The sequence below is a fragment of the Lygodium microphyllum genome, chromosome 7 (genome assembly GCF_053477565.2).
Source record: "Lygodium microphyllum isolate KBCC chromosome 7, Lygodium_microphyllum_v1.1.10, whole genome shotgun sequence".
NCBI classification, from domain to species: Eukaryota; Viridiplantae; Streptophyta; class Polypodiopsida; order Schizaeales; family Lygodiaceae; genus Lygodium; species Lygodium microphyllum.
The window spans coordinates 26,108,554-26,180,642 of NC_141141.1; the positions used below are offsets into that span (position 1 = coordinate 26,108,554).

Genomic DNA, 72,089 nt, shown 5'->3' on the forward strand with positions numbered 1-72,089 from the left:
TAGAGAAAAGCAAGCGCCTTCAAATGTGGATTGCACATAAACTAAATAAAGAGGACAAAGCAAACAAACCACATGAGAAAGAAGATTGTCAAGAAGAGGGCATCATCGCAAGTCCTACCTATGTTGCCGATGTACAATGTACAGTAATATTGCCAATGTACAATGTGTTGTGATTAGATTAGTTAATTCATTACTATGTATAGTAATGTTATCCATGTACGATGTATTGCAATTACATTAGTTAATCCATTACGATGTATAGTAATGATGCCAATATACAATGTTATACAATTGCGATTATGATGATTGATGATTGCGATTGAAGTTTTTTATCACAATCAATTACATTGACTGTGATGATTATGAGTTAGTAGAGTTATAGATTGACATATGTCTTAGTTACGACATATGTCTTAGTTAAATTGCAATTGCGATTGCAATATCCTTAGTATGAGTTGCAATTGGAATTTGTGATTGAGATTGTGAATAATCGCTAGTGTGATGTAGTAATCGTTAGTACTAATAATAATTAGTAATAATTATTAAGTTAGTTTGTTAGCAATTAGTATTAATTATTGAGTTATCAAGTTAGACTGTGAAGTACTAATTATTAAGTTAGTTCATTAAAATCATCCTATGAATCTCTCCCATTATTACCCTGTCCCCCTCTTGTTTACATGGTTCCTTATTTCTCTTTATTCCCCCCTTTTCTTTTCTCTTCTCTCTTATTCATCCCCCTTCCCACTCATTCACCTTCTTCCTCCCGTATCACTATCACATAGCCTTCCTCCATGGATATCGTTCTACTCTCCATCACTATTACTATGCTTGATGCCTTCGTTACCTAGCACTATCCCTATGCTTGAGCACTATCCCTCCACACCATCAATATCCCCAAACCCATATTATCTTACGCAAAGCTATTGCAGCAAAGATGGTGTTGTCATACAAATGTCCATGAAGTCTAACGTCTAGATAGCCTCAAAATGTTGTATTCGTGATGAGGGCTAGTCTCCCTAGGCTTGTTGGAGCTTCCATTAGCAATATGTTGCTAATACTCTTCCTATTTCAAACTTCAAGCTGCTCTGCAAGCTACCTTATCTACTAATGGCAATGCTAGTCCTACTTACTTGTTATACAAGCTCCTAAGAAAGGCTATGACACTCTCTCTTCTAATCCAAGACCTACTAACAGTGATGGTGGTCCTATCTACTTGCTATGCAAGCTCCTAAGAAAGGCTACGAAACTGTCTTTCAATCCACGACAACTATAGCCCATGATGAACTAAGGCAACCTATGCACCTCAAACATATTCTTGATCAGCTTGGCTCATCTTGGACAAATCTCTCAGTATATTAGGCCCATCCATGCATTATCAACTATCGATAAATAAAGGAGAATTTGAAGAAACCCCCCTCTTAAAAAGCCATAATTCATTTTCTCAATCTTCCAATCCATGGATGCTCCACAATGGTTGTACTGATCAGCATTTCATACAATATTAAGCCCATGATGTATAACTAAGATCATGTTATAAACACCTACTTTCTGCCAAATATAGTCCATGCACCTCAATCATGTGCATGATTGCATTGAATCATACATCTTGGCTGAATATTATTGCATTATAGTTGGCACGTGCATCATCAAATGTTGATTAATCAAAATAAATCTAAGGTATTTGCCTCTTAAAAACAATATCATGTATTTTTCGATGTAGATGACATACAAGTAGCCAAGTTATTATCTGAATCTGCTACTTATTTAGTTCATTCTTGTTCATATAATCGTTCATTTTTACTAGATCTACATTCTCATGAGCTCAATATACTTATGAACTTAATTAAGATGACCTAATAATATAGGATGACATGAAATCAACTAGGGATTACTGTTGATAGTTGCAATACCAGTTTTTATTTAATTTTCACTACCATGGAACCTACTTGGTTTTGTAGATACCAAATTTTCCCTTTTTACCCTATTGCAGTGTATTTTACTAGAATTGCATGATATGTGTAATCCTCAATGGTGTAATACATATTGCTCCTTTCTGTCCAAGTCATACTTGGAATTAATCTAGTTTGCTCATTTGCTTCTTTCTAATCATTGCAGGCTTCATTTTTCCAAAGGCAACTACAATCATCATAGATACAACCTTTCAAGGTTACTGCACAATTTTTTAAAATTATAAAACAACAAAGAGACTTGTACCAACTCTTCGACAGCCTGCTGGTATAGCATGTTTATGTGTCCTTTTTTGTTACTACTTTGCTTTTACAAAGTTATAACTTAAGTATAAAACAAAATATGTTTTTTTAAAAGTAAAATATAAAAACCACCACATCTCAAACTTTGATCAAGCAAATTTCTCGTTTTCCACCATTTGTTTTGCAAGGTGCTCTTCATCAACACGTGTCAAGCTCTACAACAACTTTCCAACTAAATCTAATTAGCTCCAAAAACGTGTAATTATTGTTTATGTAATGCATAGTTTAAAAGAAATTATGTTTTATTTTTTATAGTAGCCATCATTAGCTTCACATCTAACTAGGCAAAGATAACCTATGAAAAGATGTTAAGAATTAGAACTCAAATAAGAATGTATTTTTTGGGTCTTTTTTGCTTGCTTTCCTCATAAACCCATAATGTTCATGTAGGGTGATATTTTTCTTATCACATAAATAGAAATATTCATAAAGCTCATTTGGCAACTATACGAGCATGAGAGATTTGAAGGTAGTTGTATCGAGCTATGCACTCAATCATCCAACATGGCATGAGGGAAGAGAGAACCAACCATGCAAGAAAAAGCAAAAGCCCTCCATCACCCACCATAATATTTTAACACGTAATCACATGGCTTCCTAGAGACATGTTTGTCGATGTGACAAAGATGGTAGAAATTAGATTTCTTTAGCACATGCTTGTCATTCACAAAGACAAACAATACAACATCCATGAATTTCACAGGTAACTCAACTATGCCTTGGATGATCATACTATAGCTTGAGTGGTGATCAAACGAGGTGGCACCATTTTCATTGGAAGAAAGACTCATGTTTGTATGTTTACAATCAATTGCTCCACAATAATGAGGCAGTTCACAAAAGGATTGGAAGTTGTCTTTCACCTCTGCAAGCTCATTTGCAATGGAGAACCATTCTGCATAATCGCATAGACAAACTCTTGTAAAATTTCAATTACAATGGAGCATGCAAACTCTTGTAAAATTTCAAATGGAGCAGCACCATCCAAATGTGTTTGTCACATGCATATGGCTATTCCTTGAAGCTAGTAGCATGACCACAATGGTAGCTTTCTTCTCCACACTGAAAATACAGCCAGGCATTGTACATAAAGGTGTTTGTCACATGCATATGGCTATTCCTTGAAGCTAGTATCATGACCACAATGGTAGCTTTCTTCTCCACACTGAAAATACAGCCAGGCATTGTACATAAAGGTGTTACATGGAGGTGTGGGAATGCCTCTCCTTGCTACAAATCTGTACAACACAGGAGGTAACGAAAGGAGTGTAGGGGATATGGCAGCCTAAACGACGCCCACCTGACACTCATCGTCTCCCGAGCATACAAGACGAGGTGCTTGCATGGTTCTATGTGGCCAACATGGAACCTTGCCTCCAAAGTGGCTTTGCAAACCGTGGTACGCGCCCCGAAGGAAAGCTAAGAATTGCCTGTGAATGAAATGGCTCAACAAGCCGTCGTCTTCTTCTGTCGATTGCGACACCGATGAACTTGTTGGAGCGGCCAGCACTGTTTCCTCTGTAGAGTGACAAGTCTGACAATGGTGTATAGGCATCAGCCATCGGGGCATGCTCACATGGGCATTACTGCTGCAGAAAGATGCGGTTGGTGTGGCCGATGCAGCAACGGACCGCTCGTGTTTTGCAATGACCAGCAATTGTACAGCAGCACATGTTAATGATGAAGGGAAAGATGAGTTAAAGATAATCGAATAGTAAGAAGGATCGATATGGCACCGTCTGGTTTGCTGCAGATTGCAAACCATTGTTAATATCGTTGGTTCCCAGGTGGTTTGGGATGCGCGGTCGGCCTTTGGGAATCGTGTAGAGGAAATGTTGTTTCTGTGGCTATCAGATATCATCTTCTCTCTCCACAGGCAAGAAAGAATTTAAGGCAGGCCATCCAATCCTACAGCTTGGGTTGATGCAGGACATTACAATATTGATACTCTTGCGGACTGGAAGGTGTCGCTGTTTTCTTCTTCATCATTTTGATTTCTTACATTTGCAGCAGAGCTCCACCATTCATATGGTGCAGTGTCTTGTTGCGAGAAAGCTCCTTTGAACGTCAAACAAGGCACATTTGCTCAATGGTACCTCTGCGTCAGACAGAGAAGCTGCAGATGTTGAACGAAGCCATGTCTGAGATTTTATATGCATGAAGTGGGAAATCCAAGGTTTGGGATGAGAGATTATGTGGAAAATAGAGCTGAGTAGATCAGTGTTTCCCTTCGCATCAACTATTGCTTGCTTTCAGAGCGATCCAGGTTTTGAAGGAACGACCCTAAACTTTGTAGAGGGAATGCCTTTGAACATTGTTTGCAAATGGTTGCCTGTCTGCAGCAGGTTTTGATGCAGGTTTTTTATCCCTTGCTGTTTCAGACACACACACAGGGATTGCTGGTTCCCAGGCCTGTTTCAGACACACACACACAGGGACTGCATGCTTAGAGAGAGAGACAGACTTTTTTTGGGAGTGCAGAATCATATAGTCCACTTGAAAGAACTTCTTCATTGGCAGCTCGATTTGATTGAGTTAGCAGATATTCTCGCTAGACAGGATTTGCTCTCTCGGCACACTACAATTTCTTCTCCCCACCTCTAGTCACTCTATTTCCTTTATACTTTGATTGTGATGTCTCAGATTTTATGCACGATGGCCTAGAGCCATCTAGCATTTTGTAATCATGTAATCTTGTACTTTTTTCATAATTAATATAATTACCTATTACCAAAAAAAAAAAAGTGAAACCTTTTATAACAGTTTGGAAAGGGGAGGTCTGTTTTTTTAAATCCAAAAATCCTCTAGTTGAAAAATGGTACTTCTAGCTATTGACATGGATTTTGGGTGTTGACCTACCCCCACTACCCTTGGTACAACATGAATTTTAGTGGGGTGAGGCCAATTTTCTGTTAGCACCAAGGTAGCACTACCAACCCTAGCTCAACCCAGCTCTCACACTGCCCTTTGCCCTCAAGCACTAGCATGACACTGGAGAAGGTGAGCTGGCTTGCTCCAATCAATAAAAGGCCACCACCAAAGAAGATGTGTGTCCTTGTTCATTACCCATTCTTTAGCAATAGGTCAAGTACTCATACAAGGCACTTTAGAGAAGGATGCTAACATTGCTAACTTTGCAGACCCAACTCCAATGGCTAGAGACTAGCTACTCCCTTTAAGCCACCCTCTACAACATCCACACTACAAAAATGTACACCCTCCATGCCCCACAGCAAGTCCTTCAAAACAACATGCAATTGATGCTTCAAAGGGCTCTATTGAATCTCTGAACATCTTTGTGATGAGCTCAACTGAACTGCATCAACAAAAACACCACCCTCCACATCAACTAAACCACATCCCTCTAGCTATCTTAGTCAAGTTCTAGTTTTCCTTGTCTATGCCACATCATTGCTACTTTTCACAAGGAGTGCCAACGGACTTGTAGGCTACCAACCATAGGGAGACTATGTTAGGGGAAATCATGGAAGATCCATCAAGGGACATGATGAATGGGGCAGATTACAAAAGAGCAAGAGCCGTATATTGCCTACCAATGAGTCGGTCACACATGGCCCATGTAGACTAACACTATCATACAAGTGGGAACCACCCATCTCGTGGAAAATAGCCACTAAACATATAAGACATTGACCCTACATTATACATAGCTTGAGGTGCCATTCTTAATGCAACTATCATCTTATTGCTATCTTGTCCTCTCCATCTCTTGTATGTGTAGGTATGGAGAGTGTGAGAGAGGCTAAGAGTGAATGGGAGACTATTGAGCTAGTGAGTGCGTGCGAGAGATATTCTCCTTCATGTCCTTCTCTTGTCTTCTACTCTCCTTGTACAATGCATAGCGCATCACAACATGATCAAGGAGCAAGGTAGCATTGTGTATGGACCTTACCATCGCATCAAGGTCTAGGAGGCAAGTCTACACATTGATGCATGCTTGTATAGCTTTGCCTCATTCCCATTCTCATTGGATCCACAAATGACATAGCTCAAAGTGAAGTGTGAGGGAGCACCTCCCCTATTAACTATAATCCTAATGATAATGGCACATGTGAAAGGCAAGTGGATGAACTCCTATTCAAATAAGGAAGCCTCATTAACTAACTTATAATCACCCCTTTGTAGCTCCTAATTGTAATAAACTACTATATGAAATCACTAGGTTAAACACCTAGTAACCACACTAACTAGATAATGCAAACCCCCTATCTTGTACTAGTTTTTTTTTAATCTTGATGTGTAAGCTTTAGTGTTCTTTCTCCATTCTTGTGTCCTTCTTGTGAGTGTGTGGGCTTGCATTGAGAGAGGGGGTGGGAGAGCGAGGGAGTGCTACTCCAATCTATCTTATCTCATACTCATTCTCCTCTACCCAACCATCTCATCATTTGGACTCACATGGGAGAACATTGAGCAAGGGTTGGTTGGACCTCAAATATTTGCATGGAGAACCATGGAGACTGGCTTCAATGAGGTCATTAAGGTAAGCTTCTTGTATTGGACATAGACTGCAATGTGTGTGTGTGTGTGTGTGTGTGTGTGTGTGTGTGTGTGTGTGTGTGTGTGTGTTGTAGCTCTTACCTCTTTCTTGTTTCCATCAAGTGATTACCTAGACTATAATGTTGATGTGCTTGTAGTGATGTTGCTAGCTCTATCTCTTTCTTGCTCCCATCAAGTGATTGCCTATGACTAGAGCCCATTGTACCATGTACAAACATAGCTAGTAGTGAAGGATGAGGGACCACCTCCATTTCAAGCTACAAATGGACACCTTGTCATTTGCCGTGTGTTGCTCATCATTGCGATCTATAAGTGTTGAATGTACTTCAACCCTCTATCTTCCTATTATAAGTGGCATCCATCTGTACATCTAAAATCAACAAAGGAATGTGCAATCAAGGTAAAGCAACCTTGGATAACTAGCAACAGAAAGCAAAAAGTGTGTGAGGTAGGGTCAAGTTGGAGGAACATCTCACATGTATCCCATGTGGTCAAGCTGAAGGGTAGCCTACAAATAGTTATACAAACTCACAAATGACCAAAAAAAAGTCAAAACCATTTTATGAAAAGCTCCATCTAACATCATCCAAAACATTGACATATCTATGAGTGAGATTAACTAATAACAAAGAGATCATGTTTAAACACCAAAACATGAACATAATGTGAGCCCACCCACCATCCTTAGTGCCAATCAACTTGAGGACATATGAAATTTGAAGGAAAAATCGCATGTACAATTTAGCATGCCAATGGCTTTCACTCACTAACGGAATGTCAAAAAGGGTCTGAGATTTTTGTCTAATTGCCACCTACAAGCCAAACTCTAGAGGTGAGATTTATGTCAAAGCGCCACCTACAAACCACACTCCAAAGATGCCAAGAGCTCCACAATGCCAAAAAGCTCATACTAGGGTTACCTAAGATATTATAGTCTCTTAACTACTTTACCATACACCAATTTGAAATACTTATTATATTCATAGCCTATCCTTGCATTTGCCACAACACTAATTACATTGACCTATACATGGCTAGGCATGATAAGATGGTCATAGAGTACATGGTTTAAATCCCCAAAATCTAAACATGCTTCTTCCCCCCTATCATTCTATAATAAGTGGCATCCATGTTTACATGTAAGGTCAACAAAGCAATGTGCAATCAATGTAACCCCACAATGCATAATTGGCAACACATCAAAAAGTTTGTGTGAAAGGGTCCACTTGGAGGAATGTCTAGCACGTATGCCATGTATTCAAGCTCAATGAAAAACTACAAACCTTGCAATCAACCAAAAAGCACAAGCAATTTGATGCAAAGCTCCATCTAATGACATCCAAAACATTATCACATCAATGAGATAGATTAACCAATAACCAAGAGATTAAGTTTAAACACAAAAACACGAGCATAATGTGAGCTCACCTACAATTCTCCATGCCAATCAACTTAGACATATAAATGGTAAAGAAAGTTAGCAATGTGTGTGCTTTAAATATAAACATAAACATTGTATTTTAAGCATAGTAGGAAAATATCTAGACAAGCAACATGCATTGACTCAAGTACTATCAAGGACAATTAGATACTTATGCTATGTCCAAGCACCACCTACAAACCACTCCGAGGATGCCAAGAATTCCACGATACCAGTAAGCTCAAACCAAGGTTATCTAAGCTATATCAATCTCTAACCACTTGACTATCACCCTCCTCCAAAGCACATAGCCATCAATGTGAATGTCAAACTAATGTCGTCTCTAAGTGGAGAAAGGTTGCCTAAATAATGATCTCCTAGGCCAATGTTGGTGTAAACTAAGAGAGAACATGCACAAAAGGCTTTGAAGTAGAGCATATCGAGTAATTAAGCTATTGTGCATCCTCAACATGAGGACAAATCTACACATGCATGCAATGGCATCTACAGCCTATAAGCACCCATGCATGTTGCTAGCCACATTCACAACAATACCCATGTACATAGGAATATTGGCATGCCTTTGAGTTTCCACCTCACCATTTGACTTGTATGAAGTACTACATAGATTGCACTAGATATTAATATGCTATGTACATCCCACCCCACCCCACTTGCTGCACCTCCTTTGTGCAATTGATTAGACTAGAGCCTACATCTTGCTCCCTACACTTCTGCACTACATTAAGTTCCAACAATGCCACCTAGCTATAAAATAATTTGCCTTGGAGACTTACTAAGTTCAAACAACAAGAAATCGCCTCTTGCTCCATTCGATGAACGATGGTATAGTGCACTCATCTAAGTAGCTTCATTGATGGAGACAAATACCTTAGTAATTACAAGGAAGACCCTCCATTGCCTACTTCAACATACACCATTGCCACTACTGCTATGGTCATCATCATTGTTCATTTTACTACGACCACAATAGATAAGTAGTTTCATGACATTAAAAGGAAAAAGATCCACCCTAGGATTCAAAAATGGTATTTAATGCCATGAATGAGAATCACAACTTACAAAAATCAAGCAATTGAGAAGAATCCAAAGAAAGTGAAATGCATATGAGTAGGATTCACATCAATAAATATGTCAAAACTTCTTCATAGAACGAGTCCATAGCAAGCACATCATTCCAACCCCATCTGAGAAGTGTTATGCTAACACACCTAAGACCACTCAAGAACACAGAAGGTTGAACATGTGGATAATGCAACAAAATTTCTATTCAACTGGAAGGGATAGCCATAAAATGCTCAATTTCTGTTCATGTTTCTAAAACAACAAACAACACTCCTAGAATCTAATAGGACACCTTAAGCATAATAACAAATAAACACTCAGACAATGTTAAGTTGAACTCTGCCATCACAAGAGGCATCACAATTGTTGCCTGATCTTAACTTCTCATGGTTCAAGAAAGAAGGAACATATCTAACAAGACAATTCCAAATTAACATTTCACACAAGAGGACTAGTACAATTGTATCTTTTCTTTCTTCTTGTATTTCTCAAATCAAAGTACCAGAAAATCAAGAAAAAAGAAACGCATCTTGTGATTCTCCCCTCAAAAGTAAAAATTCAAGTGCTGCGAAACATGTACAGGAGCCTCATTTAAATTCAGCTATTTCATACAAGATTAGGCAGGCCCACATCTAAAGTGTGCCTTCTAGTATATGAGCATACAGAGAGTTTCATTCAGGCAGACCACTCAAAATGAAATTGCAACTTTCCAACTATGGCACAACTCACGTTGACAGCAGAAGAAAACAAACCCAATCTTTACAGTTTATCTCAGCCATGACTCGCTCAAGACTTCAAACAATAGGCTTAACCACCACCCCCCAGAACTGAAATGTGCTTCACAATAACAAGCAGATAAGCCCTTCCTCACACAGACAAGACTACATTGAAAGAACCAAAACCCGCTTTAGAGTCATGGAAGGCAAAGTGCCTTACATAAATGTGGATTTGAGTGCTGAAGCCTTTCTCAGTTTGAAACTAACAGAAGGACAAAAGATACCATAGACCGTTCAAAAACACATCAACAAATGGTTCGCAACGTTGAAAATGAATACATCAGCTTTTCACTAACAAGCAGATAAGCCCTTCCTCACACACACAAGACTACATTGAAAGAACCAAAACCCACTTTAGAGTCATGGAAGGCAAAGTGCCTTACATAAATGTGGATTTGAGTACTGAAGCCTTTCTCAGATTGAAACTAACAGAAGGACAAAAGATACCATAGACCATTCAAAAACACATGCCAACAAATGGTTTGCAACGTTGAAAATGAATACATCAGAGTTCAAGTCTTTTATGCTCGGTGGGAAAACACCAAAAAAATTTGCCTCCCAAGATAATCGCGATCTTTTTTGGTTCCTCAAATCTCAGAGCATATACTGCATCCGGGATAATTTGTGGCCCTAGGAAAAACCGTTCACTTGTAATCCTCCAGCAGTAGTGAAAAGAAAAGCCAGTGGCTCTGAACCTCCAGTGCAGAATGCCTAACATTTAGAAAGTGCTTTTCACTAAGGCTTCTGCCCAGTGAGAGTAACATCTGCAATTGCTTCAATCTCCTTTCTGCTCTTAACCACACAGCGACGTCGAAACTCCAGATCTACCTTGTCCAGGTCCTGTGCAAGAGCAAGATACCCATACAGCAGACTAGTTTTCTTAGTTTTTTCACCCTTACCTTGAATTAAATCTGGGCCTTCCTGTGCATTATGTGCATCACTTTCTCTCTGGAGCTTGCATTCCTGCTGCCAATCATCCCTGCCATGGTGACTTGCAACAAAATGGTGGTGGAGACGCTCTGCCTCGTTCAAGCAAGAAAAAGTGGGTAAGTATTTTACTATTACAGTCCCATGTTTCCCAACAACAATCTTTATTCTTTCATGTGACAGCCCAGTATCTGCAAACACAAAACGGCAACCATAAGGAAGCTGTAATGACACAAAAAGTTTAGCATACATATAGTAGCTGGAGTCTTCAAAAAATTGGACCTATATTTGTAACAATGACCAAGACTATTAATGGTCAATGTGCTTTTGAAGAATAGGTGATTGCAGCTTCATAATCAAACCATTAGACACTAATCAAACAACACCCACTACTGCACTCGCTGATGTTCTAGCAGATTCGACACCAACAATTGTAACGGTCTGTCTGCCACAGTCACATCAATCCTAGCTAGTCATTGCTTGGAATGACTGCAGGCAGTGGTTTCTAGTGTTGTTTAATGTTGAAAGCTTTGTGAATCCTTGGTTCAATTTTTACATTCTGGAGTGGGACTTCCATAATGCTTTCCACTCAGCAATCAAATGGAGTTCTTCGAGCAGAACAAGCAGTCTCTCCTCAATCAGAAGATCTGAGAGGAAAAAATGTTAATATGGCAATTGTACACGTCTTTTGACAACATTTACATGCTTTGATAAAGCTCAAAGAAACAAGCCATCAGTGCAACCTCACAAAGCCACAGTACCTCCTACAATTCAAAAGCTCAAGTTCATTACCCCTGTCTCAACACTCACGAGTATGGTCCTAACATTTAACAGTTGAATATGGTCGCAAAACCACTGTCAGACAAATTATCTATTACCTGATCCATCCAATAAAATAATACCAAACCAGTGAAAACATACAGTATGTAAAGAGATCCAACCTTTCAATAGCTCTCTAACTGCCACATCTGCAATACCTTGCTGCTGACCATCAGCCAAATTTTCTTCTAACACATTATGAATTACTACTGCTGGAGGCCATAAGATCAAATCCTCCCTATTGGCCTTCGCCTCATCAGCTGTAATATGCTGATAAGCTTTACCAGTTGCTGGCTCTATCTCACTGCTCCAACCCATAAGTGTGCAAATTGCTTTGCATAATCCCAAGTGCTCTGCACGCAAACCCCTTTTCTGTGACATGTAAGTGTGCATAACTAGACTGTGTGTGTCCACAAATGGCTTTGAAAACCTGAAACAAGCAGTGAACAAAAACACATCATCAAAAGTACAATACAGCCCATACCGAAGTTTGATTGCTGATTACAAAGGAGAATGCTCAATTCATGGCACACCATTTTACTGTCTCAGAAAACAACCGATCTATTCCAACATCAACCACAACTATATTTTTTCACTAATAGCAGCGAAAGAAAATAAATTGACAAAACCCAAACTTGGTCAAGCAGCAATACACAAAACAAAAGAAAGCAACCTGAGTTTTAAAAGATATAAACTATTTCGTCAAGACCCATGCCCCAAGAAGAACATCAAAGATGAGATGACAACCAAATGTGGAGATCATGCTGATGAGAATATACCTCAATATAACCACCTGTGTTCAGGATATTTGAAGCGTAGTTGTTGCCAAATTAAGGTATACTGTTGAGAATGGAGTCTTCTCCTCCTCCTCTTGTAAATGATTGCTCTCACTTAAGGAGACTAGTTCATACACTCTCACCTTGGAGAGTCAAGAGGTCAAGTGAGAACCACAGATAGGGTATCACTGTATGTTGTATATCCCACATTTCTCAAGTCTGTTTACAAAGCGACTCCACAACATGAACTGTGCATTTCCAATATCAGTTCTGGAATCAAGAATTGCATGTAAAAGCCAGAGATTATTTCTAATCTCAGATGAATATGTTGACTTCCATCAAGCAAATCATAGGGTTCATGCATGGGGGGTGCCATAGATGATAGGATGCTAGTCACACCAAGTTAAGTCTTATAGATTTCTAGTCCTAGTCCGAACAAGCTCAAGCAAACCACGTCTAGTCATTGTCCATGCAGAACTCAATCATCAAAGGGTTGACTTGAGAGTACTATGCATGCATCCAAGGACCAGCATACATATCTGCAAACAAAGAAACACATAAGCATAAACCAAGAAGAAGCCAAAACACTTCTCTCCTCTCTCCAATCCCACTCAAGCAAGATCAAGAACTTGGTGCTTTGATACCATGTTAAGAGCGCAGTGGGCTCAAGGGAGAGCAAAAAAAAGGAAAAAAGGAGAGCGAGCTAGATCATATTTATGCCTCTAAAGAGGTCAAAATGGCCTGTACGACCTAATAGATTTGAAGTCGTGATTCCAATACATACATCACCTGAACAAAAGAAAGGAAAAGTTGCCTAAACTGGACATAAAATGCTGAAACTGATAAAAGCATGTTAGACTACTCTAGATCTACAATCATGATAGGCAGTAGCAAGGTGCATGTATATCTATATACTTCTCATGAGAGAACATAGCAATGCCAGGGGAAGAAGGCTCACAAGGAGAAACTAGCTCAAGTGGGGAATTGTATGTCATCTGAGGATGGCCCTCATGTGTCACTTGTATGCTGAATATGTCCTCGCAATATGGTGAGACAAGCCCCCTCAAAAGCGTGTTATGATGGCCTGGATTGGTAGCGGCCACTGTCTCACCTCCTGGGCGACAACGCTTTACAGATCTCTATCGCTCTATCCAAGCTCACCCCTCTCAGGTGGGTGCACACTATGCATTCTCTGCTGGAGGGGAGAGGAAGAAAGAGAGTCCAAGCATTGCCACAAGAACACACAAAAGGGTATTGAAGGAAACAAAGTTAAGTACGCAAAGAAATAGGACAGCAAAAGAAAAAACTCACATATGATATAAAAAAGGTATCCAGCCTGTTGTCTCTCACGAAAAGAAGGCAACATGAGGAACAGCAACCAAACACAAGTAACAATTAGCACCATCAATACAAAATGATTGTGGGAGTGCCAAGGGGGTTGCTCCTTATATAGATCACAAATTGTGAAAGTGCATGGAGGCAGTGTCAATCACATTGACCCCAAGAGAACATAGGACAGCAAAAGAAGAACTCACAAATGATGAAAAACCTATCCAAACTGATGTCTCTCACAAAAAAAGAATGCACCAAGATGGGCACCAACCAAGCTAAGTAACAATTTGCACCATGAATATGAAATGATTTAGAGTGCCAAGGGGGATACTTTTTATATAGATGACAAAGGATGAACGTGTGTATCCTTCTAAGGCATAAAGCACCCTACAAGCACCATTATTGAGTAATGTTTCTATAAGTCCAGCATATAATGTTTGCATATCCTCCTAAATCATAAAGATGGGCACCTTACAAGCAGCTTCATTGGGTAGTCCATCTAAAAGAATCCTTGATCTCCAGAACCCCCTTGCACCTTCAAGATGGTGAGCTCATTAGGCCTCACGTCTTCTTGTCAGAAATTCCTGCCTCTTTGTGATACATCTCTCCAAATTAGATGTTGAAACTACAATCACTATCTTCAAATGTTTGAAGGACTAGTGTGCACCTACTTTTCTCATCATTCTCCTAAACCAAATAAAACCTTCATAAGATAGGAAAAGCGCATTTGAAAACATACCAGTATACGTATCATTGATTGAAGAGTTGGAAACTTGTAAAATAATACATTTAAGATAGCATAGAATGATACAAGAATCTAGTGATCCATTGAATGCATGTATTAATCTTGACATATATGCTCTATTACTTTTTAGCTATAATATTGATCATATGATTATACATGTTGTTTATTGAGCAATAATATGTACTATACCATTTAGATTAAATGTATTTGTGGTGATTAGGTATATCTTACATAAATGAATATGGTGCTTCTCAAGCTACTTTTCTAAGGGGTTTATAGATTCATGTGTCTTCACAAACTTATCCCAAGTCTAATAGATCTCATATAAAGAATATTAATATTTAATATCTAAATGTACCATATTACTCATATGAAATGTCCAATCTAGTAAAATATGTAGAAAATTTGCTTCAAGCTTAGCATGTATGTCTCAAGTTCACCTTGGTACAAGTATTTGACTATATGGTATTTTTGGTCGACTTACAAACCCAATGATCAATGTTTGCTAGCAATTAATAGCTTACTATTCAAAAAGTTTAGTATGTTGTCCTGCCTGTTCCATCTATTCCACTGGCACATTTTCTTACTGAAACTATGGTATATCACGGGCAACTTCTTGCTGATCAATTTCAGCATCATTCCCTGTATTTATAGGGTCACTACAACAAGTATTTGCTGCTATATAGCAAGCACTCTTTGTTGTCCTACGGGTGTTTTTTCTCGAAACACAACCCTTCTCACTTCCTCCGTCTTTTCGAGCTATTTATGCATGCAATCTTCCTGGACAATAGCATCATTGTTGCGTACAATTTTCCTTTTCTCGAGATCCCATAATTTATAGCCCATTACACCCTTGTCACCGTATCCTCGAAAAATGCATTTACAAAAACTTTGGCTCCATTTTGGAGCATTGTTCCTTGCATACGTGCACACATGCCTCGCAACTAAACACTCTCAAGTGTATATACGAAGGTGGCTTGCCCGACCATACTTCTTGAGGGACTCTCCCTCCCAAAGACCTATTTGGTGGCCAATTTATCAAGTGTATGGCTGTCATAATAGACTTTGCCCAATATCCATGAGGTAATGTAGTATGAGACAACATGGTACAAACTTTTTCCTGAATGGTCCTATTCATGCGCTCTGCGACACCATTTTGGGGCGGATTATAGGAGGCATTGAGCTCCCTTTTTATCCCTTGGCTATCACAAAAGGCCCAAAATGCTTTGGACACATAATCCCCACCATTGTCAGAGCAAAGAAACCTTAATGTCTTGCTGGTCATATTTTCAGCAAGTGCTAGGAATCTTTTAAACTTATCCAAAGGGTTGTTTTTATGATGGATCGAATAAACCCATACTTTGCATGTGGCATCATCAACAAAAGTGATAAAATATTCATTTCACCCTAGAGACAACCCTGGCATCTCACATACATCTGAATGTACCAACTCTAAGGGTAAATATTTTAATAAATATGATTTTGTATGTGATGTTTGAGCATGCTTGCCAAAAAAACAATGATCACAATGGTCAAAATCAGCATACCTCAAACACGGCAAATAACCCAAACGAGAAAGCACTTTCATTCCAATTTGACTCATGTGCCCCAACCGACTATGCCACAAAAACACACTTGGCTGCTCAGTTATGGCGACAATATGATCACATATGCTAGATACATGTAATGGATATAGAGTATCACTTTTAGAGCCTTTAGCAACAATCCTAGAGCCCTTACATATCTTCCATTTGCTATCCCCAAAAGTGGTGTGATAGCCTTCATCATCTAGCTGCCATGTGCTTGTCAAGCTCATCTTGAGCTGAGGTACATGCCTCGCATTATGCAAAGTGAACACTGAACCATGTTGAAATGCCGACTGCACACTGCCAATGTCTGTAATGTCACATACATAATTGTCCCCCAAGTGGACAAAACCATGTCTACCACCACTATAGTCAGAAAGCAACTCACGGTGTGGTGTTACATGGAATAAAGCACCTGAATCAAGGATCCAAGTGTACATGTCATCATAAGAATCTGCAATCAATGGCTATGCACTAAAAGAAGAAGCAAAGAGTACATCACTGCCACTGTCACTCTCATGACTGACTATATTGGCTCCCTCTATATTTACATTGCTCTTCTTTGCATATTGGCTATCCTTTTTCTCATCTTTGTTATCATCAATGCTTTTGCCCTTACCCTTCTCTTTCTTCCACTTAAAGCAATCCCGTTTGAAATACCCTTTCTTGCCACAATGATGGTACTCTACATTTTTTCCATGAGACTTAATGCATAATTTGTTGTCAAAGTTACCCATCTGCTAAGATCTGTCTCTAGTATGCAATGCATTGGAAGACTTATTTGCTGAAATATTTTGCCTATTGAGCTCCTCCATGAGTAAAGAGCTCTCCACATCTAAATATATCAACATAGCATTAGAATTACTCATTGCCGTCCTAAAAGTGTCCCAACTTTCAAGGGAAGTGCATACCAAGAATGTTGCCTTGAACTCCTCATCAATGTGAAACTCTAAAGCAATCAACTAGTTAAAAATAGAGTTAAAGCTCATTCAAATGTACAAACATGACTATACCTTCCTTCATACGAAGGTCCACCAATTTTTTCAACCAATAAACCTTGGTGGTGCACTTTTTCGAGCATATGACTCCTTAAGTCCTTGCCACATATCTTAGGCAGATTTGAGTTTCTCTATGTTGAAGAGCAAAGTGTCTAACCCTGAAAGCTCTATGGTAGAGCGTACAAGCTCATCTAACTCATCCCACTCATCTAGATTCATGATTGCTAGTTTTACCCCTTTTGTTTCTATTGGCTTCACCTGATTCTTCTGCACCAAGACATTATAACGCTACTTCTGCCATATAGCAAAGTTGTTTGCACCCTCAAGCTTCTTAATGTGCAAAAGATTGCTACTATCACTGCTGTTAGCCATGATTTATAGTTCAAAAGTGACTCAAAAGTCAACAAATGTGAGCCCAACTGTCACACAAATGACCAAGGTATAAAGCACGACAACTATGACCTACTCCTATCTTAAACCTGCCACCTGCGCTTGCACCTACGTGGCCTACAACGTCCGTGGCCTATCAATTTGTCGCCTGCCTACACAAAATTCGAGGGGTAAGTAGCCTTCAGCTCTGCACGGAACACCAGAGGCAAGCAACCTTCAGCTCTTATACCAATTTGTGGTAGCCAACACGCAATGAATGTTCGATATTCAGCAATGGCAATGGCGGGGAGAGAGAGAGAGTGAGCATCAGCAGAGTGAGAGAGAGAGAGATGCACGTGTGGGTACAAAGAGTTGTACCTCTCTTAGGTTTTTAAGATAGTTATATGTAAAGTAGTAAAGTACAAATGCTAAGGGTGTGTTCACACCCGAGCACGTATAAGAGCATGGTGGCCCTTTATTTCCAACATTTTGTTGGAGAGAGGGAGCCAATACTAATGCCCAAACATCCAATGACTCACAATTATACACAATTGTCTTGTGTTTGGTATATGGATTCCATTTCCCAAACATATCTTTATATTCTCTCTTTGTGGTGTTTTTTTGTTTTCTCTATACGCGATTGTCTTGTGTTTAGTATATGGATTCCATTTCCCGAACATATCTTTCTTTATATTCTCTCTTTGTAGTGTTTTTTGTGTTTTCTCTTTTCTCTCTCTTCTCTCGTATTGGGCAGTCTATTACAGCAGTCTTCTATACTTCCATCACTGTACCCGCTTCTGCCATGGTGTCAAACGTCTTTGTTAGGTCTTGGAGTGCTGTTTTCTGCTGTTGCAGGTCTGCCAACTGCTGCTATTGATCATATGGGTCTGCTACAACAATTTTGCTGCTTGGGCAACACCTATCTGCTGCAAAACGGCATATTTTCCAGTCCCCCTCACCTACATATTGCCATCAGCTGCCTCCATTTTCATTTCCTGCATTATTTTATTGCTGATTACCTACATTCAATGTCTGGTTGGTCTGCATTTTGACTTATAGCTGCGGTGTTTTCAGCATTTAATGCCCTTGCAGGCTGGGTGACTGTGTTTTCAGTGCTTTGGTCGTGCTTGGTTGGTTGTTATCAACCTGATTTTAAGGTGCAATAGAGTATTTTAGGCATTTTCCTCGTGATTGTTATTTTGGTTCCTAGCATTTATGTGGCTAGCCAACTGCATTTTTAGGCCATTATTTGTGAGAGTGCGCAATGGAAGAAGAAACATGAACACAAAGAGAGAGAGAGAGAGAGAGAGAGAGAGAGTAGAAAGTGAAGGAAGAAAATCTACACTGACTGACATGAATGCTGAATACAAAGCTGTGGACTGATCAGTCCCTGCACACAGCCCAGAGCATCAGTTAGGGCACCAGATCAGGCTGGAAATAGTGGCAGCACCAATGCCGGAGTGGGAACAGAGGGAGAGTGTGCTGAAATCTGCAAGACAGTGTAAGGGACTGATGGGGGGGGCTGCTATATATAGCTCCCCAACCTCAAAATTGGCCGACCTGGCCTAAAACTGGCCAACTGCCCCATAATGTCCGACCTGCCCATAAAATGGGCCAACTGCCTACACCAAGAGCTGACCAACTGGCCAAGACAAGCTAACACCCCCTCTCAGATCCTAGGAGAGTCTAAAGACCTAACATCCGCATGTGATGAAGCAAAGAAGCCTGAGGCAAAGGCTTCGTGAAGAGCATTGTCTACCATGGGACAGTAGGCCACCACCAACTCCGAATCCACAATCCGCTCTCGAACATAGTGGTACCGAACCTCAATGTACTTCGTGCAAGCATGAAACACCCAGTTCTTCGCCAAAGCAAGAGCACTCTGGTTGTCCATATGCAACTTCATAGGTCCTGTCAGTGGGAAGCCAATCTCCGCCATCATACGACGGAGCCAAACTGCCTCCATAGCGGTCAAACATAAGGCCCAATACTCAAGCCTCTATAGAAGAAAGGGCCGCAGTAGGCTGCTTCTTGCTACTCCAAGAGACAGCACCGGATCCAAGGGTGAAAGCATAACCTGTAGTGGATCGTCTCAAGTCCACATCACCTGTCCAATCAGGATCACTCCATCCAAAAAGAGTGGTCCCATCTCCATACATGATCTCGTAGGATCGAGTCCCCTGCAAATACCGAAGGACACACAAAGCTGCTCTCCAATGATCCTGTGTAGGAGTCCTCACGAAATAAGACAACAAAGCCACCACAAAAGAGATATCCAACTGAGTGTGAATAAGCCAGATAAGTGAGCCAACAAGGCACCTGTAACGGGTGGGATCAATAAGGGGAACTCCATCTGCCAAAATCTTGCACTCTGGGTCCATGGGGCATGAAATAGGCCACCACGTGGGCATACCAAAATCCAAAAGCAGCTCGGAGATGTACCCGTGCTGAGAGACAAAGATGCCCTAAGCCATCTGATAGATCTCCAATCTAAGAAAGAAGTGAATGATCCCGAGATCCATCATGTCAAACTCCTGCTATAGAATAGACTGAGTGTGCTCCACCTGCTAAGTGTCGCTCCCTATAATAATAAGAGTCTTCATGAAAGAAGACAACAAACCCACCACAAAAGAGATATCCGACCAAGTGTGAATAATCCAGATAAGTAAGCCAACAAGGCACCTCCATCTGCCAAAATCTTGGACTTTGGGTCCATGGGGCATGAAATAGGCCAACACACAACCATACCAAAATCTGAAAGAAGCTTGAGATGTATCTGTGCTGCGAGACAAAGGTGCCCTGAGCCATCTAATAGATCTCCAATCCAAGAAAGAAGTGAAGAATCCCGAGATCCGTCATGTCAAACTCTTGCTATAGAATAGACCGAGTGTGCTCCACGCGCTGAGTGTGGCTCCCTATAATAATAAGATCATCCACATACACGATCAACAAAACATAAAGGTCACCCACAACCCGAAAGTAGAGGTTGGGGTCATGATCGGAGCGCTGAAAACCACTCTGTAGAAAGAAGCGATCAATCCTCTGGTACCAAGCACAAGGAGCATGCTTCAGGCCATAAAGGGCCTTCCACAACCTGTAGACATGATCCTCCTTCCCTTACACGAAAACATGGAGGCTGTAAAACATAGATCTCCTCCTCAAGGTCACCATTCAAGAATGCTGACTTGACGTCCATCTAGTAAACAAGCCAACGGTGGTGAGCTGCAAGAGCCAAAATAACTCGAATGGTGGACATCCGAGCTAGGAGGAAAGGTCTCAAAGTAATCCAAACCTGCCCACTATGCCAAACCCGGCCACTGTAGAAGCAAAGGTCTCAAAGTAATCCAAACCTGCCCACTATGCAAAACCCTTGGCAACAAGCCTAGATTTATGCTTGTCCAAGGAACCATCTGCAAGATACTTAGTCTTAAAGACCCATTTCACATCTATCACCCTCCGTTTCGTGGGACGCAGTACAAGCTCCAAAGTCCGATTTCACTCGATGGAATCGAGCTCTACCTACATAGCCCGTCTCCAAACATCCTGTGCAAGAGCCTCCTCAACTGTGGAAGGCTTGAAATCCTAAAGAATCTATGACATAAGAGCAACACAGAGTAAACTATCCCGCTAGCCTGTAATCGGGCTGATCTGCGTGGACCCATAGAAGAAGCAGGAATGTGAGTAACACACGAATCCTACATAAGTCGGCAATACCACAAAGGAATCTTAATAGACTCCAGCTACGAGGGAGACCGAGTAGCCTCCGGAACCTCCAAAGCACCTGTTTGAGAAAGGGACTCCCCCTCACCAAGGGAAGGTAGATCCTCCTCATCTGAAGAAGGCTCCCCATCGGACGGCTATGGATTCCTAGAAGACTCCTGAGGGGAGGCGGAAGGGGTGGAAGTACTCGATGGAGTAACATCCGCCACAGGGGGAGGGGAAGCCGAAGTAGAGGATACAGAGGAAGGAGGGGGAAGAGCCAAAGGAGGGTTGCTAAGAGACATCAGCATTCCTGGAAGGAAGAGAAGGGAGAGAAGGTGGGGAAGGGTTCGTCGATGACGAAGAAGCACCTGTAAGAGAACCATCAATCGGATCCTCGGAGGCTGAAGCCTCATCGAAGATCACATCCCTGCTCACCTCAATCTTCCGTGTTGTCGCGTCATAGAGCCGATATCCCTTCATGGTCGCGCTATAGCCCACGAAGATAAGCCATCTCAACTTCGAGCCGACCTTCGTCTTCCTCTTCTTCTTGTCCACATGGATAAAAGCATCACATCCAAAGATGCGAAAGTTGGAGAGCGGTTGTCCATTGCAGGACATGACTCTTTCATGTCTTGCAATGCCGAAGTCGGAGAGCAGTTCCGTATATGCACCGCCATAGCCACTGCCTCACCACAAAGGGAATGAGAAAGACTCCTATGATCCAACATGGATCCGGCCATCTCCACCATGGTCTTCAGATGGGGGTACTTCTGCCAACACTTCTCCTCGAGATGAGTGCCCTTCCCACAGTGTGGGCCTTTGGGCTTCTCCTCCTTCGCATCCTTCTTGTCCTCCTCTGTCTTGGCCTTGGCCTTCCCCTTCTGTTGCTTCTTCTTCTTGCCGCCACCGATACCTGCAGTAAAAGCCTTGGTATAGCCACTAGCACCCACCTCTCTAATAGACTTTGTCATGCTCCAAGACAAGCGGGAAAAGTTCCTTCCATAAGAGTTTCTCGCGGGTCCTCAAGGTGATGAGGCTGGTATAGAAAACATCAAAACGGGGTGATGGCAGCTGAGTCAAGAGAATCATTGCGATATCCTCGGAAGAGATCGCCCGACCAAGAGAGGCTAACTCATCTCGCATATCCTCCATCTTCGTGATATGCTCCTTCATGGAAGAAGAATCATCAAGATTGAGCATCCGCAATTTCTTCTCTAGAGAGATCTTGTGGGCGAACGTCTTATACTGATACAAAGACGCAAGCTTCTTCCACACTTCCACCGCAGTCATCAACCTATGAACATGAACAAGAAAAGAGTTGAGAAGACTCATAAAGAGAAAGAAACGGGCTAGAGAGTTGAGCCAATCCCACAAGGCTGCACGGTCCATAGAGGCCCCATCAGAAGAATCTACTGGGGAACGATCAATGGGTGAAGAAACAAGCTCCCATAGGTCGAATGTGTCAAGGATGCACTCCACTTTGCACGACCAAAGGGAGAAGTTGGAACCATCCAACTTGTCTTTCTTCGGGATTGTAAGGATGCATAGGAGGATCGCTACAAGATTATGGCAGCTTTGTGGTGCAACAACTAGCCGTCCATATTTTGATTCAGTCAATTAGCTCCTCTTGTTTGGAGCAATTATGGAGTATAAAAACTCACATTACTTCAAGAAAGAGGAACCGTATTGATGCGGAAAGGACAAACGATCTAGTGTTTGTTAGCATTAATTTACAAATGTTATGTAATAGTATAATAACGAAGCCCGATCCATTCACAGAGTAGGAGATGCAACAAGAAAAGAAGAGACATTCTAATATTGAAGAAGATACAACAATTCATGGGATAAATGATCATCAGGCCGACATTTCAGAAGCAATTGAAGCAACATCAAATCATGATAATCTTTGATTTAGTTTGCTCATCATGACATGTGTATATCATGACAGTGTGACGCTTGGACCATCATACCATGCCGGCATTATATTGGTTCTTGCCATTTTCCTTTAAGCTATTTTGGCATTTTGCTTCGGTCTTGAGATTAGAGTTCATATTTGTAGTCCTTTTGACATATTCTTTCAGCTTAGTTCATTGTTCATTATTGACTAGCTTGAGCCTTGTAAGTTGTAATTTAATTTATAGTGACTAGTCATATAATGATATATGATATCTTTAAAGTTAAAATGATTTGTCCTTGCGTATTATATAAATTGGCTTTAATGTTGTACATGAATTATGAGTGATATTTTTTTAATTCATAAATTTTTAAGGTTATTCCAATCCCCACTTCCCCATTCTCTAGGTCTGGCATTCTCACCACCATCCCTGTCCCTCTTTTCCAAAAGAACACAATTAATATGATTCCCAATGCCCTTAGCAGGATCCCTCAAGTCAATGTTGTCTTCCAAGGATGCTACCAAAATGATCATCCTTTTGGTAGAACCTAGCAATTAGTCCAAGACAGACCCAGTAGCCCAAGAAGCTATGGCAATTTGGGCACCTAAAAGCCGACTATTGAGAGAGAGTGTGTGCAAAAAAGCTCCTTCAAGATTGTTAGTAACAACCAACAAGATTCAATTGTTTCCACTTTCTATTACAAAGGTTTGAGTATCGACATCAATATCGTGTTAGCAGAGTATTTGTCAACTCATGTGTGAGTCTGAGCTTGATCTGGGTTGGGCATTTTTATTAGGTATTTTAGGTATTTTTCTGGTGTGGCATTTTATGCCAGTGGAGCATTTTATGCACCAGTCGGCCAGCATTAATGCTGTCCGACCAGTATTATTGCTCCCCACTTTTTCAGCCTATTTATACTCACTGCTCCTCCTCAGTCAGTATCATCATCTTCACCATCTGCAGACTCTGTGGAGAGAGGAGCCAGTGCCAGTGCCCACGCAGCCAGTGACTCACTGTTGTATGCGACTGTCTCGTGTTCAGATATATGGATTCCATTTCCCGTGCATACATCTGAGTTCTCATCTGTATCGTTTTCTTTTCTTTTCTCTTTTTGTCTTGTGTTTCAGCAGTTTATTTCAGCACATGTTTATGCTTCCACCGCTGCTCCACTTCTGACATATCGATGCTTCTATTGAGACACATCTAGCATTTGGTTTTCTACTAAACTTACTATTATGGGATGGGAGCTCCTAAGGATTTGTATATTATCATCATTACATATTTGATTCTAATGATTACCAAGATTTGAAATAGTGTCAACAATGGTGTATATGACATGGGCTAGGCACTATCGTTAGTGGCACATTGGGCAACACTTAACTGAGTTAGACAACGGCAATTTCGCCAACTTATCCATTTTAGGGATCACCTTTATGCTAGCCAACTTAGTATCTCATGCTGCTCTCCTATTGCCTATATATGCCTCACTCCACCCTTGTATCATCATCAATAACACATCATTTGGAGAGAGAAAAACTAGAGACACTATTGGTTACACTGCATATTGGTATCCTTGAGTATTATACTACTTTATTATGCTTTCATTTATCAATTTTGTTACATATACGTGATTCTCTGTTTAGTTCTTCTTTATCACTATTCGTCCTTTGTGTTTTCTTGCTTACGGTTTATTTACACAATCTTGCAATATGGGCATCAAATGCGTTTACGAAGCGTGTTATGTCATTTTGAATCTCCTTTTTTTCTCCATAAAGAGTGTTTGTTTCTAATTACCAAAAGCACACAGTACAAGTGAACTACATGATTGACAATGGAGTCACAATTGAACTATTTATCTGACAAGGAAAGAAGAAATTGCTGTCAAAAGTGGATGCAGTGACAAAAGCATGGAAAATTGCTGAACATAAGAGACAAAGGAAAGAGAAAGAGAAACATTGCACAAGGAACTCACAAGCAAAGAAATACTCGGAAAATGAAATCCATATACCAACATATGAGACAGTACAAAACCAATGTGAGTCATCGGTTGTGATGGCACTGGCACCTGCTCCTCTCCCTCCACCAAAACCAATCAGGTGATGAATGATCAATGAATGTGGAGGAGAAGCCTAAATAAATAGGTAAAAATAATGCCAAAAATCATGTCATATCAGCCAATATTTAACATTGGACGGCTAGCAAGAAATGCTAAAATAGCCATCCTTAAATGCTAAGAAAAATGCATAAATAATCAGGATAATATCGTGGTGCCCTAGCCCATTGAGATACACAGACTCAAACATGAAATAACATATCTGCTGGCACCCTCTCTCAGATCATGTGTGAGCTAATACAATACAATATACAATGATAATGTCCCATCATAATACATACAACAAGGACCGCCAAAGTAGAACCGTGGATACCCAAATAGTGGGTGCGTAAGCTACCACCAAGGTGCCTCGAAAAGAACCTGATGTCAATGTCAATTGTATCAGCGCCTAAAAATAGAAAAGAAGCATAGCAGCTCTCAGTATATGTAAGTGCGGGGAAAATCGTGAGAATGACAATACTTTAAACTTAACTAACTTGATTAATTATCACCTTGAAAAATTAGAAGATAGAGAGAGAGAAATGAAATGAAATGAAATTATATATTAACGTCTACAAAAGGCCAAAATGACCTGTGAGACCATGAGTTACAATTATGTGTATGATGGTACAACTGTCTGGGCAAAATATGTAGCACAAAGCAAAATACGAAAGGAAACTAACTATGGCTATGTGTAAACATAGAGCTCTATCTAGTAACAATGAGCTCCAAATGGTACAATCTCATGTGGGTATAGAGGGCCTAGCTCTAGCCCAAGCAATAATCCCCTATGAAGGTGTCATCGGTATCTGTGTCGAGGCCTAGGACGTCTGGATCGGCTAAGTTGAATGGCTCGATCAATCAATACTCCTTGTTTGTGTGTGGACTATGGCGGTGGGAGAGGCTCTCGTGGACTATGGTTATAACTGTATTTAAGTCTTCCAAGTCTCCTTTGCAAAGAAGTCTGTGAGCTCGCTCTGCGAAGGGCCTCGGTGTCCTAGAGCAGCTATACTCCTGAGGCGCATATCACCAAGCCGTCGTATCTCAAGAAGAAAGAGGCCAAGGCATCGCTAATCGGTAAAATCCATGACTCTGGATAGTGGTCCAAATCCGTCTCTAAAGAGACAGTGGAAACGACCACGAACCTCATAATACGCTGGGTAGCGGCATATATAATGCTCCTCTGTCTCTAGCTCTAATTGGCATATCTGACATATACGCTCCTCTGGTGGGATGGATCTATATCTGCCAGTCTCAATCTCTAGCTGATGTGAGGAGCGCAACTGGCCAATAGTACATCTAATCCCATGTGAAAGGTGGGTATCCATGTATCTCGAGCGAACAATAAATCCATCGTTAGTAGTGTGAAGGAAATGCTCGCGGTAGAAAGCCATCTTTGTCCCTAGCTCCTATCTTGGCATCAACCATGTCCACCTGATATCCAACTGGGTAAGATCCATCCTGATGATCTTGCGAATCTCTAACCTGCTCAGATCAAGAGATGGTGCTTCAAGGGAGTACTGGAAGGGGGGTAACTTATCCATGCTAAAGCCATGCAACTCAAACCAGGCCGACATCTGTGCATACCAACATGAAGTATCACCCTCTATAGCAAGTTGCCTGGAGGACTCAAGGGCCAACCGTGCATATCTATGTCTATTGAAGTCTCATAGGCTATGTATGCATGCGACCGATCGGGTGAGGGCTTCTACCACAATCAGTATAGCTGCTAGCTCGGCTCTGATGATCTCTTGTGGCATTGAGGCCTTGCATCTGATCATCTTGGATATCATGGACACTAGAGGTTTCTCCATCAACCTCCATCCGTCGTAAGTGCACCCTAATCTGCTATGGTGGTCAAGATTGGGCCCCATATCTCTACTCCATAAAGTAGTGTGGATGTGACCAGTGTATCAAAGAGCCAGAGCTTGGTACGGGGTTCTTGGAATTGCACCTGTGAGCACGTCCTCTCCAAACCACCTAGTGTTGTGTATCCGCGAGGCAGTCTAGTATCTAATGCCTCTCGCATAGAAAAGGTGAGCCCTATGAATAATACTCCCAGGTATGTGCAAGAATCCACATACTCCAGTTCCTCAAATCCATATGTGAATTTAGGCGCTGATCTCCTAACCCACTGTGGTATAGTATTAAAAACCATCACCTTGGTTTTACCAAGGTTCATTGAAAGCTCTCTGTCCAAAGTATAGGAGTGTAATACGTCCAAGTGTCTCTGTAGACCCTCTGGAGAGTCAAATATCAATACAATGTCATCTACATACAATAGGAGAGGTATCCAAGTGCCAACTAGTGGAGCTCTTATGTCTCCTTCCTATGAAATGTAATCAGCAATCCCATCAATGTACAGGCCAAATAATGTCGGAGAGAGATAGCATCCCTGCTTCACCCCAAAGGTGGAGTAAATAGGTGCCGAAAGGCCCTCGGGTTTCTGGACTCTACCCACAACTCTCTCATACAGTGCCAAAATACCCCAATTGAGTTCTTTCGGTACTCCCACGGCATGCAGTCTATGTATTAGCCTGTCTCTCAGTACTGTGTCAAAGGCTTTGCGAAAGTCCACAAAGCAACAATAGGTCCGTCTGCCATGGGCCCTTCCCTCCTCAATGATCGCTCTGAGTGTCAAGAAGTGATCCAATGTGGAGAAGCCTCTTCTAAAGCCAGTCTATCCCTGTGCTCTAAGACCCCACATCTCTGCCCACCTGCTTAACTCATGCTCAAGGATGGAAGCATATAACTTAGCCAATGTATGCCCAACCATCATAGTCCGATAGTTACTGGGTAGAGTAGGGTCCCCTGACTTGAGGATAGGCACAATAGTGTTCGTGCTCCAGCTTTCTAGTAGGCCTTCACACATGGCTCTATTAAACATGTAAGCTAGGAATCCTGCCACCAAATCTCTAGCATGGATCAAGTACTCGGCTACTAATCCATCATGATCTTGTGTCTTTCCTCTACTAAGTCTGTCAATGGCCTCTCAAACCCTACTTTCTGTAAAGAAAGTGATGGTCTCTGGGCAAGGCTCAAGTGGGTCAAGAAGAGGTGGCTGACCCTCCACAGTATAAAGACTAGCTGCATACTCCTTCCATACAGCGGTGGACGTAATAGGTGTGGTCGGGCAATGCTCTCTAAAAAGCCTCCAAGCCTCTCTAGAGTCCTGGCTGAAGAATAACTGATATAGATCTCGCTCCAAATGAGCCAAGAATATTCTCTTCTTCCGCCGTGTGAGGCGTCTAAAGAGTATATCTGCTTGTCTATGGGTAGTGGACCCCAGTGCTATCTCTCTCGGTAGCCATGCTCTGGTCTCACGGCACTCATCATCATACCAGTTGTTTATAGGGGTCACCCCGATGGAGGCTCTATGTGTGGGTCATGTGGAAAGGCTACACCTGCAGTGATGTGTAGAGCCTCATTGAACTGTTGAGTCAACTCCTGTAATGGAACGTCAGGGTCTGCATCATGTAACAATCTAAGGATCTCTACCTCATAGGTATTCTTTCTCTCTCTGGAAAAGAGGTATATCGGGTGTCAGTGAGCTGCATGATGGGTCTCCGTGTCAGGTCCTAGATGTGAGATATCAGCATCGGTGGAGCAAGAACATAGTCTATTGTGCTAGCGCCGCGTCGGTGAGAATAACACGTGAAGACACCGGATAGGGGGTATCTAGCCAGACCGTTGAGAATGGCCAACCTATATGCTGTGCCAATCTCCATAAGGTATCTCCCATATTCAATGACTTCTCCCGTATCCTGAGATGTCCTCTCCAACTATAGCTCTGACACATCCTGCTCCTGTAGCATCTCCTCAAATGCATCAAAGAAAGACATCTGATGGAAGGTTGTCCTGGCATTAAAGTCTCCTAGTAAGATAACCTCTCCCTCGTTCGAGAACTCCCAAATATCCTCATCCAAAGCCACATATGGTGATTGCTCCTTCGGTGGGGTGTATCGGAACGCCATAGGGGGAAAATAGCATATGGCAACATACATAGAGAGAGAGAAAAGTCGACATCACGTTGAGAGGGGAACCGACCCCTCCTCCTTTTCAAAAATTTATTAAAACAAAACCATGAGCACCAATTGCCTGAATCATATATAAAAGGGCTGATTTGTTGCAATTCTGAAAACTAGGGTTTTAAAATCCTAATTTCTTGAAATACTTAAATAGTACAAATCACCTTTTAAATATATACAAGCATCAAATTGATTTGGAATCATTGAGCAAATACGTCTTGGTAATAATTGATATACAAAAAATTTATTACATCTCTCCCTCTTGAAATCCGTCTTGTTCTCAAAACGTTGCTTCAAGTATGTCTGATCCTATAGCTTCTTTATAAGCTACAAGTATTTCTGGATAGTCTTTAAATACTCTTCTAACATCCATTTAGAATCTAAATGAAAGTATTTTTTAAATTTTAAATGAAATTTTCTAGAAATATTTCTTCCTCGTTTTTTAATCATATAAAAGTCTATTTGCTCTAATTAAAGTATCTCTTTTTGTTCATCTACTTCAAATGGATCCTCTATTACAAGTTCCAATGGTGGAGACACTTCATAAGGCTTCAAAAGATAGATATGAAAAGCATTGTAAATTCTCCAATGCTCCAAAAGTTGTAACTTGTAACAAACATCATTAATCTTTTCAATGAGTTAAAATGGCCCATAATTTCTTGCTACGAGCTTAGTGACTTGGAACGAAGGTTTGTTAGAGCTTTTTAAACAAGTTTTGTTAAATTTCAGCCACACCCAATCTCCTTTTTATAAAACCAATTGCCTTCGATGCTTATCTACTACTTTCTATTGTTTTTCTTGAGATCTTTGAATAGCTTGTCTAACTTGGGCGAATATTGTGTCCATATCACGCATAAACTCACCACCATGAAATATCTCCTCCTTAGTTTGAAAAATAGATAATAAGAGTGGTTTTTCATATATGATCTCAAATAGTGCTTTACTTATAGAAGTATAAACTGTGTTGTTATAGGCATATTCTACCAAAGGCAAATACTTTCCGCATTGTTAGTTGGCTTCATGGCAATAGCACTTTAGCATATCCAATATTGTGAGATTGACTATATCACTTTGACCATCTGTTTAAATATTATAAAAAGAAAAAAAAATGATATTTGTGCTCAAATTTTCAAAAAAAACTCGCCAAAAGAAACTAGTAGTTTGTGGATCTCTATCATCCACAATAGATTGTGACAACCCATGATACTTAAAGATTTGTTGAATAAATATTCTAGCCATATATTGAGACTTGATAGTCTTCTTGACTAAAATAAAATGAGTCTATTTGCTAAACCTATCAATGATAGTCCATATGTCATCATTGTTGTTTGCTGATTTTGGCAAGCCAAAATAAAATCCATAGCAATGATTTTCCAAGATTGGCTCGAAATTCGTAATGATTGCAAAAGCCCTGCAGACTTTTGGCAATCAAACTTAAGACATTCTTTGATAAATTGCTCAATGTCTCGTCGAAGACTTAGCCAAAAGGAAATATATTTGAAGTGCCTTGGTTGTGACCAAAATACCATGATAAGTCATGTAAAGTACCGCATGACATTCTGCCTGAAATCTTTAATAACACATAACTTATTTTCCATCATAAAAAACCCATCTTTAATAACATAAGAGTTTACCCTTTTACCAAGTTGTAAATTCTCCCAAACGATTTTAAAATCTTCATCAGAAGCATTCATATCCCTTATACTAGTAAAATCTGTATGATAAATCATGAACACTATATTAATCTGAGGTCTTCATGACATTTCATCAACCACCTTATTTTGCTTTCCAAGAATATACAATATTTGAAAGTTAAATTGAGCTATTGACCCATCAAATATGCTTTTCAAAAATCTTTGATTGGTTGAGAAATATCTCAAATTGTCATGGTCTGTCTTGATAAGAAATTCTTCATCTAAAAGATAGTGTCTACAATCTTTTAAAGCTTGAATGATAGCCATTAACTCCTTTTCATAGATAATAGCATTTCTTTCTACATTTTGCAACCTTCTGCTTGTATAAGCAATTGCATGCCCTTCTTGGTTTAAGACTGTACCAATGCAGTCTCCTAAAACATCACATTCCACAAAGAAACATCTCAACAAATTAGATATAATCAAAAAAAAAAAACTGATATAAACCTTTAGAGATTCAAAAGATTCATTCTCTAGTTTGGTCCATCGTAATGCCATTACTTTCTTGGTTAAATCGTGTAATGGTCCAACAATCACTGCAAACCATTTAATAAATCTCCTATAATGAAAGCATAATTCTAAGAAACTTTGAACTTCATGAGCACTAGTCAATTCTGGCCATTCTACAATAGCCTTGACTTTTTCTGGATCCATCTGAATTCCATCTTTGGATACAATATGACCCAAGTAGTGAATTTCTTCTAGAAAAAACTCACTCTTTTTGCCATTGATACAAAGTTTGTGTTTGCGAGGTTCTTGAAACACTATTTTCAAGTGTTGCTTATGCTTTTCTTTATCTTTTAAATGAATTGATTAATATATCATCAAAGAAAGTACCTTTAAACTTTTTATATGCACTAAAAATTATTTTCATCATTCTATTAAAGGTTGCAAGAGCATTAGTGAGACCAAATGGTAACACAAGAAACTCATACAAACCAAAAGTTATCCCGAATGATCTGATGATAGCCACTCTTCAAATCAATCCAGCTAAACACTTTGGATCCATCCAACCTATCCAAGATATCATCAATTCTTAAAATGCAAAATCTATTCCGAATTGTAATTTTTTTTAGGGCCCCTATAGTTCACATACACATACCAAAATCCATCTTTCTTCTACACTAAGAGAACTAGAGAGCAAAAAGGTGAGGAACTAGGTCTTATTAGACTATTCTCTAAAAGTTACTTCAACATCTTTTATTGTGTTAACCTTACACAATAGGGAGGCCTATTTGGAGGTCAACTCCCAAGAATGAGGTCAATATGATGATCTTTTGGCCTCTGGTGATAACTCGTCAAGTAAAGTATCTGCAAAACAATCTTCTTACTCCTTTAAGAAACTCATTCAGTCCTCATTCATATCTGAGATTAATTCTTCAATTTTAGACTCTTTATTAGAATCTTTAATAAAAATCAAGTACAAGAAAATATACTTTTTTATTGCTTTACAAATTTGTACATGAAATAATATGAAAATGGAGTTTCCTTCCACTCCCACATCAAAATATATATTTTTACTCTTGAAAGGGAATCTAAACTTATATTAATTCCAATCAATGGCTGGATTTATTCTTCTATGCCAAGGTATTTTTAATATAACATCACAATGACCAAGATCTTCCATGACAAAACTCTCATAATCTACATAATCTCTTATCTCAATTCATAGTTTCCCACGAATGGGAGTAACTTCAAAATTCATTTCTTGAAAAGCACCACATAACATTTCTGGTGTTTCAAACCTCTCATTGGATATACGTAGAGCTCCAACAATCCAAGAATGGATATAATGATATGTAGCCCCTATATCAAAATGAATGAGAACAAGTTTATTAGCAATCTTACCTCAAGTCATAAAAAGCTTCATTTTCTCTAACAGAGTTTTATCATGTTGCAAAAATTCCTTAGGTACAACATTTGCTTCAGCTGTCTTTTGGGGTTGATTTTCCTTCTTTGCCTTATTAGGACATTGACCAGCCATGTATCCTTTTCCTCCACAAGGGAAACATCGTCATTCTCTTGTATATTCTGCTAACTACTAATATGTTAGCTTCTTTTTGGATAGCAAAGGCGGTCTACCTCCATCCTTATGCTTTGGTTTTTGTTTATCTGACAATCTTTTGGTCAAACATCTTAATCTTTTTTCTTTGTGATTCTTCTTTTGAGGCTTTACCAAGCATCCATGGCATATGCAGTCCTTCAAGTTCTAAGGTTGCATCTTGGATTGCTTCCAAAATATCAGGCTTTGTTATCTTGACAGCTTGTCATACCATCAAATGTTAATCCATGGATAAACTTTCTTATCTCTATATTGGAAGGAACTTCATTAAGAGATGTCTAGTAAAGATAGCTTTTTGAGAATCTCTCTTACCATAGAAAACGTCAAACTTGATGCTCTTCTCTACAGGCTTCGAGTCTCTTTTAGCATCATTTTCCTTTGCTAAAAGCATCTTTGGAGATTCAGCTACCATAGAAATAGCCCGTTTTTTTACTCTCTCCATGCTCTTCTCTATGGAGGGATTATTAAGACAAGAGGAGGTAGGTTATGTATGATGAGACTTTAAAATCACCGCTTGGGTGGATTCTCGAATAATAGGTGATATGTTACGTTTCGTAGACTTAGTTGCATCAATAACATTAATACCTTTCATCCTAAGATATGCCTTTGCAACTATAATACCATCTACTCAAGAGCCTTCGCGGTAAGAATATCTTCAAAGGCCTTCACTTCAACCCATGCTTTAGCCCTTCTCTCCATCAAAGCTTGAATTTCTCGATCAGTTTCCAGCTCCTTATATCTTTGTATCTTCTCAAAATCAAAGAAGCATACAGATATAGAGTGTCAAGAGCCTTTCAATTGTTTACCAAAATTCTTCTCTTTGCCTATTGACATGGTGAGAAAATTGGATTCAAAGATCTTGTCACCCAGAAAAGTTCTTGCAAAGAAGTCCTTGCTCTGATACCTATGTAAGTGCGAGAAAGAACATGAGAATGACAATACTTTGAACTTAACCAACTTAATCAATTATCACCATGAAAATTTAAAAGATAGAGAAAGAGAGAGAAAAGAGTCAACATCATGTTGAGAGGGGAACCACCACCTCCCTCTTTTTAAGAATTTATTAAAACAAAACCACGAGCACCAAGTGTTTGAACCATTTACAAAAGGACTGATTTGATACAGTTTTGAAAACTAGAATTTTGAAACCCTAATTTCAACAAGCTTCGAGCAGCAAGTTGATTCTCTTCTTTAATACTTGAATTAGATCGAACTAAGTAGAAAGTATTTCTTAAATGAGAGATAGATAGAAGAGTACAAAGCACACAGCTAAAATTTCAACACAAGTTTGTTTTAAATAAAGAGAGTTCTCCAATATATAGGTGTGAGACTTGAGTGCTCAAAAGTGAAAAGTAAAGGCTACATATAACAAGTGTTAGCTGAAAATAACAAGTATAGGAACACTTCTCTCTTCAAAATGACACATGTCCTTTTCTGGATGCCACATGTCACTTTTCTAAAGAAAGAAGCTTTCAAACCTTCTACTCTAAAAATCTCACAAATGGTTAAGAATTTGAGATAGCTATTGAAGACAAAATTGTTCCTTGAGAAATTCTAGAGTCTTTGACACAAACAAAATTTCCATTTGAGCAACTTTCAAAAATAGTAACCTCCTAAATTTTAGGAGTTGCCAAAATTAGCTTTTGAAGAGTTTCATTATGTAGGTTGACTCATTTATGGTCTGTTTTTTCGACCATAAGTATCCAGTTTCACTTTTTGAAACCTCTCATTATATAGGCTTCTAATTAATGTGGTTATCTGAGTGAAAATATCTTAGTCATCTGAGCTTCTTCTCAATCTAACTACCCGACTAAAACTTTTAATTTCTCTTGGATACCTCGTCAATGACAACCCAAGTATAATTATAGGGCGTTTTGGCCATTGGCCACCCTTAAATAGAAAGAGAAATATTTAATCATATCTTGAAATACTTAAATAATACAAATTACGTTTTAAAGTGCCTGAGCATCAAATCGATTTGAAATCATTGAGCAAACATGTCTTGGTAATAATTGATATACAAAAGGTTTGTTAAAATATATATTTCAGCAATGTCTTGCAATAGCATACAAGACCATCCTATCAAAAATACATCTGAATATATCTGACCTTGAAGTCCCTGCCTTTGACCACCAAAGTCTCCCCTCATGTGAGCTCAGACTAAAAGCCAATCTCACTCCATGTAAAATGGAACCCGTACACCTATACATATATAGATGAGATTCACCTACCCGATCTCACCACCCTCTCTCTCTCTCTCTCTCTCTCTCTCTCTCTCTCTCTCTCTAGCACTAGAGAGTTGTGAGGGACGACCCCAACACATGTACTAACAACCTGAAAGAGGCCCTTGCAACCATCGTCGAGGCCACATAGATAGAGCCTATACCTAGACTTGGAGAAGAGAAAGACTCGCCCAGAAAGTCATCACCCATCAACATCGTCCACACTTACTCATGTTGTAAAGCTGCTTAGGTCCTACAATTTATCCGGAGGTGTCCCTTCTTCCCACAATAAGAGCAGTCAGACCTTTGCTTCTACTATATAGCACCCCTCTGAAACTGGAGCATTTGGAAGCACCAAGAGATAGCATCTTGACAAAAACCTAAAGCTAAACATAGCAAGTCTCGAACATAGCACTTGTAGATGAGAAATAAATATTTGCATACTAACCATCGGGAGGAGATGCTGAAGAAGCCATCATGAGGGAGAGACAAAAAAGATGAAAAAAAAGAAGGAAGTATGTCAAAAATATAGCCTCACCAAGATTGCACAACTTCCAAGCAGTAAAGAAAGCACATAGAGAAAAGATCAATAGTAACCAAAGTGTAGTGATGAGAACAACACAACTACATGCACATGAACCCTCACTAAAGTGGAGCAGCGTACCACGAAGTGAGAAGACGGACCAAAAATAACCAGAACTAACCTGAAAATATTGTCACCCAGCCCTACACAAGAGCAAACAATTAAAATGAAAGTGTTGATCGGTAAAACGCAAGCAACAAACACCAAAACACAGATTTTGAAGGGTTAGTAATAGGGCCCCAGCCTTGAAACAAGCCCAAAAAGCTCAAAACGAAAATGGTAGTCTACAAAATGTTGAGAAAACAAGCCGAAAATGATTAGAAGATGATCGCTTAAGCTGAAAATCAATCGCAGCAAGCAAAAATCGGTCCAATCAGCAGCAAAAAAGCCAAAACTCAAACTTGAAAAAGTGTAAAACAGCAATAGAAACGATGATCTTGCTCTCTAATAACATGTCAAAAGTGGATGCAATGATAGAAGTGTAAAAAACTACTGTAATAAACTGCTGAACATAAGAGAGAAAGGAAAGAGAAAGAAAAACAGTGCAAAAGAAAAGAACATTGCACAAGGAATTCAAGAAGCAAAGAGATACTCAAGAAATGTTATCCATATACCAAGAAATGAGCCACCAAAGCCAATCAAGTGATGAATGATCACCCAACTCTTTTGACAGTAAAAGATAATCATTCACTACATACACTTCATGTATATCATCCCGTCCTTGGTGTGTGCTATAAGCAATCCCAATGCTTAAATCTTCATCTATTTGTTTAACATTATGGCTTCATTTATGTAATTTTGATCCTCTTCAAAGTTCCTGACACCATCATTCAATGCTTCAATAATTGGGTCTTTCTTATTCCTGGCCATTAGGAAACAGTGCTATAATAGTAGACAGTTTGTCAATTAATCCCCTGGTTCTCTCAGAATATAGCACCAATCCCAATGCTTAATAGCTCTATGGAAAGCTTATTATTTGGGGATATAATAGATTTCAAAAGATATGGACTTGGGTTGGATACTTTGGGTGGAACAATGTCAAACAGTGTCTCTCTATATGCTGCCTGGGTGCTATCTCACTATACCTAGTGTCAAAAAATCAATAATAACTTGAGCTCCCAATATTGGATCACCGAACTTTTTGATTCAAATCAAAGCTTAGGTCCCCTCTTCGAATGAAGCTATCAAGTTTCTATAATTTAATCTTCAAGTCTGAACAGAAGTTTTCTACACCCTGTCCACCACCTGTAAGTACCCTGTTTGACCTTGTAGGAATACCTTGAGTGGAAGAAACCCTTGTAAACCATTGTACAACCAAAAGAGGATTATAGGGCACCTATAGGACTCAAGGATAACCTGTAGATTGGTACGTATCTAGTGTAAAACTTGTAAAACTGTGACCACCACCTGTAAGTATCCTAAAAATAGGAGATACCTTGCACCTCTTCTAATCTTGTTCTAGACAATGTGATTGTGCACTCTATAGGCAAAATCAGAAATAACCCCTTTTCAAGTAGTCCAATTATGCCAACGGCTCCAGAAACATAGAAATTGAAAAACAAGGAAAACAATCTACACACATGGCTACACAGAATCTGCCAATTTGGGTTCTCCAGAAACCTTATCTCTCAGGTGCATGGCAGAGCCAACCGCATGACGCCAAATAGCAGACAAAATGAACCATGCCTTTCTTACCACCAGGCAAAAAAGAAATCAATGATGACAAATCTCCTTACTTGCAATACAAAAGAAGCAAAAGTCATTGGAAATATTGCATCTTCATAGCACAAAAGCAAGAGGAAGACCACCCACCAAGTTCTCCAAATAAATACTTTCGGACACATATGCCAACTCACGATTGAGACAAGACAATATACACATACATATATTTACCAATTATGCCACCAAGAGATCAAGTTTGAGAAAGACTTTATTTGCAAATGTGTTGAATATTATGAGATCAAATGGAGATTCCATTGCCTTTTCCAAGAGGGGTTTGGGCCTCTCTGACGGGCGATGGAGTATGAGGATCAAAGATACCTAGAATTATTCTTATTGGAGCTTCAACACAAAGAGAAACTTTTGAGGAGTAAGATAATGTCAGAGGCAAAGCTAGTTAGCCAATAGGTTCTTAGAGATTTCTTCAACACTAGCTCCAAAGCTAGTTTACTAGACACTAACATAGTAGTAGCACCGCAATACCATCCATGAGTCACGGTGGACCACACAACCATACTCTATAAAACACAACACTCACTACATTGTCAAAGTGCAGTGATGCGGAAGCGTAGGACAAAGACTGAGAGAGAGTGAACACAAAGAAGAGAGAGAAAAGGAGTGTAAACGCAGAAAATTTGCGGTGTAGTATGCTGTGTAAGAGTGCAAAAATACACAAGGGGACAAAGGAAATATCTACGTATGTCTCCAACTTGATGACCTTAATCTCCGTCAGCCCGAGCACAGCCTGTCTCAGCCAACAAATCTCAAGATCAAAATCTGAAATAATGAATGCTAGAGTGTACCACATGACCAACTATAAATAGCCGAAAAATAGAAATTCCTAGCACCAGGTCGACTGCATTTAATGCAGCCAACTGCAGAAACTATGCTGCGTGGCACTGTCCGACCAGCTGACGTGGCATCCACTCTGGTCGTACTGCTCTGCTGTCCGACTAGCCTACTGTCCAAGAAATGACACCGTCTAACATTGTCATGCCCAACATCACTACATTTGGCAAATTCAAGCCGTATTTGCTTGCCTCCAGAAAAAGCACCTCCTCTTGATAGACTCACTGTCTTGGACCACCCCATGACAGAGCTTCTTGCCTCAAGGAGAGTACAATGTTTCTAGAGAGTCGTACTAATCAAGGTAGGTCAGTTGAAGAGCATCAATACAGTTAGTTGTTTTTCATTTTCATTGTTGTTCTCGAGCCGAGACAACATGGTCAAATATACTCATTTCTTTCTCATGAGCCACTACGGCTTTTTGAAGATGTAAACAATAAACCTCTCTCTCTCTCTCTCTCTCTCTCTCTCTCTCTCTCTCTCTCTCTCTCTCTCTCTCTCTCTCTCTCTCTCTCTCTATATATATATATATATATATATATATATATGAGCATGCACACACATGCTCCCATGCACTCAATAGGTTGGCAAAAGGAAGGCTCTCCAAGTCCCCCCATTTTACATATATGATTTTCATGCTAATTCCTCATGTTAGATCATATTTTCACCTTGAGAAGCCTGATTCAATAGGCAAAAGCACATAGCCACACACTTTTTTTCTTGTTTTGAGGAGTTTCCCCAAACGGTACACCTTCAACACAATACCACAAGACTAACTTCTCCAAAGATTACAAATGCTTGAGATACTATCACAAATGATATGGGACATCATTGCAATGTATGAGTGGTGGACAAGTGGTTTGTCGAATGGACTACAAAGCACGAGCAAGGTAAAGCAAAGCTGTCCACTATCCCCAACACTATTTGGTACATTGATCACCTTGTCCTAATATTCAACTCACAAGTGGGGTTACAACACATGGATGAATTGGATGATTTTTGCACACAACAAAGACTATCAATAAACCTCAAAAAAATCAAGGTCATGGTATTTCAACATTTGGAAGAGTTATGAGATGATCACTCACAAAGGCAACCAACTGGCAGCAAAAGACTCATATGTATGTATGCATGGGCATTACCTTTGCACGAGATAGGCAACCAAGGACAGACCCACACAGGCCACACAGGGTATGCAGCACTTGCAAAGATGGAGTGACAATGACATGAGATCCATTTTTCGAAATTCAGAACAGAAGGATGGCTTTTGATACATTTGTACTCACCCCAGCTATGACATATGCACTACCCATTTATGATTGGCAATCGTTCAAGAGACCGCAAACCCTTATGATACCAGATAAGCCCTCAGTGCCACATGAGATCATTAGAGCAGAGCCTGCAGTACCCACGATAGCAGTACAGGCTCTACTTCAGGCCATCACTTAGAGCAGTTAGGTCAGATCCATGAGCCCAGACAGGCTGCCACACTGCCCTAGAAGCATCATGGACTATCGCCACACATGGTCACTACCTGTCACACTGCAATACTCCATTGCCTTACACAGCTTGAGTGCAGTCAATATTTTTCTAGGTAGAAAGTCTAAAATATCTTGAACATGGTGGGGATACCTATGAGCAAGAGTAATCAGAATGATAAAGCTGGTTAGCAGCAAGGCAAGCCTGTTTCTCAGACAAACAAGACAGAAGAAATACCAATGAGTAGGTCTGGCAGCATATGTAGCAGACTCGAGGGTTGGAAACACGAGGCTGACAGCATATGCAGGTCTGGCAGCATATGCAAACAAGTAGATCTGACAGCATATGCAGCAAACTCAAGGGTGTCGAAAACATGAGGCTACAGATGTAACACCAAAAAGATGCTACTACTTTTGATTGGCCAAAAGTAGTGACTGTTGCTTGGCTTCAATAGTCATGATGCTAAAAGGCATTTCCAGACTTAATGACAATGTGTGATCAAAGGAATAGAGACTTCAGTAAGATCAGATGGTTTCTCAGGATTTGATGCAGAATGTGCCAAGGCGCAATGGTAGGTTACATGAAGGGATATGAAACCAATCAAGTCCCTGTATAATGATGTAATGTATTGCGCATTGAGAAACTATTCTGCGTAAAATGACGTCATTGCAATCCAGCCTGGAAGAACAAACCATTTGAAAAAAGATATGAAATGTGAAGATCAAGTGCTCACCTACTGCATGCTAGACACAGGAGTGTCCCTGCTTTCCCTTGCTCTTCATAAGCTTTTCGTTGTCCTGGATTCTCATTCACAGCCTTTGCATATTTCATAAAAGCCCTGTGCACATGTTGCTTGAATTCAGAAGAACCCTCTGGAAAATCAGGTACGATATGCTGTCCACCTTCTTGCAACGCTTCAGAGTGCATATCACTCTCTCGCAGCGGCCCACTTCTTTCTGTAACAATGATACCTTCCTTCTGAACTCTATATGATTTACCAGGAAAATGGATGGGACCATCCCAATCACTAAATCCACTACGTCGCCTATCTAGCTCGTGAGGAGGAGAAAATCTCCTTGAGAACCTTGATGGACTGCCCCTTTCTTCCCATGGTCTGCGATTAAGGTGATTGCCATCGGTGAATTCATCATCCTGTCTGTCAAAATACCCATCAGACATGTCACGTTCTGAAAGTCGTCTACTCTGCATGTACATGTCAGAGGAAAAATCTTCCTCTCGTCCTCTTCTCTTGAATGGTTTATGATGCAAAAGCCTCTCTGCATCGGGAAAGTCCTCCAACAACTCAGAGTGTTTCCTTTTCCATGCTTTTCTCTCATGCTCATACGCATGCAAACGAGGCTCTATTCTTGAACCTTGCCTTGGACTAAAATGCGTGGCATTTCTCTTGGGACTACCTATGTCACCTCTAAACAATGAACCCCCTCCATGGGCATAATCTACTAGAGATTCTCTCAAAGGACTCCTTGTTTGCCTTAGTGAAACAACTTTCCTATGTTCATGTGCCTGTACATCCCTGAAGTCATTCGTATGGAGACTCCTTGTGTAACCATCTGAAGTGACTCCAAGACGAGCATTGCTTTCCATGCTAATACGCCTTTCTCGTGAGTCTTCAAATATATCATCTTGCCTACCATAACGAGATCCTTCCTTAGCAGCACCCACCAACCCAACATCCTCGTTGGCATACTTCCTGCAGGGAGGACTGCCAAATCTTCCACGTGTTTGAGTTGTTCCAGGATTATGGTCGCCTGCAATTGTCCTGCCAGACCACTCTGCTTCAGATGGATAATGTCCTCTACTGGTAATAGCTGACAGACTCTCTGTGGAAAACCTTGATATTGCATTATGAGGACTTGATGCCCTCCTTTGAGGGTGCAGATCAAGGCCATTTGAACGTGGGCTATAAGGCCTTTCCCTTCTACTGGAGGAGAAATCTAATTCTCTTCTTTCACCACGAACAGAGAGGCCTCTATCTTCAATGACTACCTGCTTTTGGCCTCTATCTTCCATGACCATCTGCTTTTGGCCACCAATCCCCAATCTTTGATCACGAAGAAAATCCCCTTTTGGCCCTTCCGATCTGAATGTGCCCAAAGTGGCAAACCTCGCATCAGCAGGCTCCACACCATAAACTGGAGCTCCTTCACTATAAGGTTGAAAACCTTGCTCTGCTGTGCCATTATCTATTAATGAAGGAGGCAAAGAGCTTGAAGATGGATCTGGGGGAAGAGAATAGAAAGTTCTTACTGTACCATCTTCGAGCACAATTGGGCATGGCACCAACATGCCATAACTGTCAATAGGTGTCTGATCTGCTTGACTATCAGGGATGCCTCCTCCCACCTTTGCTCCAACACCGGATGATAATGGTGGACCCACTTGCCTCCCAAGTGTCCCATTCCTTATCCCAACTGGAGATCCTCCAGTATAGTCTAATATTTGTTCGCCTGGCCCAGCCTGAGAGAGACCTCGACTTGCAAACTGTGGAGATGGAACAGAGGAAATACCCCGGCCTGGTGAACTAAGCCTGCGCCCAGCAAGCCTCCTTGAAACATAGTCATGATCAAGAGGGTGACGAGGGCCTCTTAGAGGGGACCTAGAATGATGCCTTCTAGAAGGCGATACCCGAGGCCCAACATCACGTCCTCGAGCCCTGTCTCTGTGGTGTAAACTGTCTTCTTCCCTCATTCTGTCTCTAAGCAGAAGAAAATCTTCTCTCATTCTCTCCCTTGGTTGAGGACTGACTCCTCTCGTTCTGTTCCTTTCTGGAGGGAGAGAAGGACTCAAAACTCTGTTCCTGTCACGGTGAAGAGGAGAGCTGTTTCTCCTGCCTCTCTCTCTTGAAAGAGGGAGAGGGCTGGGTCCTCTCAATCTCTCTCTGGAAAGAGGGCTCGCTCTTCTCAGTCTCTCTCTGTGTGACGGAAGGGGGCTGGCTCCTCTTGGCCTGTCTCTGAATAGTGGAGGGGGGCTGGTTCCTCTCAATCTGCCTCTTGATGGGCTGCCTCCTCTCAATCTGTCTCTTAGTAAAGGAGGGCTTGCTCGTCCCTTTCCGTCCCTGTGGTATCCCGGATCCCTGCCCATATCAAACCTACTACCTCCGCGACCTCTGATGTCCATGTCTCTGTGACTAATGTTGCTGTTGTGGAGGAACGAGAAAGAAACGTCAAGACAAGGTCCTGCTCTGTCAAACCAGATATATCAATTTCTGACAGGGTCCTGCTCTGTCAAGCCAGATATCTCAATTTCTGCAGGTGAAGAACCTCGAAACCTGCACACATCTGTGAAACTTGAATTGATTTAAACCCGCAGAGGAAAATGCTGTCACAGAAATCGTACATTCAATCCAGAGTCGTTCCACACCAAACGAGCTGATGGAATAAACCGACCTGCAAAGAGAAAAGCAGCAGATGGAGGCATGCAGCTAAAATGGCCAGAGAGAGACCACAGCTGCATCACCTGCCATCAGGACGGGACTAAAACACAGCGACGAGACCTACACGAAAATCCTAAAACGAAACCTTGACAGTGCACCGCGCACTGAATCAAAGCCTGTGTGTAGCAACAGACCCCGCGGGTCAGGGGTCTCCGCAGAGGAATGACTGTCAGCGCGGTTGCGAGCCGGAATGCCGAGGGAGAAATTAGGGTTGCATACCAATACCTGTGGCATCGGACGAAGGTTCCGGATCATCAATTCCATTGCCAGGTTACATAAGGGAAGGTTAACCAAGGAGTAAAAAGGTTTGCATTCGGAAGGGTTAAAAGATTGAATTAATCAAGCTTAAATCACATTATTAAAATTTTAATCCTGCCAATGGGGTCGCAGCTCAGCTAGTTCAAGTGTGGATCGAGGGTGCGTGAGTTCAAACCCTATGTTCATACAACACATTTGTGTAAAGACGGAGCTCTTGCACTCAAAACACTTAACTCCATTGTTCATTCAACTTGCACGAACCATAGCTCTTGCCTGCTCTCTCAATGTAATCAAGCTTCATTGTTCGTTCAACTTGCAAGCATTGTAGCTCTTGCTTGCTCTCTCAATGGTGGGCATTTAGTGTGTGAGCATGTGCCAAAAAGACACAAAACCTATACATAGCTATGTAGCATGACAATCTCCAAGAAGATATAATTCGAGGGGACATTGGGTTTCCTTAATTCTCTTTGTAGAATACAAAAGTATGTAGCAATGTTGTACTATGTCATATTATCCTATTTTGTCGTGCAAGGAAGACTGCAACATCAATCGAGATACCAAACTTAATGAGACTTAAAGCTTGTTGTACTGGGTTGCACAGAATCTTGGGAAAACTACATTCGTGAGAGAGAAAAGTGAATGGGCAATCCAAGCATCCAAGCATATGAGTTGGATAAAGGCAAACATGTAGTCCACATGACTTGACCATTTGCCATGTTCAATTAAGGCTATCACCACTTTCCATCCTTGATTTAGTGAGGTTTTGGTGATGTATAAGGGATGAGCTTGACCATCTATTATGGATATAAATGAGCTAACAAACTAGGTTGACACATGCAACAAGGTTTAGGTAATTTGATTATGTGTGTTTTTTGTCCAAGTCCTTGTTCTTCAACATTTTGGTAGAGTTTGATTTACTTTCCATTACTTGAACATAACGGTTGAATTGGAAATGCATTTTTATGAAGTATAAGTATTCTAAAAAGCGCTTACAATCAAGCGAAGATAACAAATTTAGTTCATGGATGTTGAAAAGCAAGCAACTTTGTTGAAGGTTATTGAATGTTTTACTTGAGTTTAAGGAACAATGAAAGTACTTAAATTTTGCAATTTTTAAGCCCATGGAGAATCAAAATGTTGAAGGGAATCAATTCATTCATTCAAAGTTAAGAAGTGTGGAATAGATCAAGTACTCTTTATTTCTTTGCTAACTTAAGATTATTCTATTCAAAAAGTGGTATTTTTTCCATCTCATTAGGTGTCCATACAAGTGGTTGTAGCACACAATTGTTGCTTCTTCTTTTTTCCCTAGAATCACGCCATGCTTCAAGCTCCTAGCCATGTCTATGTTATCAAATGTTGTCTTTATGTTGACATTAAAATTATCCTCAAATGCTTAATATATTGGAATGTCTTTTTTCATTTTTTTGGCAGGCTCTCTATTGTATTGCTAGACTCTTTTTCGACATTTGTTGTGTGGCTTATGTATACCTTGCCATTTTGCTTGCATGTTATGATGTAGATGAAGTGCTTAGTCTTATTTCACTACTTTGTCACTTTTGAACTAGCTTGTGGGTGTTACTTGAAGCTGGCACTGGATAATGTGGCTACACTAGAGATGATGGCAATGTTTATAGTTGCTAAGGCAATATTGTGGTGCGAATAGAAGTTTGGTTTCTTGTGGTTTTGCTCATATGTGCACTTCTACAAAGAATGACACTATTGTTAAAGACAATGTTTGTTTTTGGTTAAGCACATTAAAGGTTAACAAAGAGCCATATTTGATCACTTGCCTATTGCATATACGATTCCATAAAATGGATTAGTGCGGTTGTTTTGATTTGATCGTAGACCTCATTCTTAAGTAAGTATGTGACCTTCTCAATTGTCGCGACTAGCTTTTCATGACCGTAAGTGTTGTGGTTTGCTTCCATATAACCTTGTAGTGTACTATTGGCTTCTTGTTTTGTCACTTCTACTAGGGGCTCAAGTGATATGTTGAATCAGTCATGTAAAATCTCAATTGTATATGTGGATATTTTGTTTGTTTTGGTATCTAATAGTGCTTGGGTAACAGCTTTTCGTAGCAAATTTTCAATCATGTTTTTGTACTTGAGTTCGAATCTATTAGGTATCTCTTTTGAGGAGTCCTACATATGAAGTGGGTTTCTGTTAATTGTGTTGGATTATACCCAAATCAAGTTTTTGAAGCTTACAACAAGGTTTATAATTTGCAATTCAATTATGTTCTCTGGGCAAGTTATTTCTAAGTATGCACTTAAACATGCCCATCAAATTTTGGAGGTCATAATAGTTTGTGAAGTTGTTGATGTATGATGATAGTCTATGCTCCGTGATGTTTGCCATTCTTATTGGGCATGCTCTAGATGTGTGTGATGTTGCGTCTTATAGGAAGTTACTCAATTTAAAGTTTGGAGTTTTTATTTTTTGAATATGCATCTTAAATACATACATGCATATATTAATATGTTGATAAGAGGTTGCTCAATTTTGGAGTTATTTGATCAAAGTTGAGTGGTTTCAAACATACATCTTGAACGCCTCTACATACATAGTTCAATGCGATTACTTGAATTTTACAATGTTGTAAATTTACATATATTATGTAGTATTTCTATTGTATGTATCTCATATGGAATCATCTTTACCTTTGTAAGTCCTGTTTAATTGTAAAAAGGAGAAAATGAAATTGTATCAATATATTAATAAGAATTTTAATACAACTAATAATTTTTGAAACAAGAAAATGTTTCTTTCCTTGGTTGGAAGAAGTGTTGGAGGTCTTTTATGACACATTGTAATGTAGTTGGTGTGTATTTGATTGTGCTATAAATTTTATTTATGCGTGCGAGTCATATTATTTATTTTTGTGGATTTTCAACATTGTTTAATTGTCACACGATTGTAACTTGTTGTGCATAGGCCTGTGTTGATACTGCTTGCTCATGCTCGATAATTAAAAGGCAAGGAATAATGTGATTTGTGCTTGGTGAAACTGATTATTAGGTGAAGATGTTATTTTTCAAAGAGCACTTATGGTAAAAATGTTATTTTTTGGGTATTTATTTATTGGGTACTTGAGGAGCATGGAATTATTATATTTTGGATATATGTTCTTTCGTGTGATAGTTGTATGTGCGCAACTATGAATGGGTTATTTGAGGGCTAATTTATAAAAACATGGAATCATATTATTATTGTTGTCTTGATGTATAATTGAATTATATTAAAATTAAGATTTATAAATATCATATTTAGAAAAAATAGCTTACCTTTGAGAAAAGATTGGGAAAAAATGAACCATGCAAGGGAAGAGAAATGTATTGGCCTATTTTGAGATACCTTTTATATTTTGAGCACTAAGATAATAAATCATGCATGGAGGATGTGCTCATCCATACGGTGTGGGGGGGTGGGGGGATTGTATCCAATTGGTCTCTTGTGCATCTTATCTCTCAACTCTACTCTCTCACAATTAGTGGTTTTCTCAACTTTCTTCAATTTTGGTTTAAGCTATGGCGAATTCTTACAACATTGATATCAAAGCACAATGATTGGTTCTCCTATCAACATCAAGAAGAAGGCATCTATCCACCATCAAAGCATTCTCCATCTCCACCATCAACCATTATTGAAAGGACAGTTGGATAAAGCTTCTACACAGTGGTTTCTTGCCTTAGAGAGTGGAAGTGGACTTTTTGCTATTGCCAAGGTGAAAGAGATATTTCAAAATCTATCGTTGTCAAGTCTTCGTCTTCTTCTCAAGCCCATTTTCACAACATGAAAACCATTTATAAGGGGTTTGCTTCCACAAAAGTGGTTTTACCAAAGAAAGAGAGAGAGGCAATATTGAGAATAGAAGTGTATTGATGTTGCCTGAGGACACCAAAACCACTCTATTATCTCTTCCAACTCCAAAATTGTGTGCTGACATCAGTACAACAAGCAACCATAAGGTCCCAATATTTTTAATTACATCATGGATAGGTTGTGAGATCATGATAGCCTATAGACTTATACCTTATAAAAAGCTTAAATTTACAAAGTTTCTTTTTTTTAAGGTTTGTTGGTCATTTTCTCTATGAAGAGAGGGGGGAGGGGGGGTCATTTTAGAAATCACAATAAGAATTACAGAAAAGTAAGATGATGATTGAGTATATTTTTGTAGATTTTCAACATTGTTTTATTGCCACATGATTGCAACTTGTTGTGTGTAGGTTTGCATGTGACACTAATTGCTGATGCATGGTAGTTAAATGACTAGGGCTAATATGATTTGTGATTGGTGTGCATCTTATCTCTCAACTCTAATCTCTTGTAATTAGTGGTTCTCTCCACTTTCTTCAAAATTGGTTTAAGCTATGGTGAATTCTTACAATAAGTCATGGTGTTGGGCATAGCATCAGAACAAAGGCAGATGGATTTAGAAGTCTGACTATATGCATGTATCTCCTTTGACTTATGCAAGATAACATCACATACATTGGTCTGGGCGTAAATGTGCTCATTATGTGAATAAGTGCTTTTTGGGCAATTGTAGCTTATTGTGCTTTGTGACCATCTCAGATATGCAATTGTTGCCCTACCATAACCAAGCTGTGTACCAACTTTCAAACTCCAATTAGCTACTATCCATAGGAAGAGAGATATCTTCCTAGACTTCAAGTGGTCATCTAACCATTGTGGATTTCTTTTCTTGTGTAGTATTTGTACATAAGTTGCTTGTTATACTTGTGAACATATTCTTTGTGTATGGATATTTTTGTTTTTATTTGATCTATGAATTTTAGAACATTCTTATTGTCAATGATGCACTTGTATAGGCATTCTTATATATCTTCCTTAGTTAGATGTCAGTGTCTGATCACCTGTAGGAATTGCAGAAATGGCTAGTCATGTGGATGCTACGTTGAAGTGTGAAGGATGTGGTGATATCCATGTGTCTAATGTATTGACTATATGATGTCACATTGTTGGCACAACTCTATGTTGGGGGTAAGGTGCTTGTGCCTAGTAGCTCATGTATTAGTTACATTTGCAGTACCCACATACTCGCACATCTGTACATTGCAGGTGGCGAGTGCCCATCACTATCACTTCATTCTTTATTCTTTCAATTACATTTGAATAAAGGAAAGGTCGATCACTCATTGTGACTATTGGAGTTCCCACATCTTGTATCTTTGTCTCTCTTGCTCTTGCTCCTTCCACCATAGCTCTTGCTTCTGCTATGTGCTTTCACTTCAGGACTCACTCCCTTCAACTAGTATCAGAGCCAACTTCCCCGAGAGCTTGAGTTGACTTTACATTGCTTCAGCTTGTGGAGAAAAGCTTTAGCTCACAGTTTCAATGGCAACCATGGATTCTTCTTCTTGAGGTATGAATCTTGCTCTCGCTTCTTTCCCAGTTGCTCCCTCCACTTGAGGCTTGTTCTAGAGCTTCAAGACCATTGTCCAAGCTCCAATAAGTGCTTAGTACTACTTAGCACGAGTACAAGGAGTAGCAATAGGGACATCAACATCAGCATGATTTGTGCATGTTTGCTATCCACCTTCTTTCTCATCAGTTTGCCCCATCCTCTAGCTCATGGCACTCTTCTCGGCTCTTGGCAATCACTATCAATCATCCCTAACAGTCCCTGACATCGGTTACTTGAGACTTGGAGCTCCCAATATACATTCCTTGCTATCATAAATAGCATACCTACTGTTATATAAGTCTAAATAGAGTTTTCTCAAACATTGGAGCTTGTATATGCTTCTTGGGATGTCTGTATGCTTATGTATTGATGTCGGATACTTGGGGGATGTTATGCCTATGCTTTGAGCTCATTTTGGATCTAATTTGAGCATTATTCTTGATCACTTTGATAGTGATCTGATTGTTATAATAACCATGGCTGAAGCCTATATCAATGAAAGGCACATGCCTATTGCTCCTGGGTGCTTACCGATTATTCTAGGTGATATACCAATGCTTATGGTTCATGTTACATGCTTGGTTATGCTTCTAGATTTCCTTTGAGTTGAGATTAGAGCTTTAAATCTTGACATTGATTGTCATTCACTATTATGTATGGCTATTTGATGCTCCAATAAAAAGAGCTTTGCAAGCTACTTGGGTCAAATGCTCCCAAATATACACTACTTGGATCTTGGATGTATGGATGCTTTCCACATGATGTTCTGAGCTTTGTTTGTTGATCGGGCATTGGACTTTCATTCTCGTGGGAGCCACTTCTTGACATTTGGATATTACATTGAACTTTTGGTTATGCAGTGGGTCCTATAGAGAGATCATGGGACTTGGTGACATGTACATACTCTTATCATGCTTTACGCACACAGTTGATGCTTAGTGATTTGATCTGACATTACTTTTGGGTTGGCACCTATCCTTGTCACGATATTAGCAATGATGTATGCATCTTGGTTGGTTGTGTTACTGAGCTTCCATTACATTGCTCAATCCATTGTGCCTTTAGTTGGTCTCTTATGTTAAATGTGAGATCCACTCTATGCATGATGGTTATGCCTATGGGATGTATCTCAATCTGACACATTGATTCTTTGATAGTTATCGTTGCTAGTCGCATATTCACTCATTGCTAGTTGGAGCTATTCCATGGCAGTTGTAGTTTGTTTTATATTAGTGATTGCCCCTTTTTTTGCATTGATCTCTTATTGATATACTTCATCTTCAACGTGTTATAATTGTGGTTTACTGCACTATTTATACAAGTAATTATCTTCATTTGACAGTTCTTTACATTGAGTTTGCGGCCAGCTCATTGCTTAGTTAGTACCCCTTATTTTTTGCTTGATCTGATAGTGTCTTATGACTATTTGCAATAATTATAATAGTGTGTTTTGATAGTTTGTGCACTTATTTTCCTTCATTATGGCTAGTGGCTCAACTGATATTGCTATCTTTAATGTTGACAAGTTGGATGGCACCAACTACGGCTGGAAGGCCCAATTTTGGCAAGTTTTAGTGTAGAAAATGCAAGTCAGGCCCTTAATACACAAGGATGCCAAGCCCAAACTTATATGATGTAGATGATTGGGTTGAGTTAGATGAGCTATGTAAGTCCACCATCATATTATCCCTCTCTAAGTAGGTGTTTTATAATGTTACCTCTGATGGGTAATCCACATGGGAATTATGGGAAAAGATTCGCAATGTCTACGACAAACAAAGCCCCACTTCTTAGATGTATTGGTTGAAGCAACTCATGGACCTTCATATGAAGGAGGGCACTTCTATGTTAGCCCACTTAAATGAGTTTCATTCCATTATCAATCATTTCTCTTCACAAGCGATTGAATTTAAGGGCACTCTTCTTCCCTTGTTTCACTTAGTTATACTGCCTAAATCATGGGATACTTTTTGCACTGCTATGTGTGCCAATATACCTACTAATGGGTTATAGTTGCAGGATGTAGAGGATGCACTCTTAACTGAAGAGCCTGACAAGAAGAATATTGATGCTTCCTACACCTCTCATGCTTTGACAGTTAGAGGCAATAATGGTAGGAGCGATAATGACCACCGTGGGAGAAACTCTCAACAGTCTCACTCTTAATCACATGGACAATCTCATAGTAAGTCATCCTGTGGCCATAAGTTCTTGTTGACTTGTCATTATTGTGGGAAAGCAGGGTATATTTGGCCACACTGCCATAAAATGCACAAGGACAAGCACAAAGAAAAGGGTAAGTGTAAAGCACATGACAAAAAATGATGATCGCAACATTGTCCCTAACAAGTCTAGTGTTAAGATTGAAGAGACTAATATTATGCAAACTAATTTTGATGATGGTTTCATACTTACAACTTCTTTTATTGATACTTTATAGCTGACTGATGCTTTGTTAGGGTATACTTAGTGTTGGTTGATAGATTTAGGAGCTTCTTTTTATGTGACCCCTCATAAGGAGTGGTTTTACTCCTATCGCAGTTTAACTAGATCTGTCCATTTGGGTAATGACCCGGCATCGGAGATCATTGGTATTGGTGATGTCAATTTGGTTCAGGTTGCATGTTTACTCTTCATGATGTATGACATGCTCCGACTCTCATGAAGATATCTCTATTGGCACATTGGATGATGTAGGTTATGTAGTTTCTTTTAGTGATTCCTCATGGAAGATTACACATGGGAATCTTGTCATTGCACATGGTGCTACGTCTAATACTCTCTATCCCTTGCTTGTATTTGGTTAGTTGACTATATTTTGGCAATGTGGATGTAGCTCCACATGTACCTATGTGGCATCATTGCAGTGGGCACATGTCCTTGAAAAAAATGAAAAAGCTTATTCATTTACAGTATCTTTTGCCCCTTGACTATAAATGCTTTGAGTATTGTGATCATTGTTTATATGGCACGCAGTCACACAATATGCATAAAAAGTTTGGTATGACATGCATGGGTGAGCCTTTAGCTCTTGTTCATTCGGATGTATGTGGTCCCGTGCCCTGCAAGTTATTAGGTGGCATGAAATATTTCCTTACTTTCATTGATGACTCTATGCATAAGGTCTGGGCATATCCTATTAAGTAGAAGTCGAAAGTCTTGGCTATGTTTTAGCATTGGCTTGCTTTGGTTGAGAACCAATCTGGGTATATGCTAAAATACCTATAGTTAGATAATGGGGGTGAGTATGTCCCTAAAGCCTTTGATCAGTTTTGTGACGAGAGGGTATTAAGCGTCAGTTGACCTCCCTATACACCCCACCTCAGAATGGTATGGCCGAGCGCATGAATAGGACAATTTAGGAGTAAGTTCACAATATGCTTAGCTAGGTAGGCTTGCCACAACATTTTTGGTTTGAGACAGTTACTATTGCCGTACATTTGATAAATCAGTCCCCATACACTACTCTTGATTATCAGGTTGTAGAGGAGGTATGGTTTAGAAAACCTTCCTTATATGCTCATTTGTGTATATCTCTCTCCAATAGTCACAAGTTGTAGAGGAGTTCCCACATCTTGTGTGTGCATATCTCTCTCTCTCTCACTCTTGCTCCTTCCACCATAGCTCTTCCTTCTACTCCATGCTTCCACTTTAGGGCTCACTCCCTTCACTTTGTTCGATGGTTGCAAATTAGCAAGGTAGTTATGCGATATCACCAAATAATATAACAAGATTTTTGTTGAATGGGTTGAGTAATGAGCTTGGTAAACGTTGACTATTTAGCAAACTATTATGTTGAATGTTGTCTCTATCAACATGGATATCTTGTCAATGATGATTGTATCTGCTCCTCTTATTGCAATGAAGCGCTCATTTGTCTCTTGTAATGATACAGGATACCATTGTGTGCATGACAATACCTTGAACCGATGGTGGACCTTATTGGAGAGACTACACATTGTCTAACTACATCAACTCATGTGTCTACTATATTAGTAACTTGCTCTTATTCTTAGCAATGAGGCCATGACTATACTAGGATATAAGGAAGAATTTTCCACTGTCAAGCATGCCATCGATTATGTGTTGCCTAGATGATGCATTGATGAGTTGATTGTATACCACCTATAGTCCTATTATTAGAGTATTCTTAGGTATCATTGTGTACTCTTTTGTGAGTTGCATCATCTTTATTCATGGGGATGCCATGCTGTTTTAATGCTTGATATATTGTTTGAATTTTTGTGAATGTTGCTTGGTTGTCTTTGATGAATGGGAATTTTTGGATGATCATATTCATCAGTTGGTGGGTCCAGTTTGAGGCTAAATTTTTTATTTATTTATGCTTAGTGATTTGCATTTTGAGATCTTCCTTGTTCACCATGCGACCACTGAGCTAGCATTCAATGCAGTATGATTATGCTCTAATTTCGTTACTTATTATTTTGATCTATGATCTAGAGCTTGCTTGTTGTTCCTTGTTCACCATGCGACCACTGAGCTAGCATTCAATGCAGTATGATTATGCTCTAATTTCGTTACTTATTATTTTGATCTATGATCTAGAGCTTGCTTGTTGTAATAATGTGTCGAAGAGGAAACTGTTAGTTTAGTAGGCCAGATGGAAATCAATGAATCATACTAATCTTTCGTGTTGCTAGATGGCATTTCAGTATTAATCATCCCTTAGATTGGTAATCGACTAAAGATCAAGCCACTTTTAACCATGTTTCCAAGCCAACTCCACTAGATATGTGTCATTTATTACTAACTCCAATAACTTGGTCTAGCTTTCCGGGTATTTAGGACACTATTTTGCCGTAGTAGTCCAACTTATATCATCGAATGCTTAAGAACTAAGCAAATCTACTCAGTTCTTTTATTTCCCTTTACAATATACATGCATGGGCAGGTCTCTAGATTGGGCACTAGAATGCTACGCCTAGGATAGCTATGGTTTCCCTCTTTTTTCTTGCCATACTTGTGGCGGTTTATCTAGGAAATTTGCTTAACTGTAAGAAGATTGGTTTTAGAATATAGATCCAATGGATCTATCAATACATCTTCTTTTAAGTTCCTTTTAATTGTTTCCTTCTCCATCTTTTATACAATTAATTTCTTTTATTTATTTAATCATCAACAAACATTCAAAGAAAATCAACTAATGTTCCACAAACTATAAACTTTAATTCCCTTTTTAAAACGCAAACCCTCTTTGTATTGTGCAATCCATCATTGCTTTTTAATGTTTAAATAATTACTTCATTCTCATTTTTCGATTAAAACATCATTCTCTCCTCTCTTTAAACTAAACATCAATCATGATAAAAACAAGTTCTTTCCACACACTTACGCATCCACATACACAATTCATTTTAAACCCAATGTCTTCCCTTAAATAATAAATTACTATAGTAGCCCTCCACTCTTTACTTTCTCAATCATCTAAGTAATGTTTATATGAATAACATGTAAAATTCTAGCATAGACACCGAGGCTTTCCCTCATGCCATCATGTTAACCAACTGTGAACTTTAGTGTTGTTTAAGAATTGTATATTTAATATTTCGATAGTAATTATTTCTTATTAATTATTTTTTATAAATAATAGAAAATTCACCAATAGTAATGTTGATCAAGAATACCCATATACTTCCCTTACCCCCATGTGACACGAATCAACATAGTGTATATATTCTTGTTTTGTATACATTCATAAACACAATGTTTCATGTGAGTATTTTCTTAGAAAATATCATTAAATTGATTGATTTTTCTCTAAAATTTTAGAAAATTCATTGAAAAATAGAAATGATAAATTTAACTTCTCCGTGAAATATCATGCTTTTTTATGTGAAAATATAATTTTATATCAATAACAACTCTTATTTTTACTCAAAATAATCACTTTTTGAATTTTAAAACATATTAAACCATCTTTGAAATTCTAAAAATTTTAATATACTTTTCATGGTATGAAATTAATAAAAATATTATATTTAATAAATATTCACTCACAAGTTTTATAAAAAAAATCTATGTAATTTTAGAGTAATTTTTTTAGTATTTTTTATTTTTAACAATTAAATTAGGCATCAATAAATGTTAGCAACCATTCAAAGTGAAAAATCAAGCTTTGAGACATTGCATACGGATTCTAACAGGAGAAAATTATAACATCATATAACTTTTTTTGTTAAACGAAAGGAAGCACTTACTTGGTAATACGTGGGTCGTAATCATGTCCTTGGAAGCGCGTCCTTTGTAGTCGAGCCAAGAAATTCAGTCTACCCAATCATCTCAAACAGCAAGCTCTCCACTTTCCTCATCCTCGAGATTCCCCACTTGCCAATTGACTTATTGCGATATGAATACTCCTTATGACTTTAAAGATTGCTTTAATTAAAAGCTTAATAGAAATAACCATGGCTTCTTGAATGAAGATGACAAATGAAGGGGAAGATATTAATTGGAAATCTTGGCCATCTATGCACCAAATTGCGTGCAAAGCCATGTGATTGAAATATGGGAAATTCTTCTCCTAGCCTACCACTTCAGTTTGCCCAAGTATATTGAAGCTCCATGTTGATCATAAGGGGTAAAGGCATGGCGATGGTAGGAGAATGAAGGCATTGATGATGCCTCTCTCTCTCTCTCCTTGCTCCGATGATGATCTCTCTATTCCCCTTGTTGTCATAATCATTTGAATTTTCTCTCCCCCTCTTGCAGAAAGAATGGCGCCATTGATGATCTCTCTCTCTCTCATTCATTGCGCCATTCTTGTTTCTTTATGACCCCTTCCTTCTCTCGTTCTCACTAATGGTGCCTTTTGAATGGATCAATTGCACCCTTGGCAATAGCTTGCCCCAAATTTAAAATAGTGTGTTAATAGATTCTTCTAAATGGGAAAATCGAGTTGTTGCTTCCTGCTCCAATTCAAATTATTCTCCTTAAGAGGCATCGACTTTGATATAACTTGATCTTGAGCACTAACTATTGCGGCCAAGATGATGACGACCAAGAAACAGGATGAATGGTGCCCTCTTGCATCATGTTTTTACAACGGCCCTCTTCATTATTTTTTTCATCTTTTTTTAAATAAAATTGAACTCCTCCTTAAAAGCTTCGACCTCCTTACCCTTAATCTCATCAAACTTCCAAATAACCCTCCTACAACTATACCCTTTGAACCATTAAAATCCCTCTCTCAAACATCTAATTTTTATGAGATGTATCCTATGGGTGATCTTATTATAATTTTGTGCGTGACACACTAACATTCCCCCCCCCCCCTTTTGCAAACTCTACAAAAGATGAAGATAACCATCTTGATCTGGACTTATGTACCCATGGTAAAAGAGGAAATCCAAGACTACAAGGGCACACTTGGGCTTATATAGGCTATTGGTTTAAAGAATCATTTCAATTTCATGTATTGGCAACAGTATAAAACTCTCTACTTATCCATCTATGTTGCAGGGCTCAAAATTATTGCAACTACCCCATATAGATCCACCTGCCTATATTCTACGATTTCCCATTGACTTTAAGATTCTCTCAAGCACAACATGCAAGATTCAAACTATTATTGCTCTTATCTACCCCAATTACCTTGCAACATTTTATGCTTGTCAGGTGTGGAAGTCGAAAGCGTAAGTGTCAATGTACCCAATTGTCCTTTCTTCAGTATCAGTGATTGGTGGTAGGTATAAAATGACTGAGAGGACCAAGACTGTCCCCAATACTCCTAAGATTTTATCATTGAATCTACATATATCATTAGGGTCATCATACTATCCTTCTTTCATTACTAGACTGGAAAGATTGTTCTCCAAAGACAAACAACTACGAACATTGCATCTGCATTAAATTAATGTAAAAAGATGATAATAGTATCTCAGATGTATACAAATTTGGTTAAATTTTTGGCAATTAGTAACATGTTTCTAGGTTTTCTCATTTCTCCCCCACTTAATTGCGAAGCGTCCTCCCAAGCACTACAACGAGCATCACAAACATCAGCATCACAGCTACCACGAGCATTGCTACGCATCTTCAAAAATAAAATCTACTCTCCCCCACTTAGTTGTAAAGCATCTCGCAAGCACAGCTACAAGATCTGCAAAAAAACACATAGAAGACTAGTAGACGCTGAAAAGGTATAAAAAATATTGACTTATGTCGTATGATAGATTAAACAAGCAAGGAAATTTAATACTACAATACCAAATAGAACTCCTATGGTTTAACTCCTAACCCTCCATGTTCTACTAGAGCAACCAGTCATCAATGATCCCTAACTCCCAACTTCCCTTGTTGCTTTCTTTTTCTTTCTTGCCTGCTGGTTGATTTTTTTTTTTGTCAAAAGAGTATATGTATTTATTCTCCTTCCCAAAAGGTCCCACCCCAAAGAGATACAAGGTATCAGATGTAGGGCACTCGTCAAGGAAATCCATATAGCCTACTAGGACCTTAGAGGCAATGGTTATCTTCTTTTGTTTTTTCTTTTTCTTTTTTCCTTTATTCTTTAGGGCTTTTTTTTCTTCTTTTATTTTTCTTTCTAAAAGAATATATAGATATACTCTCCTGAAATTAATTTATTGTCATTTTAAGTTTGAGTCTCTTGACTTATAGAAATGACTAGAAGGCTAGATTTTCATCACTAAATTGAACTTTTGAACATTTCAGCTCAACAGCTTTGCTCAAGGATCTAATCTAGCATATAATATCAGTCACACCTTTCCTAAGAAAAGGAAAAGACAAAGATACCCACCAGTTCAACATCTCTCATCCATGCTACCCCCAATCAAAATTTCACCTACCCTACATTACTAAGAAAGCGACAAAGTTATAGGAGTAAAATCTATTGGATTCCTAGGTAGTCACCGCATACATTAAATTTCACCAGTCATGCACACACACACACCATCCCTTGAAATCACTTCCTAGTGCTAATGTTCCATCCTATGTGGGTGGACTCTCATATAGACTGAATTGGTTATATTGCTTTCGATTTATTTTTGTTCGAAAAGTTTTGTTTCTTGTTCATTTGTAATCACTTAGCCTCTTGAATCTTTAAATTATATATATGTGTGTGTGTGTGTGTGTGTGTGTGTGTGTGTGTGTGTGTGTGTGTGTGTGTGTGTGTGTGTGTGTGTGTGTGTGTGTGTGTGTGTGTGTGTGTGTGTGTGTGTGTGTGTGTGTGTGTGTGTGTGTGTGTGTGTGTGTGTGTGTGTGTGACTCTTTATTTCAAATGAATTTGTATATATAGATTTAGTATGAAATGACCTATTATGTATGTGGATATTGCAACTCCAAAATTTGTTGATAACAGTATATGCAGTAGTGTTTAAATTAAAAAAATAACCAAATCTACACATAAATCATACACTAACTGGTACATCGTTAAAGGATTAGATAAATAAATAGTGAAACTCCCCTAAATAGAAATAATTTTCATATGCTCATGTCACAATCTCGAGCAATTGATCTATCCTAATTCTTCCACCGTTTATTTGTTTAAAACATTTCATTTCTCCACTTGATAACTATTCTCCCATATAGAACTGTCCACCTAGCTAAACTTAAGTATCACTAACTCCCTAGCACTGAAAGGAAGACATTAACCATGCGTGCAACTAACTACCTAACTACGTGAAAACTAAGCTACCTAAGCTACAACGCGCGAGAAAATTTCCACACAAAAGAAGGGCATAAACAAATCTTGATGGAAATTTTTCTTCTTTTTGTAGTTTTTTTCATTTTTTGGTAAATTATAATAAAAAAGAATCTAAGAAAATAAAATATCTAAACTAAAATCCTCACACTCTCTAAAATCTTCTAACATAAACAACAAAGTCAACCCAAAATCATATACACTATCTAAATCAAACCTATCAACTAAACTATTAGATATAGAATGCTCATGAATAGCTTCTAGCATAACCACATCAGAGGTCAGAGACTCGCTATTGGGCGCATCACTAAAAACTTCAATCACATCATGGAGTGGAGCCGCAGTGGCATCATCATAATAGGGCATAGGTGCCACTAGTAAACATCCTAAAGAGTAGCCCTCCATCGAATCCATATACCAACAAATATAATCCCATTAGGGACAACTGACATTTACTTGATCATTAGGATATGATGGTGTAAGATGGTAAACAGAAGCTTGATATCGGGAAAATTCTTGATGCTCTCTACCCACCCTATACTGGGCAACACCACGCTTAGGTGAGAATACACTATCATAATCATGGCATTGATAAGTGTAACCAATAGCATCTTGCATGATAGTGGTACCATACCATAACATCGAAAGTAAGTGTGACACTGCCAACACAGGAGCTACGTATGTACATAAAGATGCCCCTGACACTGTCTACAACCAAATGGTGGATGATATTGCAAAAAAAAAAAAAGATTACAAAAGAAGAACTGCAACAGGCCTCTCCCCTTGATGCATATAAGAACTTGTCATGTGTCTGAAAATGCAAAATACTATAAGGCCCGTCATGAATAGGATCAGAACTATCATCATCAAGATGAGGGTAAAGTGCATCCATCCATAAAAAAGCCATACTTGCATCCCATTAATCCCCCCTCCCTCTCCCCCTCCCCAAGAAGAAAAGAAATCCAAATGTAGATTAATTGGGGGTTATTCTAGCCACTATCTAGCTATATCTAGTTACCCTAGTCACAAAATGTTTAAGGCAGAGGCCATTAGCTCTAAATGTCTCATTCTCAGCATTAATATCTTGTACATCTATTAATAACCTTAAAAGATCCTAACTAGCAAATTTTTGGCTTCCCCGAAAATTTATAATAACAATTGTCATAAAGTAAAACTAAATCATTCTCCTTACACTCTTATACTTTGATATATTAATTATGCCTAGCTTTTTGGCATTTTACCATTGCTTCTAAGCTTTGTAATGATAACAATCGTTCCTCATCTAACTTTACTAATTGTAAAATCCTTTGCTTCAACGATTCAGCTTCCCCTAACCTAACGACAAGGCTACTTGTAAGGTAGGCAATTCTTGCTCAATAGGGAATATAGTATTAGTTCCATAAACTAAGTTGAATGGTGCATTTTGCACTGTCATCTTGTAGGTAGTTCTATAGGCCCATAATGTCTCATACAGATGCTCATCCCAATCTCGCCTATGAGAAGCAACTATTTTAGTTAAAATTCCACAAATATTTCAATTAGTTACTTCTACTTGGCCATTAGCTCTAGGGTAATAAGGTGTTGATTTGCAATACTTAATCTTATATAGTAATTCGCTAATTAAACCATTCAAGAAATGGGAATCTCAATCACTTATTACTAATTCCAGTGGGCAACCAAAACATGTTATGATATTCTCATACATAAACTTAGACACCTCAATGTCTTTATGTGTCTTAAGTGCTTTTGCTTCCATCCACTTTGTGATATAATCAGTACAAACTATAATATATTGATTTGACCAATATCGTGTGGTCCCACAAAATCAATTCCCTATTTCCCAAAGGTGCTAATGCCAAGATAGGGGTCAAAGGTGTAGCAAAACTTTTAGAAGGTCGACTAGTCCATTGACTTATATCACATTTTTGACAATAATAATGAGCATCCTTAAATAAAGTAGGCCTCCAATAACCAGCTAACAAAACCTTTCTTATTATTAATTCACCAGCAAAATGGCAACCATAAGGTTCATCATGTAATGCTTTAAGAACCAACGGAACTTCATCTTCTTGTACATATCGATGATAAATACCTTCTCTTGGAAATTTTTTATAAAGGTAACCCCCTAATAATTCATAAGAGCGTGCATGCATCAATATTTGTTGCTTTTTTAACTTATATGCACCAAGTGGATATCGAGCTGTGCTAAGAAAATTAGCAATATATAGTGTACCATGGTACTTATGTCTCCATAGTAAAAAGTGATGCATCTGGTAAATCATCTTCCACACCTTCCTCCTTACCTAATGTTAATAATCGTGAGAGATGATCTACTAAAACATAAGCTCTACCAAGATGAGTAACTATTTGAAAATCAAATTCTTGAAACAATAACATCCAATAAATTAAGTGTCCTAAAAGTTCTACTTTATTAAGCAAGCACTTTAATGCTTCATAATCAAAATAAATATTATATTTATTTCTCAATAAATAATGATAAAATTTCTCCACTACAAAAACCATTGATAAGCATTCTTTCTCAATGGTGGTGGTATAATTTATTTCTGCATCACTTAGGTTACAGCTTGCGTAATAAATCGGATGATCCACCTTGTTATCATCAGATTGACATAAAACAACTCCCACAGCATACATAGATGCATCTACTTGGATATGGAATTCCTTCTTCCAATCTGGGGGTGCCAATATTGGTCCTTCAATTAAGCTTAAGAAATTAAAATGCTTCTTGATAGCTAGTAACCCAATTAAAAGGAGTATCCTTTCATAGTAAATTTGTTAAGGGTGAGGCCACTTTTGCAAAATCGAAAATGAATTGTCGATAATAATTTAAATGCCCCAAAAAACCTCAAAGTTGTTTAAGGTTTGTTGGTGGTGGAAGCGCAAAAATCTTAGTAACTTTAGCTAGATCCATAGCAATTCCCTCCTTAGAAACTATATGCCCCAACAATGTTCCTTTTGGAACTCAAAAAACACATTTATCGGGATTTAATGATATGACTACCTCATCACTACATTCAAACACTTGTGCCAATTGATCAAGCATTTATTTTGTTGTTCCATAGACACAAAAGTCATCTAGAAAAACTTCCATTCACTGTCGAAGAATGTACTGGTAAGCTGCAATCATAACCCTTTGGAACATTGTGGGTGCATTGCACAAGCCAAAAGGCATCACCTTATAAGCGAATGTACCCCACTCTGTAGTGAAAGTGGTTTTAGATTGATCTTTAGGATGAATTAACACTTGATTGTAGTTGTTAAACCCATCCATAAAAGAATATAGCTCGTGGCCTGCAACTTTATCCAATACTTGATCTATAAATGGCAAAGGAAAATTATCTTTGTGTGTTTTACTATTAAGCTTTCTATAATAAACACAAATGCAGATTTTCTTGCTATTATTCTTTGGTACTACCACAATAGGAGAAACCCATTCACTATATGCAACAAGATATATGAATCTCGTACCAAGAAGCTTAGTGATCTCAGCTTTCACCAATTTTGCATACATAGGATTTGTTCATCACATTGACGTTGACATACGAGGTTTGTGCTGGGTTCTAGATCAATATAATGCTGACAATGTTCAGCATTAATACCCATAAGGTTAGTATAAGACCAAGCAAATCCCCCAACATGTGCTTGTAATACTTCTTCAAATCTCTCTCGATCTTGGGATTCCAATTGAGCCCCTAAGTTTAAGTATTTTCCTTCTGCCATTCCTATCAAACTACTTTCACTTCAGGCTCTTCAATAAACAAAGAGGCTATTTTTTGTGGCTTGAGTGTAGGCACATCTTTTGATATTTCTATTGATACATTTTCAAGCAGACTATGCCTGGTACTAGGTTCTAGTTCTTCTTCCGTTCGCATTCACAATGTACCAAGGGTAAAGCCCTATAAGGCACAATAGCTAAATTATCCCGAGTACCCTCAATCATTTCTATCATATAGACATCCAATATATCAGATAATAGCTTACTAGTATAACTTCCTTGTATTTTACTCAAGCCATGCAAAATAGGCTTCAAATTTCTATTATACTTTACTGTGAATGTGGTATTTATAGAGCCTATTATTTGAGAAATATGCTCTTGATCACATAGAAATTGAGCATGTAATATTTGACGATAACAATGTAAACTTCTATTTTTCTTTTCTAAACATTCTTGGTCATTCAAATCCCAAGACCATTGAATAGTGCTAAGCCTAAGGATGATCAATGAATGTAAATCTTCATCTTCCTCACCTTGAATTCGATACCCTAAATAGTGTATAACTTGTTTTAGCTCTAGAAAGTCCTTAAGTGCCAAAGGTTCAAACCCTCTAAGCTCTAGTTCAACTCCATCCCCATAAACAATAAAATCCACTACTCTTTCTTTGGAATGGGGTAATACTACCTCACATATACTTGGTAGGCGAGCTTTGCTTGATTTCAATTGCCTTCTATGAAATCCCCCTAGCTACCCTTTAGAATAATGAAACGGCTTTTGCCTATTGCTTATAGAGCGCTTAAGGGAATGATATAGCCAAGGAGCGGTAGTAGAAATTTTTGCTTGCAATCTAATTCTAGAAGTAGATAGAGATTTACTTCTTTTATAAAATTCATTTGTTTGCTCACATTCAATTGAGCATTTTCCAGGAATAGGCGATATTTGTTCCATTTGTTGTACATCAATATTTAATTTAGATTCTTGCTCTTCTAAATACACATCTAGAAGTGAAATTTCTTCTAGATATCGCCTCTCCCTAAATTGGAATTCTAAATTTTCTTTTTGTAACTTGCCAATTTTCTTCATTGCTTCATTCATAGTTGTCACTAATGCCTCACATTCTATTTTCAAAGCCTCATTTAGTTATCTGATTATCCTATCATGATTATCATGGCGTTCATTAAAATCTTCTCTCTCTTTCTTCTTTTCTAGTAGCTAACAATCTTAAGATCTTTTAACAACAACTAGAAGTTATTCAAACCCGAAAGGAAAAATATCTATCTCATAAGGAAATGTTGTAACTAAACTCTCCTCGAGTTCGTCATGATCATTCTCAATAGTATCGACTTCCTCCATAGTTATTGAGGAGCTTATTGAAATTTTGTCTAGGTCTAATGTCCTCATCTCATCCTCCTCCTCCTCTTTTAAGCCATTAGTGAAAAAGATTTCCGGTCTATTATATGCAAAAAATGCATCCCCAAGGTCACCTTCCTTCTCATCTTTGCACAATCCAAGACATGCTTCGAAGAATGAATCATTCAAATCATTGAATTCATGGATTACATCCTCATGATAGTTATCCTCCTTTGTTGAAACCATTAAACAGTCTAGGGTTGTATCTTCTAAGGTGTATAACTAGTGAGTAATATCCCTAACAGAGTCATTATCTGATGAAAAATTAACAACATATTCACCAATACCCACTTGTTTTGCTTTGTTAGGTTGATGCACAATATTCACCTCTACATTTTCTGCTCTTGTTGGTTGTTGTGTTTTAAATAACCAAGAATAAGGCCCTTCGTTATCGGTCCTCTCTATTTTTAAATCATAGAATTCACTATTGGATTTTTCATCCATCTCACTAACTACTTCATCTCGTGACTCTCTCAAAAACTCTTTTGCAATAACTTGTATCTTGACCCTATCATTTCGAGGACCAATCGCAATTGAACCTTTATACCAATCTTGAGTGCACCTTGCTTGGTATAACCCGACCCATCAACATAGAATATGAAGAGATATTTGACAATGAGAAAACTACTAGGTAATTCACATGACATTATAGTCCAACAATGTTAACCTCAGCACAAGAAGAAAGCGAAAAAAGTGGAAAAGTGCAAGTTGGGTCACCTAAAAGAGGTGGCCCAGAAGGAAATCAGACATAACAGAAGAAGCAAGAAGGGAAATAGTCAAAAGTGCAAGGGTAGCCTCAAAAGCTAAATCAAAGGCAGAAGCGCATTTTTAAAATGCAAAGGCATCACCAAAATTTTGTAAAAGAGCGCCAGGCTCCCTCCTCTTGTGCAAATTGTAAAGGGCAGAAGGGCATGGGTAAAGAGAAAGATTAACTAGAAGGGAATGGGAAAAGAGGAAATTGCCATAATGGCCAGTTATGTAAAAAAGGGGATGGGTGCCCAAAGGGATGAGGGCTTTGTATATAAATTCAAAAAGTGAATGAGAATCTCATTCTTTAGTGTGTGGCAAAGTGGACTCTTCTTCTTTTTTCCTTCTCTTCTCTTGCTTGCTTGTGAGTGCTTGAGGGAGGGAGTGTGAGTGAGTGAGGGAGTGAGCATGTGAGGATGAATGATCTTGGAGATGAAGCCCTCAACCATCTCCTCTCTTATTCTTCTCTTCTATTCTCTTCTCTCTTCCTCGCGCGTGGTTATGGAGGATAGAGCTTGGAGGAAGAGGCTTGGGGATGCTTGAGCTTGCATCACGAATCGTGGAGCTATCGGAGTGCTTGAAAGAGGAAGCAACTCAATCGGGCATCAATGTAAGCTCACTATACTTGTAGAGAGGGTTAGCGCGTTGGCTATGTGAGAGGTAGCCATTAGTGCTTGTTTGAAATGCTTGAAAGAATAAGCGGTCCGTGAGTCTTGGCGGTTGAGTGAGAGCTCCCATTACATTTTGGTTCCGTTGTCAGGACCAACAGATTCAAGCTTGAATGCTTACACATTTCAAATCAAGCATCAAAGTAGGGTTCACCCCTGAAGTGGCACTCTTTAAAGGTAGGAGATTTGGGAGTTTAATCTTCGAAACAAGTAAGTATTTTGTGTTTTTCATGATTAGTTGAGTGGGAGAAATCATTTTAGTACTTTATTTTTTATTTTTATTGCATTTAGAGTAGGTTAGGATAAAAAAATCGGAGTGGAAAGCTTAGGGTTAGTTGCTGTAAAAGAGGCCCAAATAGGGTATAAACATGGAAAAAATGGAAAAAATGAGTGCTTCGATGCGTTGGAATCGCAAGGGGAGTGATCAGGAAGATTAAACTTGTGGCCAGCAAGGGTTTAAGACCCCAGGAGGCAAGGGAAAGTCTCACTTGCAGTCTTAGCTTTGAGAGAGAGAGAGAGAGAGAGAGAGAGAGAGAGAGAGAGAGAGAGAGAGAGAGAGAGAGAGAGAGAGAGAGAGAGAGAGAGAGAGAGAGAGAGAGAGAGAGAGAGAGAGAGAGAGAGAGAGAGAGAGAGAGAGAGAGATTAACGTCTACAAAAGGCCAAGTTGGCCTATGAGACCAAAAGGTTACATACAAAATGTCTGGGAAGTTTTCCAAGTCCCAATTATTGGAAGAGAGGGAGAGAGACAGGGTGGAGTAGAAGATGAGCCTCAGCTCGTTGTTGTTCTTCTTTCATTATACTTCCATCATACTCACTGAAAGAGACTTACACACATAGGTATGACTAACCAAGACTAATTGTGGTTAAGTCACTAAATACACCGACTTATTGAATGTCACACACGTATACAACTGTGTCCAGCTAATGTCGATCATATACATAAAGATAGACTGACTGAAGAGTAACGGGAGCTTGATATTCTAACACTCCCCCTCAAACTCAAATCATCTGATAAATTCCAAGTAGTTGTCTGAAGTATATGAAAATTTCTTTACCAAGAGACTTGGTAAATATATATGCTACCCGGTCTCTTCAATCTTCACATGAATCAAGTCAATCTGCCTTGTAAGAACCATTTCTCTTATGAAATGGTAGTGAACCTTAATATGTTTGGACCTAGCATGGTAGACAGGATTGCTAGCCAACATAGCACTGTTGAGGTTATCACAATGCAATCTCACTCTGCTTTCCAGCTATATTCCCAAGTCTTTTAATTGTTTCATCAACCAAATTGCTTCGCATGCCGTTAAGGCATCTCCTTTGTACTCGGCTTCTGTACTAGACAATGCAACAATAAGCTATTTCTTACTTTGCCAATTGATCATACTGCTACCCAATCCAAATGCGTAACCACTGGTTGACCTCCTGTCATAGGCACAACCAACCCAATCAGCATTAGTAAACCCTGTCAAGTCAAGGGATTTTCCATATGCATAAAACAATCCATAATCTATAGTACCCTTTACATATCTCATGATCCTCCTAACTGCATCTAAATGTGGTTTGCGAGGCTTCCACATAAACTGACTAATCAACCCCACTGCATAACATAAGTTAGGATGGAAGTATATCAAGCTACCCACCATCTGTCGATACATGGTCACATTCTCTATGTCATTCCCAATATCAATCTGCAGCTTGACATTCTAATCAAGAGGTGTCTCCATAGGCTTGTATTAAGCTATACCATACTTCTATAACATGTCATGAATTGCTTCTATAGCAGCCATATACCTTGAGGCGTAGAGACTACCTCAATCCCAAGAAAATACTTCAGCTCACCAAGGTCTTGGACTCTGAATTCAGCCTATAAACATGATTTAATTTTAGCAATGCCCTCTTCATCATCTCCAGTGATGATAAGATTATCTACATAAACCACTAGAAACACACATCCATGATCTGTCTTCTTCGTGAACTGACTGTGATCTATATCACCCAATCTAAATCCATGTTGCTGTAAATAACCATTGATTTGAGCATTCCATGCTCTAGGTGCCTATTTCAGCCCATATAATGCCTTTTTCAGCTTACATACGTGTGTAGGAAAGTCCGGGTGAACATAGCCTTCAAGCTACTCCATATATACTTCCTCAACTAAATCACCATTCAAGAAAGCATTCTTGACATCCATTTGCCATAATTTCCAGCTTTTGCATGCTGCCAAAGCAATGATAGTTCTGACTATTGCCATTTTAGCCACCGGACTGAAAGTCTCCTCATAGTCAAGGCCATACTGCTGCATATACCCTTTTGCAACCATCCTGGCCTTATAGCGTTTTAACGAACCATCTGACTTGCACTTAACCTTGTACATCCATTTGCAGCCAATGGGGACTTTGCCTTTAGGCAACTCAACCAATTCCCATGTCTCATTTTCAACCAAGGTTGCATACTCCTCATCCATGGCAGCACACCAATTATCATCTGTAACTGCATCATCAAATTTTGTAGGTTCTTTGTAACCTGTCACACTAGCCATATACGCATAATGGCGGGCTGAATAACCAATGCATGTAAACTTGTCAATTGGTTTTTTGACTCTCTCAGATCTCCATAACTGTGGCTCACTTTGAGCTTGCCTCTCATGAGGCAGTACATAATGACTGCCTTACTCCAGGTGTCATAATAGATGGAATGCCTAACTCACTATCCAAACTATCATTGTTAGATGACTCGTAACCTGTTGTAAGTGGATGTGTCACATCCTTAAACATCTTTTCTTTTTCCTTATCCAATCTTCTCCTCACTGACATATCCATGTCAATGGACATAGGAGTACGACTTTGTAAGTGTCCTGACCAAGGACTTACTGTAGGCGACCCATCACCTGTAGGATCACTCATAGATGTACTCACCATAGGTGTATTTTCAGCATTACTAGTGCTGGTGGGGCTGATCCATCAGTAGCCATTGCAACAAGATTACCATACCATGATGCCAGCTCATAAAAAACAACATCTCTGCTAATCAATGTCTCATGCATAGACGGTACATAACACTTGTAAGCTTTTGGGTCTTGTGGATAACCAAGGAACACACTCTTGATAGCTTTAGGATCCAATTTCTTCCTCTTTTCATCAGGAACATGCACATATGCAATGCTACCAAATACCTTCGAGTGTGAAATATCAGGCTTATGACCATATAATCTCTCATATGGAGTTACATCATGAATCCCTATTGTAGGGGTTCTATTCAACACATAAACATCAGTCACTACTGCTTCAACCTAATAACCATTTGGCAAACACTTCTCATTCAGCATAGCTCTTGCCGATTCCATCGCTACCCTATTTTTCCTTTCTGGCTACACCATTTTGCTATGGTGTATAGCTGCAAGTTAACTGTCTTCTAATCCCATATTTAGCAAGGTACATGTCAAAGTGATTAGGGACATATTCTCCACCTCCATTTGATCTAAGACATGAAATTTTAGAGCTCAACTCATTTTCGGCATGCTTCTTGAAGTCCTTGAATGCATGAAACACATCATCCTTATGTTTTGAGTATGTAAAGCTAGGTGTACCTGCTAAACACCAAATGAAGCATTATGAGATGGACCCCATACATTCGAATGTACCAACTGCAAGGGTCGTGAGCTATTCCGTACATGTCTCATAAATAGAAACCTTGCAGCTTGCTTTCCAAACTGACATGCATCACATACATGTCCAAAGTCATGATACTTGAACTTAGACAGTCTAAGCACAATCTCCTTATGCTACATAAATATCAGCTTTTGTACATTCACATGGCCAATCCGCTTAAGCCGTATCTCAACATCCCGTATAGCACCACCATCATGTGCAAACATGGCTGCTTTCAATTCTAGAATTAACGCATCAAGAGTAATCGTTTTGCCATCACTTTGGCCTATAGCAATCAATTTGCAGCCATTACCATATTCTTCAACAAAGCATCCATCTCTATTAAATCTCACCTACATATTCTATTTTGCCATCTATCCAACTAACAAAAGATTCTTGGTTATTATAGGTAGATGTAGTACATCATGCATGCTCTTTTTTTTGCTATCAAGCATTAACAAAGGTACAACTCCTTTATGCTGAATAGTATGCTGGGTGTCATCCCCAGTACAAACATGTCCATGCGAATCTGCAACCATCTCATCAAACCATTTTCCATGGGGTGTCATATGATTTGAAGCCCCTAAATCAATGTACCATCTATCATCTTAGTTCTACATAGATGCATTATTGGACACATGCTGCATGGCAAACCATCTGTCAACCTGCTCATCATGAGCACCACTAGAAGATGCATAATGCCCATGTTGTTTGCCCTTTGCCTTCATATCTCCCTGCTTCTTATAACAATCCTTTGCAATGTGTCCATATATACCACAGTAATGACAATCCTTATCCTTGTTTGATTGATCATTCAACTGCCATGAACTAGATCCACCATCTCTACCACTGGGTGATCTCCCCCTGCCTCTAAAGTTGCCAGATCCACACTGGCCCTTTGTCTTTGTGCCATGCCAGGCATTTTGTTGATGTTGTCCATAAGTATTTTGAGTGTCTCCTCGACCTCGAAAAGAGCCATGGCCTCTGCCACACTGGCTAGAGTAAAGAACAATGTCTCTACTTTGAGACATACTAGAACCTATATTCAGCCCAAGCTTAACTTCCTCATGTTAGATATGATCAATGCCCCACCCTCATTAGGTGCTACCAATGATCCATGGTGCTCAAAGTTGTAAGGCCCCCATTATGAGGAGAAGTCAAATGTGAGCCTGTACATTGATTGAGTCCTGACTTGTATATCAGATGAGGTCTATGTGACCGGATGGCAAAAAGGTGACCGTTGTGGGTCTAATCTTTGGGTTAGACGGAGTGGTTAAGTTGGTAGCTACTCGAGGCGCATTGCATCGAGTTGCGGGGTAAGGGAGTTAAAAGGGGCCCCTATTTTGGGGTCCGGGGGCCGCGGAAGCGGCCCCTGGCTGGGGGGGTCCAAGGGAATATTCCTTGGAATATTCCCTGGCCGACTAGTGGAGGCTTATATGGTAGGTCGGTCAGGCCAACCTAACGGCCTTCGCAGGCTATAAAAGCTAAACCCCTTCACAACCATCGATCACTCATCTTTCACCCAGTTAGAGTTGTTGTTCCAGCTAGCCTTAAGCTCTTCACCTATCTTCTGTCTAGGTTGCCATCTAAACTTCACACAGTGGAAGCGCACGGGTGGATAGAGCCATCTTTGTATCAGTTGTTTGGAGTTAAATAATTTACCGATTCTCCTCTTATCTGTTGTGTACTCTCTATCTCTTTCTCAGATTCTATTCACTGCGCCGTGTAATTTTTACATGGTATCAGAGCCCAGGGGGCTCTAGAGATTGGAGAGTGTGTAAGAGGCAAAGGCTTCAACAGAAAATAGAAACTATGTCGACTTCCGGAAGCGGTTCTGGCGCATCAGGAAGCGGTGCAGGAGGTGGTGTTGCTGTACCGGCTATTCAAACACTGAGGATTCGTCCACCAACCTTCAGCGAAGGCAAGTTAGATGGTACAAACTACACCTTGTGAGAGTTCAAAATTACAACTATCCTTGATTCTTATGAGCTTCTGGAGACTGTGCTGGGGACTGACGCAGAACCATAGCCTACCCCCGACCCATCAAATCCTAGTGTGATGATTCCTTCGAATGCAGATCTTCTACGAGCTTGGAAACGAAGGAATGCAGATGCATTGTGTGCCTTAGTTACAAGCTGTTCTGACAGAACAAGAATAGAGCACAGGCTCCTCTAGAGTTGGTGCATGCTGACTTGTGTGGTAAGATGCCTACACAGGCCTTGGGGGGATCTTCTTATTTTATGTTGATTATCGATGACTACAATAGGAAGATGTGGGTGTACTTCCTTCGTGATAAGGCTCAAGCTTTTGATAAGTTTAAAGAATAGCTAAAACTTGTTGAGAATGAAACAGGGAAAAGTGTGAAGAAATTTAGAACAAATGGTGGTGATGAGTTCAACTCAAAGGAGTTTGAAGGCTTTTGCAAGAGCAAAGGGATCAAGCATCAATTGACGACGCCTTACACACCTTAGCAGAACGGTGTTGTGGAACGCAGGAATCGCACCATTGTGGAGATGGCAAGATGCATGCTAAAGGGCAAGGGATTGTCTAACCATTTTTGGGCTGAAGCTGTTAATATTGCAGTCTACATTCTAAATCGGAGCTACACAAAGGCTCTCAAGGGAAAAACACCTCATGAGGCTTATACTGGTAAGAAACCATCTGTCTCATATTTTAGAATTTTTGGATGTGAATGTTATGCACATGTTCCAGATGAGAAGAGAAACAAGTTAAAACCAAAAAGCAGAAAATGTATCTTCTTGGGTTATAGTGATGAGCAGAAGGCTTACAAATTATATGACCAAGAGGCAAAGAAGATAATCGCGAGCCGTGATGTGGTGTTCAAGGAGGAGCCGCATACAATGGAGGAGGAGAAGACAAGTTCTTCCACTTTATCATCAAGCGAAGAAGTAGTCCACTATGAACCTGTCCCGAGAGCTATCCCTATCTTTAAGGAGGAGGAAGCATCATCTTCAGATGATGAGGAAAAAGTTCAACAACCTGACATCACCCCACCGGAAAAGCCATTGCCGCGCTGGGTGAAGCAGTTCTATGACCACAGTAATCCTATGCCTGCATCTGTTGAGGAGAAGGCAGACGGACCAAG

The 72,089-nt window shown here is 39.3% G+C and overlaps 1 protein-coding gene and 1 pseudogene across 1 annotated transcript; both read right to left on the bottom strand.

The window, feature by feature from the left end:
- Positions 1-10,504: 10,504 nt before the first annotated feature.
- LOC148033284 (uncharacterized) lies at positions 10,505-43,617 on the bottom strand. Its single transcript, XM_087681184.1, has 3 exons — positions 40,678-43,617; positions 11,939-12,246; positions 10,505-11,188 (listed from the first exon to the last, which is right to left on the bottom strand). Exons 1-3 carry the CDS (start codon positions 43,080-43,082, stop codon positions 10,806-10,808), a joined length of 3,096 nt encoding a protein of 1,031 aa, XP_087537310.1. The 5' UTR covers positions 43,083-43,617; the 3' UTR covers positions 10,505-10,805.
- On the bottom strand, positions 25,917-27,493 carry LOC148033285 (uncharacterized; annotated as a pseudogene).
- Positions 43,618-72,089: the final 28,472 nt, after the last annotated feature.

Excerpts from the sequence above, each read along its gene's own strand:
- LOC148033284 (XM_087681184.1), bottom strand. The coding sequence starts at position 43,082 with ATGGACATCAGAGGTCGCGGAGGTAGTAGGTTTGATATGGGCAGGGAT. Across the intron at positions 12,247-40,677 it reads CTGTGTCTAGCATGCAGTAG|GTTTTCAAAGCCATTTGTGG; the intron begins GTGAGCACTTGA and ends TGCTTGTTTCAG. Across the intron at positions 11,189-11,938 it reads AGTTAGAGAGCTATTGAAAG|ATACTGGGCTGTCACATGAA; the intron begins GTTGGATCTCTT and ends TTGTGTTTGCAG.